At 44.4% G+C, this 72,089-nt stretch overlaps 2 protein-coding genes across 2 annotated transcripts; both read right to left on the bottom strand.

Annotated features, from left to right (window-relative positions):
- Positions 1-15,073: 15,073 nt before the first annotated feature.
- Positions 15,074-62,202, bottom strand: LOC119180095 (uncharacterized). Its single transcript, XM_075870070.1, has 7 exons — positions 62,146-62,202; positions 61,859-62,018; positions 59,985-60,109; positions 22,051-22,208; positions 19,474-19,547; positions 18,288-18,371; positions 15,074-15,539 (listed from the first exon to the last, which is right to left on the bottom strand). The coding sequence occupies exons 1-7, from the start codon at positions 62,200-62,202 to the stop codon at positions 15,409-15,411; spliced, it is 789 nt and encodes a 262-aa protein (XP_075726185.1). The 3' UTR covers positions 15,074-15,408.
- A 4,844-nt stretch (positions 62,203-67,046) lies between these two features.
- Positions 67,047-69,265, bottom strand: LOC142767832 (uncharacterized). The gene is made up of 5 exons (XM_075870069.1): positions 69,182-69,265; positions 69,067-69,120; positions 68,710-69,002; positions 68,440-68,463; positions 67,047-67,494 (listed from the first exon to the last, which is right to left on the bottom strand). Exons 1-5 carry the CDS (start codon positions 69,263-69,265, stop codon positions 67,170-67,172), a joined length of 780 nt encoding a protein of 259 aa, XP_075726184.1. The 3' UTR covers positions 67,047-67,169.
- Between the last annotated feature and the right edge of the window lie 2,824 nt (positions 69,266-72,089).

Below are 72,089 nucleotides of genomic sequence, written 5' to 3'. Positions count from 1 at the left end.
GGCGAGTTGATGTTGGTTCATAGATATGAACGGCGCGAAATACATGAAACGAAGAAAAAGAAAACCACACACATGTAGCGACCATGTCTGAGTGAATTTCTTTTTCTGTTTTCTGTGTGTTTAGCACCGTTCATAGCTATGGGGATATGTATATATCAAAGTATGTATACCAATGGAAGATATGTATTCGACTGAGAAAAAATGACATGGATCTCACTTTCAAATCATCTTAGTGGTATGCAAAAGGAAAACTGTGAGTTCTTGTACAAGTTTCAGATCTATTTCGACATATACAAGACGCCTGTAAGCCCTAGATGTAAAGCGGCGCAAAGGACGTTGTCGTGAATCTAGCTCTATTGAAGCCGCTCCACGAAGCCGCACACAATCTTTTGCGGGGTCTTCACTGGCCTCAAGATGAGGTTCACGTAAAAAGGTTACTTGCTAAGTACAGTCGTCAGCAAGCTTAACACAAGCACTCTGACGCGTGACCTGGACTACTTTGACTGATGTGAGCCGCGAAGAGCTGCGTGCTGTTGCTGATATAATACCTTGGTAATCTAGGAAGGTGTTTGGTATGCATGGAAACATCTCGACAAAAGACCCCAGAGCTACAAGGAACTAGCGTCGATAAAACTGTTGTCGGACGCGCTGTGGAGCGTTCGTGTTAAGCTTGCTGATGTCTGTACATACGAATTTTAACTTGTGCGCTTTTGGTTTGCTGACAGAGGTGCTTCAAACCTGTTATACCGAGAGGAACCTTTTCGAATGAATTGCTTGTTGCTTTAGGAACGTACTGTTGGCGCTTTGTTGCACAATTTCTACAAATGAAACATCACAGTAGGTGTCAGTCTATAAGGATTGTGTAAGAGCGAAAGGAAGTCGTTATACAGTTTTTGTTTGGCTGCGGCAGCTGCAATTCCAATGGATGCGAAAATGTTGCAGGCCCGTGTGCTCAGATTTGGGTGCGCTTTAAAGAACCCCAGGTGGTCGAAATTTCCGAAGCCTTTCACTACGGCGTCTCTTATGATCATATGGTGGTTTTGAGGCGTTGAACCCCACATATCTGTCAATAAATGATTGTGTGATTTGAGGCCTTTTTTGAGCAACGGGCAAGCATTGCCATATTTCAATGGTCTTAGATAGAACTGTGTCGTGGTTAGGTTCGTCAATTAGCAAGGCGTGTGACGCGAGGAAGGTGGGGACAGTGAGAAAAACAAAAGGAAGTTATATTGGACAAAAAAAAACTATTGCACATAATGCTCTAAAGTCTTTCACGCACGCGGTTCACACACAAACGAAAAGAGTAAACAGTCTCACAATCTGTGCCGTAGCCGAGTGCCTTGAAGTGGGACCCGTTGCGTACTCGTACGCAGTCATCTCTTGGGTGCCAGGTCAGCATACCACTGCAGAGTGCATCACCAGGTCTAGGCGTAGCCGCACACTGTCAGCGACGTCAGCTCGCTGGACGTGGTCGGGAGCTCCGGTCTTTCGAGGGCGCTCGCCGTATCGGAGATGTTCGCAGGACCACTCCCCCAGAAGCCGTGCCTGGCAACACCGACACGCCATGCCCCGAGGACGTCAATGGCTCGAGTACTGGAACTCGGCCTTTCGAAACTCGCGCGTAGTTGCGGGTTCGCCTTAGGCTCCCTTGCGTCGTCTTGTCGGCGTCCGAACAGCTTTGTTCTGCGCGAGCGTCTTCTCTACTTTCTTCAATGGGCGCCCTGCAGTGCCCCTTCAATATTTGCATCTTTTAGGTAGTGTGGCGTTGTCGTCTGCTATGCTTGCAATATTTAAGCTGCTACATCACATCACTCCCCACTTAAGAAAGTTCTTCCGGTAGAAAAACTTGACGGCACTGGGGACACATTGGTTCGCAGGCGGAAACACACACGTGAGCACCACTGCACACTATAGCAGTTCCGAGCCCCGCACACTCGGCACATTTGGTCACAAAAGTACACACCAGAAAAAAAAAGAAACAAGTTTCAGAACTAAGCGTCATGATACTTGTGTCACGCTGTAAATTTCACATCACAAGCTATTAATACCACTGAGCATCGATTATTTATACATACGTTGCTTACGGAGTTGGCAAACGGCTCATGTAATCTGCGCCTATGTTGTCTCTGCCTTTGATATACTCGACCGAACAGTCGTACTCCATAAGAATGAGGCTTCACCGTAACACGCGGCTCTTCACATGCTTGGCTGACTTGATGTACGCAAGTGGTTTGTGGTCACTCTGTAGTTCATTTAATTTCCTGATGGCCCGAAAGGATGCCTTTGTGGGCCGTTTTCATAACAAAATGTCGGAGGCACCTTGGTACCACAAGCTGATTCACCTGCCTCTTATATTGAAGGGTGTACTTGCGATAGAGGATTCCGCCCTTCATGAAGAGCAATATTTTAGCAAATCTTGTCTTGACTCTATGTTAACGGCTTTGAAGCATTTCCGCAGGCTGCTGCCTTCCTCCTGTTTGGTTATAAAGGCCTGTGGGTGGATGTCCACGGGGTTAATAACTGGTGCCGGCAGTAGATGTGGATTTCCTGCCTGTTGGTTTACTGCAGCAACTTTTGTCTTGAGACGTGTTTTCCTTGCAGCCGACATCAAAGTCTTTGCATGCAAGTGTCCGTGTGCGGAACCGGAATTTTCTGTTCTAGAATACTCTTCGGCAGTGTTCTGGGTTTAAAGACGGCTCTTCCAATCGTTATCAGGATTGTGAGCGTCTCGAACGCCTTCCACATTTCCCTAGACAACATCATATAAAGGAGTATCCGTACAAAGAGCTCGAGTTTTGCCAGTGAAGAAAGGTGAAAAAATTTCGACGTGTGCTTCAGGCAGCTTCATCAACGTCCATCTAAGAGGTAAATCGAGGAAATCTTTCCAGGCAGCTTCCTATCCGCCACGAGAGACCTTTTGACAATGATTGAATCGCATTCGGTATCTCACAGTACTGTTGCGGGATGTCCTTAACTACAACTTTACCCGTGGGCATTGATTTTTCCTTCAGCTTGGCTGGGTGCGTTCCCGCGCACTCTGGACTATAAGGAACACAAAGCGAAGCCTGCGACTCTGAAATAAATACCTTGGCTCCATTTCTTTGTTGAAAAGTGTATGAGGCCTTCTCAACACTGTTGTCATTTTTGAAGCAGTCACCTGTTTTATGCCCAGTGCGGCGACATTTTCTCCAAAAGGGTGGCTTTTTACCTGGACCCTTTGTGTTGGTCCAGCAATCAGCAGCTCTATGACCCTTTTGGTTACAAAGGAAACACTGCGGTCTCTCTTTGTCGTCTTGCCACTCAGACGTTCGAGTTTGACTTGGGGGATTGCTCAGAATATGGCTTTGACATTTGCCAAGCTTAATCAAGCCCTGGGTTCCAAGTAGTGATCTGTAGCCTCCGCAAGTTTATCAAGGTTTTCACAGTTTGTTTTTTTAAGAAACACAGCGAGTTTCTCGTGGCATTGCGCGAGAAACTGCTCCGAGACAATTTTGTCTCGCAGAGCATCGTAGGTCCGGTCTGTCTTGGCCATTTCTTTCCAATGGTCAAAATAATTAATAGACGCCAGGGAAACTGCGTGCATGTTTCAGAATTATCTGGTTTTGCGATTCAAAACTTTGTCCGATAGCCTCCTCCCGTGAACCTAAAGCGTCGTAGTAGCGTTTTCCTCAAAGTTACGTAGTCCGTGGCATGTTCAGGTGCCTTCCTACTAACTACACTCAAGGCTTCTACGGTCAAGCAAAGGCTTAGTGATAAGGCCCATTTGTCTTGCGGCCAGACTTGACTAGTAGTGATGCACTCATATTGCTGTATATATGCTTCCAGCTGATCGCATTCCTCGTTAAAGGCTGGGATGAGTTTATGTGGACTTTGGTAGCTCTGCGTGATGCCTACGGGCGCACCCTCGGTAAGCTGCCCAGTAGTTGTGCTACCTGCTGTCGCACCTAACTGATGCAACCGTAACTTTAGCTGAAGAACTTCCTTCTCCACTTTTAATCTAGCGACTGCCTCTGCTTCGTCTTCTTTCGCGGCATTTTTTTCTGCCAGACGACATCACGTGCCTCTTTTTCGCGTGCGCGTTCTTGGTCTATCGAATCTTTTAGTGATGAGCCACTTAACCCCGATTCCTTTCCGACTGCTGTCAGCTCATCTGGCTCCATCATCGACCGTCACACACACATATGCGATGTGACGCTCTTCACTTCACTTCACTTCACTTTATTACCTTAAACAACCCCTAGAGGGGGTATTACATAAGGGGTGGGAAACATACAACAAATGTAATACATATGCAGGATGGGTACAAGTATGAACAGGGGTAACCAATACAGATATAAAATAATACATGTGCAGGATCAGTATACATATTAACAGCCGTAACACCTTAACAAAAGAAAAGAAGACAAAGTCAAAACAAGTGGCACAAAAAGGAACAATGTAATGTATTCAAATTGAAAAGAAACGAGTGACATTTTTTGTAGACGTTGAGTGGCAAAACTGTGTTGAGCTTAAAAACTGCGAGCATAGCAGACGGCAGCGCCACAGTACCTGGAAGATGCCCAGAATGAAGGGGCATTACAGCGCAGCTATTGAAGAAAGAAGAGGAGACGCTCGCACAGACCGAAGCAGCACGCTTTGAAAAACGCACAACGGCCAAAAACTTTGAAAAATCCCCTTTGTTTGTATCAGACTTCCCACAGCTAACGTTCTCTTGGAAGAACAAGAGGTGTTCATCAAGAAAGGAAGAAATAGTGATTACCAGGCTGCGTTGTCGAGTTTCCTCATTGAACTTTTACCTTCACAGGTCGGGTCTGGCACAGTCGCCTTTGCACCTTTATTGTAATGAGAGGGAATCTTTGGAGCACTTCTTTTTGTCGTGCCTAAAATTCAAAACTCAAAGGGAAAATCTACTAGAAGAACCCTTACGAAAGTTGGGCTTAAACTTGACACTTCCGGTGATTCTTTCATTGGGCGCAGTCGCATTTGGATTCAGCCACAGGAGCGTTTATACCGCTGTTACAAATTTCTTACGAGAATCTAAAAGAATGGAATGCTAAAAATAAGTAACTTCAGTTGTTTTATGAATAATTTTGTTTTTGTTTTTATGTGTATTATGTTTTCTCTTCAAGGTTTTTTTAGAAATATTGTTACGTAAAAATGACACGAGGTGTGTCTATTTAAAATCTATATTCAAAATGATGCGTATGGCGTCGACTAAGATGGAAGCAGCACGCGCAACCGACACACCACTTCCTCGTTGTCGTCTTTTCACCACTGATACGTCAGCTACGTAGCATTACCCCCAACCCCCCCGGCGGTAAAAGCGCTGTCTCGGTGCACATTAACTACGGTCTTCAGTAGGCAGGTGGTAAGGTTTTAGCCTGCTGACGTGCACAACATCACTGGGTGTGGTTGCAGGCAGGCTTGTGGTCTCAGATGCAGGAATGATCTCATAGGTGACGTCGGTTACCTGGCGGATGATACGGTAAGGACCCATGTAGCGAGACAATAACTTCTCTGATAAGCCAACTCGACGAACTGGGCACCACAGGAGAACAAGAGAACCGGGTGAGAAGTGAACGTCAGTATGCCGGCTGTCGTAGATGGCTTTCTGGGTGGCTTGCGAAGCCGAAAGTCTAGAGCGAGCGATCTGACGTGCGTGGTCGGCACGAGCAATAGCGTCGCGTGCATATTCGGTTGACGGCGTTGTAGTGGTTGGAAGTAAGGTGTCGAGTGGTAACGTCGGATTACAGCCATAAAGCAAATAAAAGGGTGAATAACCAGTGGTGTCGTGGCGCGAAGAATTGTACGCGAAGGTCACGTGAGGTAGCGCCAGGTCCCAGTCATTGTGGTCGGAGGACACATACATCGCGAGCATGTCCGTTAGGGTCCGATTTAGCCGTTCGGTAAGGCCATTTGTTTGGGGATGGTAGGAAGTGGTCAGCTTGTGGTGCGTCGAGGAAGAGCGCAGAAGATCGTCGATCACACGGGACAAAAATGCGCGGCCACGATCTGTGAGTAATTTGCGAGGAGCGCCATGCTGTAGGATGACGTCGTGGAGCAAAAAGTCCGAAACGTCAGTAGCGGTGCTGGTGGGGAGCGCTCGACTGATGGCATACCTAGTCGCGTAGTCTATAGCAACGGCGACCCACTTGTTGCCCGATTTCGACTCGGGAAAAGGACCGAGAAGATCTATACCAACACGGAAGAAAGGTTCGGTTGGGATGGAGATCGGTTGAAGAAGTCCAGCCGGGGGCGCAGTAGGTCGCTTCCTACGTTGGCATTTATCGCAGGAGGACACGTAACGGCGAACGGACCGGGCGAGACCGCGCCAAAAGAAGCGGCGACGCACGCGGTCGTACGTCCGAGATACACCCAGATGACCAGCAGTTGGTTCATCGTGAAGCTCGTGCAGCACGGTTGAACGCAAATTTTTCGGCACGACAAGAAGGAGCTCAGGGCCATCTGGCTGGAGGCTGCGACGGTAGAGCGTGCCATTCAGGAGGACGTACATGCGAAGTGACGTGTCGTTCGGAGCAGATTCGAGACGGTCAATAAGTTGTCGCAGAGAAGCGTCACGACGTTGTTCATCACCAATCTGAAGAAACTGGGACATTTACATGACGCTGAGGCTAGGCTCGATGTCTGGTTCGTCGGGCTAATCAACAGGGTAGCGGGATAAGCAATCGGCGTCTAGATGGACACGTCCAGACTTATAAGCAACCGAGTAGGAATAATCCTGTAGGCATAACGCCCAACGACCAAGTCGTCCAGTGGGGTCCTTCAGAGAGGAAAGCCAACACAGCGCGTGGTGAATTGTGATGACACGGAAAGGGCGGCCATACAAATAAGAACGGAATTTCGAAACCACCCAAACAAGAGCGAGACATTCCCGTTCTGTTATAGAATAATTGCGTTCAGACTTAGAAAGCAGACGGCTCGCGTACGCGATTACACGGTCGTTGCCCCGCTGAATTTGCGCCAAAACTGCACCAATTCCATGACCACTCGCGTCTGTTCGCACTTCTGTGGGAGCATCGGGGTCGAAATGTGCAAGAATAGGAGGTGTCGTTAGAGCGGTGATTAGCTGAGAGAAGGCGTCAGCTTGAGGAGGGCCCCAAGAAAATGGGACGTCTTGTTTGAGAAGGTCGGTGAGTGGCCGTGCGAGTGCCGCAAAGTTTTTCACGAACCGGCGAAAGTAGGAGCAGAGGCCCACAAAACTGCGAACATCATGGACAGAGCGTGGGACTGGGAAGTTTGTTGAAGCGCGTACTTTCGCCGGGTCTGGCCGTACGCCGGCAGCGTCAACAAGGTGACCCAATACGGTAGTCTGACGAAGACCGAAGTGGCACTTGGAGGAATTGAGCTGCAGGCCGCCCCGTCGAAATATGAATAGAATGGTCGAAAGGCGTTCAAGGAAGTTGCAAAGGTAGGTGAGAAAATGATCACGTCGTCCAGGTAACACAAACATGTCGACCATTTAAATCCTTGTAGGAGCGTGTCCATCATTCTCTCGAAGGTCGCTGGAGCGTTGCAGAGCCCGAACGGCATGACCTTGAATTGGTAAAGGCCGTCAGGTGTAACGAAGGCGGTCTTTTCTCGGTCCATGTCATCTACAGCAATTTGCCAGTAGCCAGATCGGAGGTCGAGAGATGAAAAGAAGGTGGCGCCATGGAGGCAATCAAGGGCATCGTCAATGCGTGGTAGAGGGTACACGTCTTTTTTGGTAATTTTGTTGAGGTGGCGATAATCAATGCAGAAACGCCATGAGCCGTCTTTCTTTTTTACTAATACCACAGGCGATGCCCAAGGGCTCGTTGATGGTTCGATTACGTTTTTCGTAAGCATTTTGGCCACTTCTTTCTGAATCACTTCTCGCTCAGATGCTGACACGCGGTATGGCCGACGGTGAATGGCCGACGTATGGCGACAGTATGGCCGACGGCGCAGAGTCACCAGTGTTGATTCGGTGAGTGACAATTTTAGTCTGGCCCAAGGGACGATCGTCGGTGTCGAAAATGTCACTGTATGAGGCCAAAACTTGGCAGAGAGCGTCGGCCTGGTGAGGCGACAGCTCCGATCCAATCATGTTTCGAAACATACCATCGTCTGAGCTGGGTGACCGTGAGACTGCGCTTCGATCAGGAGCAGATACAGCGACAACACTGACATCGTCCTCTGTTATGGCAGTTCTCTGGGCTAGAGACATCTGGCAGGGCAACACTTGAGGGGTGAAACCAAAGTTAAGGAGCGGAAGTAACACACAGTTATCCGCTATGGTCGCGATGGTATAGGGCACAGTAACACTGCGCGTCAGCCGAACGTCAGTAATTGGCGTAACGATATAATCACCGTCAGGGACGGGAGGGGTCGATGACAAAGACACGTACGTGACGGCTCGAAGTGGCAGGCGAACGAAAGTGGTTGGGCTCAAGCGGCTGGTGAGCTTTGCAGAGTAGTCGGCAAAGATTGGTAGATCAAGGCTGAGGGTACCAGACGAACAATCAATTAAGGCCGAGTGTGCCGAAAGGAAATCAAGGCCAAGTATGAGGTCATGAGGGCAGCAGGCTAGCACGACAAAAAGGACCACGGCGTGACGACCGGCAATGCTGACACGAGCAGTGAACATTCCGATTACTGGTACAGTACCGCCATCAGCAACACGTATTGCCTGCGTCGTAGATGGCGTCATAATCTTTTGTAAGCGGCAGCGTAGAGAAGCGCTCATAATAGACAGGTGCGCACCTGTGTCAATGAGGGCGGTCACAGGAACATGGTCGACTTGTACTTCAAGCAGGCTATGGTGCGTGGGAAGCGTCAGTAGAGGATTTTCGGTCGTCATTGGTATTGCAGCTTCACCTCTATAAGCTGCAATATCTAGTTTTCCTGCTGCGGTCGTCCAGAGAAGCTCGGCGAGGAAAAGCGCCGAGGTGGCGGAGAGCGGGATTGGTGACGTAGCGGCGACGGGGAGCGAGAGCTGCGGCGGCCGGACGAAGGGGCGTCAGGGTAGCGGCGACCGGGCAAAGGGGCGTCAGTGGAAGGCTCGTAAGATGACGACGAATAGAAATTGAAGGGTGTGGCGTCTGAACGTCGAGGGCTCGTCGGATGCATGAGCGCCGAGGTAGAGAAAGTCTGACGTGGTTGGTTTGACCAACGGCGGCGGCAATAGCGAGAAACGTGCCAGGCTGGTGGCAGGAAAAACAAATAGGTCGGCCGTCGGGTGTTCGCCATTTTAAAGGGTTACGGAAGGGCATTGTTCGAGGTGAACGGCGAACGTGTCCTCGGGAGTAGGACGGGACTTCAGGGCGAGTCAGGGGACATGCTGAGGGAAGTCCGAGGTTCGCAAACTCCTGCCTCACCACAGCTTGTATTAACGCCACTGACGACTGTTGTTGGTCAGGGGCGAGCGTTGTGAAAACGGGTGGCTGAAGAGGAGCCGGACAGGCGGCTTCGATTTCCCGACGAACAATACGTGTGACGTTGTCATACGTCGGGGACTGGCGGGCGGCTTCAGACGATGAGGTCGCGGCCGTGTTGGGCAGACGGGTGAATCGCTGAGTAATACGGCGGCTCTTGGCTTCTTCGAACCGCCGGCACTCTTTGATGATGGCGTCGACGGTGGCAACGTTGTTGTAAACTAGTAGATTAAATGCGTCGTCTGCTATGCCTTTCAGCACATGGGCCACTTTCTCCGACTCACTCATGTGCTCGTCAATCTGGCGGCATAGGGCGATGACGTCGTGAATGTACGCGACGTACGACTCCGTCGACGTCTGTGCACGGGCCGCCAGTTGATTCCGCGCTGCGATCTGCCACCCAATGGTGTCGCCAAAAAGGTCGCGGATTTTTTCTTTAAAGGAGTCCCAGCTCGTAATCTCCGCTTCGTGTGTCTCGAACCACACGCGTGGTGGGCCATCGAAGTAAAAAGCACATTGGCAAGCATAAGAGTCGGGTCCCACCTATAGCTTGCGCTGACCCGTTCGTACCGGTTTATTCATTTGTCGACGTCAACGCCATCCTGACCGGAAAATACACCAGGATCACGAGCAGGAGGTAGAACAACGTATGTAGAAGTCACGGTAGAGGCAGGTGGCGAGGACGATGGTTGTTCAACCTGTGACATGGTTGGACCTATGATGATGCGGCCGTTGCGGAGCTTCGTGATGAAGACGGGGAAGTACCCAGCATGTCCACCACAAAGATGTTACGTAAAAATGACACGAGGTGTGTCTATTTAAAATCTATATTCAAAATGATGCGTATGGCGTCGACTAAGATGGAAGCAGCACGCGCAACCGACACACCACTTCCTCGTTGTCGTCTTTTCACCACTGATACGTCAGCTACGTAGCAATATAACACATTTTTATTATTACCTATATTAACTAATTATTGTAACCCTCTCTTTCAAGAAGTCAATTAAATTAAAAAGCAAGGCACCGTCCCATTTATGGCCTATCCCCCTGGGTGGGTTGCGCCAAGGTGCTGAGAAACCAACCAACCAACCAACGAAGCTGTTCGGACGCCGACAGGACGACGAAAGGGAGCCTAGGGCGAACCCGCAACTGCGCGAGGTTCAAAAGGCCGGGTTACTGTCCTCGAGCCATTGACGTCCTCGGGGCACGGCGTGTCGGCGTGGCCAGGCACGAGTTCTGGGTGAGTGGTCCTGTGGAAATCTTCGGTACGGCGAGCGCCCTCGTAAGACCAGAGCTCCCGACAACGACTAGCAAGCCGACGTCGCTGGCAGTGTGCGGCTACGCCTAGACCTGATGATGCCCTCTACAATGGCATGCTGACCTGGCACCCAAGAGACGACTGCATACGAGTACGCAACGGGTCCCACTTCAAGGCACAGTGCCACAACATAGACTGTGAGACTGTTTACTCTTTTCTTTTTTGTGTAAACCGCGTGCGTGTACGACCTTAGTACTGTATGTGCAATAGTTTGTTTTTGTCCAATACAACATCCTTTTGTTTTTCTCACTGTCCCAATCTTCCTCGCGTCACACGCTATGCTGCGTGACGAACCTAGCCATGACAAACCGCGAGGTTTGGTTGTTACGATCCCCATTGTACTGTTCTCTTTCGCGAAGTGCTACAGAAAAGCGACAATACTTGATAAGATTGTGCATTTATGTTCGTGTTTATATTAAAATAACAACCACGACTTAATTATGAGGTAGTGGTTGTCTATGGGATAGTTTTCACGTACACCTAAATCAAAGGACAGTGACCTTTAGCATTTCGTCTCTATTAAAATTCGGCTGTCATGGTTCAGAATACCCGCAGGGCGCGGGTTCGAATCCCGGCTGCGGCGGCTGCATTTCCGATGGAGGCGGAAATGTTGTAGGCCCGTGTGCTCAGATTTGGGTGCACGTTAAAGAACCCCAGGTGGTCTAAATTTCCGGAGCCCTCCACTACGGCGTCTCTCATAATCATATAGTGGTTTTGGGACGTTAAACCCCACATATCAATCAATCAATCAATGGTTCAGAATACAAACCCTCACCCTCTCCACTACCATATTGGTACCGTGGTTATGGTGTTCGGCATCTGACCCCGTAGGTACTGGTTCGATCCAGTAAGTGGTGGTTCATCGAATAACAATATGGTCAGCTAACACTAGTTAGCATTACAGTACACTTCGCCTCGAAAAGTGCCAGAATTAGAAGCGCCAGAAGCAGATTCGAATACAAATGCCCGTTTCGAATGCTGCGTATGAGAAACTTTTTGCTTGGGACGATGAGGGTAGTAAAAAGCAGCTACCAGCACGTCGCAAGAGCGGACATCAAAGTAGTGCTGCCGGGTTCAGATATAGCATGATTCCGCTGCACCGTCGCGCTACATAAAGCGACAATACTTTGCTCATTCCACTTCGCATGCTCTATTTGTTTTCGAGCAGCGTGACGCGTGCTGTCTTTGTGTAGTTGTAGTTCCTGTTTTCACGACTGTAAGTTAATAAATTACCTCCAGCATTTTGGACCTGACTGCGTAAAAAGTCGTGACTAGTTAACAAAGTGATGGACCATAACACAGAATGAGCGTTATTGTGCATAATTTCGACATTGTTCTAATTTTCTGTCTCAGCTCCTGCGATTACCTGTTTAATAAGTGTTTACGTATATGCTTATTTGGTAATTCGTCATTTGAATAGGTGCCTCTCCAAGCTGTCGAAAACATACAACCTTTCTTGTCACCTCTGCATAAAGAGCTATGGACAAAAGGGTGTACCGCGGTGTCATTCGCCATTCGTCAACTGGCCATTGAATTAGAAGCCAGGCATGCTCATCATAATGATTCTGTGCAGTCCTGTAAGATTTCTAGTATCTCGACCAACGTGTGAAAGAAATAAAGGGTGGAGTTCAGCCTTCCACTATATTTCGGTGCAACGAAGAGCGCCGAGTCTGTTCACCGTGGTCGAGCGTTGTGAATATTGTACTTAAAAGTATTCTTTCTCTTGAACGCGCCGTTATGAATGCTCCGGCCACGACTCCTACTGGAGGTCCTTCCAGCTGTGGTACGTGAGTCGGAATACTATGCTTTAGCCAATGGTATAGAACATTTCAGAGTACTCTCCCTGAGCTACACCTTTACGGTTTCAAAGCAATAGAATTCGAGTCCTACAAGAGCGTGTTCGAATGCTCCCTTGCCACGCTTCGTGTTTAGCACACATCTAAACCTGGCGTGACTAAGTATGCATCAATGCATGGGCAGCCAATCTTGTTCATTTTTCCGTGCTGATCAAACAACACACTGTTCCGTAGTTCACATGATGCGACGTCCTCTGCTTTTTCGCGCTTCTGCCAAAAAAGATCGCATCTGTAACTGTGAGTACCCTGGAAACATCGCTCGATCTACAACTCTCTAAGGCGAGTCTATGCACCCATCTAGTAGCACACTTTATTAATGTCGTCCCTAATAAGGATTTGAAATACTGACTGAATCTATATTACTCAATGGTAGCTTTTAATTTATTCAGTGGTGGCGCAATTTCTATCGTTTTATCACTGGTGCAATTTTCTCCTTTTGCCACGTGGTGTCACATATTTTAGCGTGAATCCATGTCCGGCATGACACCAAGTGCAGTTGAGACTCGATCACACTGTGAAATGAGGCTAAATGCATTCTTCTGTACTATCTGTAAGTTTATGATTTTGATCAGGGGATATCCCATTCCATTAAAGTATAAGACTAACGTATTGTTACCAGATAACTATACAAGGGGATTTTAGTGGCAGCGTTAACATTCTCTCGCGTGTAGAAAAAATTAGCAGCAGTCCAATGAAGAATCTATTTATTGCCTAGGCAAAGCAGGTGGGGTTCGAGATCAAGTGAAGCTACGACAAGCAGAGATAGTCATATTGTGATTGTGTTAGCAAGCGGTACAAGAAAGTCCTATTCGGAGCATCAGGGCACTATAACAACAAACAAGTGCCGCCGTGGTGGTATAGTGGCTAAGGTACTCGGCTGCTGACCCGCAGGTCGCGGGTACGTATCCCGGCTGCGGCGGCTGCATTTCCGATGGAGGTGGAAATGTTGTAAGCCCGTGTGCTCAGATTTGGGTGCACGTTAAAGAACCCCAGGTGGTCGAAATTTTCGGAGTCCTCCACTATGGCGTCTCTCATAATCATATGGTGGATCTGGGATGTTAAACCCCACACATTAATCAATCAAATTAACAACAAACAATATAGAGGGAAAAAAGTCACTGTGTCTCCTTGAGAGTGTTTGTAGGGAGAACAAACCACAGTTACCAAGTGTCATTTTATGCGTGAAAGCGCTAGTGAGTGCGTCCTGCAACCACGCCAACACAGAGCGAAAGTCGTGACTACGACGTCTAGATGTCCTAATGCACTAAAGTTATAATGCTTGTCCAGAAGAAAAGTCACCAATTCGAAATTGGTGAAGAACGATTTCGCTCACACTGCACTCAGTATATTTGCTGATGAATCTCTTAGTAATTTTCCTCAAGTGTAAGTTAACGTTTTCTTATACAAATATTGGACCAGTTTCTGTTTCTTAGTTTCTTTCGATTTCATGGTTTACCTTAGAAAGTACTTTTAATAACCTACTTACATTCCGAAATCATCCTCATCACACGTTCGTATGTCATAGAGTTTGAAACTTTGTATTCTTATACAATGAAATTATATTGATCAATTACAGAACCGATGCTCCGAAGGGCAGTTATGGTATATGCTTGCCATTTGAAAGATCAGCACAATGTTTGTGGTCGTTTCAAAGACATCGGTAGGAGTTTGAGCAGCGCACAGCAAAAAATCTCGTTGAAGCAACTCTTGCCATGGTCGAGTTGCTCCATTCTCCGAGTGGGGCATACTTCCACACATTCTTCGAATGCGTAAAGTTCACAAGCCTGGGGAGGCATTTCAGACGCATTGGCCGTATAATCGAGGTGAAAACCCCTATAGATAAGTCTCGGACTCTTAGCGCAAAAATGGCGCCCGTATGTGCAACTCTAATATGTAGTGTGGTGTAGTGCGGTCCTGTGTGCTCTCGCGCAGCACGCACGAAATTGTGGGTTGCACAGTCGACAATCAACCTGCTTTGCCGGTGAACATTTCATGCTTACCTGTGCTCTCAGTCAGTTCAGTCACTGTTTTCCACTCGCTGATCTGAAGGCAATTAGTAGTATTTATATTGGAACTCGAGAATACTTACCTAAACGTAAATTGTAAACCGGGCGTAGGTATGCATTTTTAATTAACGTGTAACTACCCTATCCGGAATAGCTTGGATTATCAGGATTATTCACATGCGGGGTGTCAAATCTTCAAAAAGTAGGTGGGAAACATTTACATAAGCCACACTTCAGGAAAACAATTCATCTGTAGCTTTAGGAGGCAGGTTTTATTGAGACAAAGAGCATACGTTTAAGGAGACTGGTACTTGTAGTTTTGGCAACAGTGGCTTTGTTTAATAGGGTTGTTTTGAAGATATATCAGAGGAAACACATAAATTATAAAAAACAGAAGCAAAAAGTGTGCAGAGGAAGCTACACCGCAATAAACAATTAATCGCTAAAGTTCATTTTCCATGAAGAATGTAGCTTGCGTGATGCACTCTGCCTTAACTGTCCAATATTTGCAGATGAATCGCAATCAGAGTGACATTCAATCTTTCAGTGACCAACTGATCATTTGCTAGCGTACCTAAATCGAATAATTTTTATTCCCACCTTCATTAACGCTGTTAAATTTCAGGATTGTTATGCGTCTCCAGAGCTGCCTTGGTGCATACAGTAGGAGGCTATTTTACGCTGATCATTTACCAATAGCAAAAATTCTGAAGAGATAGTTTGTACGTGAATGGTTAAAAAATCACCTGTACTGGCAACAGATATCAGAGAAGACTTTTACACAAAATAAATTAGCGCCTTACGGGCTTTTTTCACAATCGGCAGGAATCATCGTAGATATCGTATTTTGGTGAAGTGCCACAATTTTCATCGTAGATGAATTTACAGCAGTCGTCAGAATTTTGCAGTGCAGTCGTACGTCTCCAGTAAGTGCATCCATAGCCTGAAAATAATGATAATGTGGGTGAGAGAGCGAGAACACCCAACACTTATTGTTATGAGAGCTAAAGGTCTCAAGGTAATGATACTTTACTATTTTTTGTCGCAGGTGAGATCAGTTTCATTTTTATTCCTTGTGAGCAGAGGCCTGAAAAGTTGGCTGACACCAAAAGCCAAGTTGGCAATTCATGTCACGCGTTTATGTGATGGTTGTATGCAATCGTTAGATATACTGAACTTATGCATAACGTTATTTTTCAAAAGCTGGTTATTATAACAATTAAAGAACAATCGAAACTGCTGTGAGTACCTCAAATGTTAAAATACCATCTACAATATTTTTACTAATTATAGGCCGCGATGTCGATCAGGACTAATGGAAAGTTTTTAATGAGTTGTCTTTGAAACTGGGTTGGAAGACATTTGTTCTATCAGAGCCCAAACTATAAGTGAGGGCATCAAGTGGGGGCAAGCACTGCTTTAGGTCTAATAGACAACACATATAGTACCGTGTGAGATGAAATGTAGAGATTTTGTAAAACAATATGTCTTCCCATGGGAGCCGCAGCCGGATTTATAAATCTGGCAGCTGCTCGATGTTTGAGGCTTGAATAACGTCCCCAGATAACTGGAATGTACCATAAAAAGTTGGAATGAAATGCTTTAGCACTGCCAGACAGAGTAAACTAATGGTGAATTATAGACCTTTTTACGTTTGCGAGGTGTGGAGTGCCATGCATACCAGAACTACCAACGTGCAGGCGCTGCTGGAACTATAGTTTCAGCAGCGCCCTCACGTTGGTAGCTCACGTTGGTTACGTTGGTAGCTTACGTTGGTTAGCTCATTTAGGCCGCATGATGGTTAGCACCACTTGCTTCGCAGTGGTGCTAACGCTTACACTGGTGGTGTCATTGACGCTGGTTTTAATCGCGGTGTTGCGCAGGAGAGACAACAGGGGAGGCGCGAAACGCGCAGTGATTGACAAGCGTTTCCTACAAGAACATGTCAATCACTGCTAATAGGCAATGAGAGAGAAGAATCCAATGGGGCACAAAGAACCACAGTCTACTTTTAGTTACCGCCCACGCTGTGCATTTTTATTGTTCAATGAAGCGCACAAGAAATGTCCCACCAGAACTACCTTAGAGGTCAAGACCCAGTGCTATATATACGGGACTGCCAGTGAAGCTTTTTGCATCGCTAGCAGTCGGTTTTTAATAAAAGAAAATTGCTAGCAGACGCTGTCAGGTTTGTGAGATGATAGTGGGGCAATGTAGGAGAGTATGAGGGGTAAACGGCGTGGTAAGGTATGCCTAGAAGAGAGAGAAAGTGGGAACGAGCTTAGGCTAGCAGACCATGCCTGCGTTGACATTGCGAAGCAAGAGAGACGAGATTACAGGAGAGGAGGGGTAGCAGGTGTGCATGCGCAAGGGATGTGTAGACGCCGTGGCAAGAAATGCCTATAGGTGAGAGAGAGAAGTGCGGCGTGCAAAGGAGAGGGATGGAGGGGACGCACATGTGGCGGTCACACCGACACCGATTTGTTCTCGACCATAACATACTTGTAACCTTAAACTAGCCAAATAAATCTAGACGAAAGTAGGAGAAAAATTGCGCACTCAAAAACTAGTACTTTATTCTATGACGACCTACCTCTTCTCCTTCGATGTTGTTACCGTGACAATTTTCGGAATATTTGAAAATGTATGCTAGTATTTAAAAACACACACGCTTGCCAAATTATTAACAGTGGTACAACCGTTCCACAAGTCAACTCTCTTTCGATTCAATCCATAGTACTGATGAAATGGTAAATAATTTTTAGGGGGAACCTTTTTTACGCCATCGTTCGTTGTATCCTCCTTCCTGCGTTGTCGTAACCATTCACACAGCCTATCGACGGAGGGAATGATGAGTTGGGCGATGAGTTTGATAAGATGGCGGAAAGACAGACAGGCAGACAGATAAATGAACGGACGGACGCACACTTCGCCCCACTCATCAACATTCACTCCGTGAATATGCTGTAATTTATTCTCTTGGTGCCTGTTTCTTCGATTCTATATTTAGCATTCGGGGATGTGTTTCAGTGCACCATTGTTGGAGTTCTGATACAACCTATTCCATTGATATAGCAGATATTTTCTGTTTATTAAGAGAAGCCTGCCGCGTACCGCATCCGAGGACGCTAGTAGCTGCCTCGCAGCCATCCTGTAATTCCACTATATGCTGAAGTACAGGTCTTTCGCATAGGGCAGACGCTACAAACACACGGCCCTTTACTTAACCAGCTATTCATAACATGTCCGGCATAACCATCATGATTAGCTTATTGGTGTCAGTTATAGCTGGAGAAAATGTAGAGGGCCAGGATTTTTTTGGCACATCAATAAAAAATTTCGGTTTGCTCGGAGGTCAACCTAAGCATGATTGCAACTTCCTTGAGAAGTGGTGCACATTTAGACGGTGGCAAAACGCTTACTCTAGCTCAGGTAGCGAGCAAACACGTTTCGGAGATAAAGGAAGTGTTGGCAAAAGTACAACGCTACTTCATCCTTGGTTTGCCTTACATGATTCTTCACTCACAATATTCACTTACCTCGTAGTTTATTTCAATGTATATTCAAGCATATTACCTGTTCAGGCCTTTGCTTTTTGTAATTCAGCAATTGTAGCAAATTTTTCAGCCACAATGAAAGATTCTTCATTTTATTTTTAAATATAACAACAATATGCAAGTTTTATACCCACCTTCCGCAGCATATCGGTGTCTAAGAACGGCGCACGTCACACAGTCCGTATAGACGACGTAGTACTCTCTTGGAGTCAGATTAGCTGAAAAGAGAGTGCGACCAAAAAAGATACGTACAGTAATATTTACTGTATACTTGCCAATTCGGACATGAGAGTAACACCTGTTTCTTACTTTAGCTGTCCTTGCGGCGGTTTGAATGCAGTGAAAGATAAAACAAAAAATGGGAAGTCCAAACCAGTGGCGCGGTAGTGCAGGGCTCCAAAAATTCTGACCATTTGAGGTTCTTCAGCAAGGTCTGACATCTCAAAGTACTCGGGCTTCTACAATTACGCCTTCATCAAAATGTGACCACTACGGCCGGTATAGAACCTGTGATCTTAGGGTCAGCAGCCGAGCACCCCAGCCACTGTTTCACCAAGGCAAAGTTTAAGCAGAATCCTCGTACTGGATATCCGAGACTGCTTTTCAAGACAGCTTTCTGAACTGGTATGGATCTATGGTTACTGACCCCCTTCCTACGCAAAAGTTGCCGGTTTGATTCCAACAAGAGCCGGAAAATTTCATGGTTTATTTTCACAAGTGTCAAACGTTCGTCCACGAATATGGTTCATTTTAGCTGACAACCAATGGCGCCAACGCCGACATTGCAATTTCTCTGAGATGTGCTCTTTAACGCTTTCACGGTAAAATGGGATTGTTCTACGCATTACCAACGATTGTAGTAATTAAATCAGACAGGAATCCGCTGCTCCACATGACTGATACTATTTGTTGATGTTTAAGGTCCCGACAACACGATGCCGTTTTGAGGAAAGCCACTGGGGAAGCCTGCGGAAAGGTCGTCCACTATGGGCTTTTCAACATGCATCTTATTCTAACTGTATACAGACTCACACACCTTAGATTTCATCTTAAGCGCTACCGCTCGAGCCGGGATTCTATCGCACGAACTTCAGGTGAGCACTAAAGCACCATAACAACTGAGCTACAGTGGCAGGTCCATCGCATACCTAAGCATGCCAATTGAAAGGCTTGAACGACATGTATTTCCGATAGTCTATAATGACTTTCCTCGTGCAAAGCAATACATTGCTCTTCGGTTACGTATTTCACGAAAAAAATGTGACCTCTCACCGAGGTAGACAGAGCACGTGTTGTACGTAATGGTCTCCCTGTACTTACGGTCATCTGGAATAAACCCCAGAGTGTCTTTTGATGCGTAACATTCTGAAGAATCCAGAGCAAGACGACCAGTTCTGCAAGTCGAAAGAAAAAAACGTACTTGGATAAAGTAAACATCACTTTTTCTTCTGTTTGATAGCGGGGCTTACAAAGCCATATCTTCTGTGAGTTTTTATGGCACCCATTTTCACTCTTATATACGTGAACCAGCTGGCAAAAGACTGAAGTTCTCAGTCCTCCAGTCAAATGCAATGACAAGATGTCGCTCGAGTACACGGCTTGTTTTTTTATTTTTCGAAGTAGAATTCAAAATAACTTACCCTGCGTATACTGTGAAGAAATTTAGTGGTTAAAGTCAGGCAACCTGTTGTGCGAATTTAGGTATTCCACCCAGGTAGTACTGGAAGTTTCAGTATCAATTTATGATAGTGCACTGTCGCTCTCAGCACGTCAGTTTTGCAAAAAAAAGCATTAGATGTGTATTTCGAAAGCGACAGCAATGGCGATAGCGAATTACATAACTTCGCATACATTAGTTACTTCAGCCAAGATTTCTTCGCTAATATTTTATTATGTCTGAAATAATTCTTAAAATCAACTTTAGGTACGAATGCTGTCGCTGCAGGCTTTGCATTTCTCCGGCGTTCGTTATGAATAATTTTCCTACTGAAGGATGTGATAGCCTAAATATTAAGGAAGCGGTAAAGGAAGAAAACAAAATATAAGACGGTGAGCTATTCGTATGCCCCATATACCGTCAGTGGTACTCTGAGCTAGCTCGGAGATTTCAGCGTGTTCTCGTTACACGAATGAGCTGGCGTGACCGAGAACCTCCAGGAAGAGAACTAACGAAAAGTTTGGCAACGTGATTACAGGATATTGTGCCATCATTTGAAGCAGTTGTAAGAGCATTTAAACAATGGAAACCCTCGAAATCACCTTGAACGCTTCCGATTCTGAACGTTATCTGTGAAATAGATGGCATACGGTAAAAAGCAGACATGGCGCCTCTACTAGAACACAGATGGTACTTCACCATATTCATATAATGCACAATGAAAAAACAAAAATATATAAATTGGAAATATGCACTGCAAAAGCGTCAGCCTGTATGGTCTTTATACCCGAAATGCAAAAAGAAGACAATGTGCAAATCATCGCACAAATCTTCATCAACGACAGCAGAATTAGTGGCTATCTTTGAAGCGGTTAAGTGATTGAAATGCATGAATAGCAAACGGGCCTTTCAGCTAATCAAAAATGCGAGACCACTTTACAAAAATGGCGAAATAGCACAATGTATTGTACAAAAGGTGGAATATGCCTCAGCGCAGAGTCACAATATCATATTCCAATGGATACACAGTCACACTGGAATAAAGGAAAATGAAGAGGATGACAGCCTCGCCAGGGAAGCATTGAATGAAAAATGGGACTTCGCGATCTCTATGTCTGGCCAGATACTCCACATTTTATAACACAATGCCCTTGTTCGATGGAGAAGTGGCTTGATAGCCCTAAATCCAAAGAATGAATACTTCATGAAGTTGATCTGTACAGAAAATGTTCAATAGCGACAGATCTCCCACGACATTCAGAGACAATAATCCACACACTTCAACTGGAAGTAGCATTCTTTGAACATTCTACCAGCATTCTAACAGATTCCTGCACAAAATATATATATCTAACTCTCCGGAATGCCATTGTGGTCATGCAGAAGAAAATGTTCGCCATAATCTTTTTTTAGTGCGTCAAATACGCCATTGAAAGAGAAAACTGAGGAACAAACTAGCAAGTTTGGACAGACGGCCCCTAACATTACAGAAATTACTCAGACCATGGCCTCAGATGCATTTTCAGAAAAAAAAAGGGAACATCTTCCTAACAGTCTTTTTAGTTGAGACCGGAATGAATCAGCACTTGTAACAGACAGCCATGGGTTGACATATATGAAATGATGTCTGCGTGAGGACATCCTATGAAAGAAAGGTCTGCGTGTGGACTTGCTATGACTCTGTGAACTGCTGCAAACGAAGTTTACATTGGCATGATATTTCAACTGGTTTCAGTGTGCTAATATGTTTTTTGTTCATTGTTGAGTATCGTTCCGTATTATTTTTTTAGTTTTTTTTATGCAGAACCTATTTCTATGCAGTAGCCGAGGCAATATGAACCTCAACCTCTCCACAGAAAACACAACAAAACAAAAAAGAACAGCTCACTAGCTGTTAGTGTATACTTTACGTCATATCCGGGACCAAAACATGTCACTGGGACTGTGCGGAATCCCGGCGTGAACCACGTTCGTGTTTCAGTATAAAAAAGAAAGAAATTCGAAAGATAAAAATAAAAAAAACGCACCCAGTTCCTCTGTTCCTTCAGGGTTCACCAATTCAACTTCAAGGTTGTTCACCAATTACCAAGTCAACTATTCATCTATACCTCTTCAAAAGGTTTCGTATTCTAACAACCTATACAATAAAACGATGAAGTGCTAGTATATTCTTTACGAATATGAAAAACGAATTATTTAAATGCATTGCAGTGCGAGCCATATGAGTATGACATACTTACATTTTTCCGTTGCCTGCGAACGTATATATAGCCGGAGAGCTGAAGTTTTTGTATGCGCCGTATTTCGCATACTTTAGGCACTTCGCAGTACCTCCGAAAATTGGGTCGTAGTAGTAGTTCCGGTACATAAGGTGCCACTCGCCGACATCCGGGTAACACTAAAAGAAACGGGTAAAAACATAAAAACAGTTCCATTGCTAAGGAGACTGCGATTACACGACACCACATTGCGATTTGAGAAAGTCGAGCAGACAACTCAATGAACAATAGAGCTTCACATTGAAGTGCAGATCGTGATAGCGTAATTGAGCAGAACAGATTTGCTAGAAAACTAAAATTGGTCGATCGGCCTATCTATATGCAGATGCTACTGGAGCACGTCTTCGTCTTTCGTCAGCTCAAAAGGCAGTCAAAGCTGTCTTGCACTTTTTGATGACTACAGGCCTATGTGAACACCTTCAACTTTTGTGTAGTGCAACCACTGCATACGCGTCAGCCAATTGAATGAAAATCTTTTTTCCTGTCTCTTTCTCTTCTCTTTCCCATCTCTAATCTTTATAATCCCCCTTCACATTCCTCAGCGTAGGGTACCAAACCAGGCATATGTCTGGTTGACCTCCCTGCCTTTCCCCTTTATGTTATTGTTCTGCCCATCTTTGACAACATATACTTTGTGCATAGCGGGCTTAGCGGAATAGCGTGCTTGTTGGAACAGCGACATAGGAATGCACATGCGCAGTACACTTTTTATTCTGCATTGTATACCATGGGTGCGCAATTAGGAACCTTAATTTTTACGTATACTTTTTAAACCTTACGTGTCACTGGAATTAGTAAATTAGTATACTTTGTTTACAGTTAACGTGTCACGGTGTTGCTGGAACGCATGTTTTTTTTTTTTTCAAAGGTTCAGCTACCCTTGCGTAAACTGTCACTTTTGTACATAAACTTGTACCCTTGCCTTTGCCCAAACCGTGAATGGTGATGTAAAGTGCATTTAAACTATTGTAAAGAGGTTTATTCAGTGACCCGAACAAGCAGTGGTACCTCGAAAAGTACGCAGGCGGCAGAAATATCAAGGTGCTCAAACGCCGATCTCCTGTCTTCATCTCGTTGTGATGATAATTGAGCCCAATATATAAATGTCTTCCTTTCTTCAATATACTATAAGTCACTTAGATAAGACTGAATACACGCTGCGGATAAATTCTGAGGATTTTTTGCAATAACGAAAGCTGTTTATGGCTAGGTAAAACATAAAAAGAGACAAGCGGCAATGTTGTCAATAGTGGTGTCCATCGGCTGCGTTATCGATTACGTCGGGCGCGGCATCGTGCCCAAGCACGCGCTCTATTTGCTGTGTTGTGAGCTAGCTCGCCATGTCAAACGCTTGCAGCCACACGGCGTTACGGCATGAATGTGATGATTGCGGGAGTGGGGAGTGCGTTCGCCCAGGTGAACGCCCGTTTTCGGCGGCAGTTTCTCCAGTGGCGCATTACCTTCGGCTGCGACGTCTCTGACCATCTGTGATTCGGGAACAATCAGTGGTATTAACGAATTGTAAATCGCATTTACACTCTCATTATTTATTTATTTCATATTTATTCACTAGATACTGCAGTCCGTACACCAAGCAGGAGGGGTGGAAAAAGGGAACACAGTGAAAACAAAGGTAACAGGTTATGCAGCGAGTTATCTATCTACGCTATACAACTGAAAAACAAACATACTAAACCGGGCTAATTGAATATAACCAGAGTATTTCTATGCTTTCTGGTCACGAAACTTCGCTGAAAGGTTGATACAGGGACCAAATCTCCCGCTAGTGGCGCCACCAGTCGTAAGGGGGCCACAAGCCGCCGCTAGTGCTGGGATTATATGCGCACTATTGGCGACGTTTCGACGTGATTATGTGCGTGCTGTTCTTCCTGTTTCCTTTTATTAAACGTCACTGCAGCCCATCGCACAGCACGTCTTAGGCATTGCTAATTAGAATTTTCATGCTGTTGACCTTGAACGCGGATGGCCGCTCTTGGCAGCATATCTAGCTCTCCCATAGAGTGGCGGAGAAGTTTTGTGACCAGAATGGTATTAAAGGACGCTGATATAACCTACTGGAAAAAAACTGCACAAAATTCTAGAAACAGTCTCAAGCGAAAAATCAAAGCAATATAACTGAAATCATGAAATGACGTTATATAGCATGTTATTACCAATGTTGTCTAAGCGAAAAGATGCATGTATTTTTCGAAGTCAGGAATTTCATATCCAGGAAGAACATATGTAGGCAATGTATTCCATTCTCTAATGGTTGGCTAAAACAAGATGTGTTTGAAAATGTCAGTACGTGCAAAGTATGGTGTCAGAATACGATTGTGATTTTGTCTGGTTTGCCTGGAAGAAGACGAAGAGAGCTATTGACGAGTATTGATATTAAACTGTTGATTTCAAAGCAGAAACAAATGTGAGTTTTGCAATGAATCTACACTGTTTCGAAAGTTGAATGTTGTTAGTAGCCATAAGTGATGAAGGTTAATCAAGACTTCGAGAGGTTTTATTGAAGGATCTTACCGCCTTCCTCCGGACCATCTCGAGTTTCTGAATGTCTTTTTTATACTAAAGGTCCTAGGCCATGCATGCGTTGTCTAAACGGGGTTCAATAACTGTACTTCGTGGAAGAAATTTGATCTAGGATGGAGCATTTTTTTTTTGTTTGTGTCTCAGAAACTCTAGTTATCTAAAGAGGTGGTCGAACAAACGTCGTCACTATGGTTGGTCCACGAAAGTTGATTGGTATTCTTGACTTCCAAATATTTACAACTGTTCACTTTGTCAAGGCATTATTATTCAAGATGTATCACAATGTAAAATGATAAATTTTCTTTATATTTGCAAAGTGACTGGATTACTTATGTTTAACTCTATTGATTAAGTACTGAGGCAAAAGGAGAAAGAACTTAGGTTTTTCCGCAATCACTCGTTGTTGCTTTCACTTTTTATTGGCTTCTAAAGAATGCAGTCCTCTGCAAAAAGTTTGAGGCTTATGGCCGAGGTATCAACTGATGAAATTATACCATTGATAAAGATGAGGAACAATGAAGGCCCTAGGACGCTGCCCTAGGGTATCATCAAAAGTTACGGGTAGAACGCCACAGCTGTCGCCTTCGACGTGAACAAAATGCTTGCTGCTGATAAAGTAATAGCGAATCCACTAAACTATGTTAATAGGCAGCCCAATGTGTTTAAGTTCAGTGATTAGCATCTAGGACAGACACAGTCGATTAGCATCTAGGACAGGACAGACACAGTCGAAAGATTTTCTAAAATTTAGGAATATAGCGTCTATTTTGTCGCCCATATCAAGTGCTATTGCAAAGCTATGAATAAAGGTGAGTTGGGTGGTAGTTCAAAGGCTTTTTTTGAAACCGTGCTGGAAAGGCGTCAAAACACTTTTTCTTTAAAAAAATACATTATGCAGTTTGTGATGATATGCTCAGGAAGTTTGCTAGGACTGGAAGTTAATAATATAGGCTGGTACGTTTGAACATTCAATTGATCACCTTTCTGAAATGCAGGAATAACACGTGCCATACGCCAGTCATAGGAAAGAATCGAATCACAGAACGAATGACGAAAACAATTCGTGAAGACATGCGTGATAGGTTCGACGTAATGATGCAGGAATACGTTAGGTATAACATCTGGCATTAGAAAATCTATTCTTGATAATAGGTACCAGTGAAAGGACATCTATTGATGTGTGGGATATAACGTCCCTAAACCACCATATGATTATGAGAGACGCCGTAGTGGAGTGCGCCTCAAATTTCGACCATCTGGGGTTCTTTACCGTGCACCTCAATCTGAGAACACGGGCCTACAGCATTTCCGCCTCCAATGGAAATGCACCTACCGCAGCCGGGATTCGATCCCACTGCATGCGGGCTAGCAGCCGACAGCAAATGAACAACTTAGACAGTTATGAAATAGGCATATAGTAGAAAGAGAAGTATTATTTTTGTCTGATGGTCTCGCTGATTAAATTTCGACTAAAAAAAATAATCAATGAATTGGTTTGAAGTTCAATTTTCGCGAAGAATACAGCCGCTTATTCATAGCTAGGTTGTTGGTTTGCACGTACTACTTAATAACCGCGAAAATCTCTTGGTGAAGTTTTCAAAACGTTAGGTAGAATATAGTTGAAGTACCTCGCTCTAGCTTAGCATTACCGATTTGAAAGCTGGGCTTTCAACGAGATGATTCTGCGGTAAATTTATCCCTTTTTTTAGCCCGTTTTGGTTTGTGGTGCAAATATATGATGTCTCTAGTGGCCTAAGGGTTACTTCTCCTTTTTTCTAGCATGGTTTCTTGGAACAAACATAACGATGTAGTGTGTATGGCTGTTTTTTTCATTACAAGTGGTCGAAACATTATCAAAAAATTAGAGCATGAGAATTACAAATAATCGAAACTGGCCTGGTCGTCAACCTTTGAGGAATTCATAATGACATGTGCTGTCTCCTTCCGGAGTTTTTAGGGGTGAAGCACCTCTTAGTTTAACTTGTCCTGCGTCAGGTGTAACCGAGACAAACGGAAAGACAGACAGATGGACAGACAGACACTTCGCTCCACTTATGATCATTCACTCCGTGGATATGCTGTCATTCTTTTAAAGCAATACCAACGAACAAAAGCCGTGACTTTTGGTCAGAGATTCCATCTTCAGTAGAGATTGTGTATATGGAAACATTAGAATTTAATAATACTAGGTCGAGTGTGGATTGGGTGTTTCCAGCCATGATCGTGATCATACGAGGCACAATGTGCCGCATGAGAAATGAGCACTGTGGTAAACTCAAGTCAAACGTGTGCTTAGCCTCATTAAGAACCACAAAAGTATAACCAATAACTGCGAAAAACTTCAAAACAGCGTTGGGTTGAACCCACTGCTGAACAACGGGGTCAAACATTTCAGCTTTCACTGGATAATCGATTGTACGGAGTGCTAAGGCAATGATTTTTTTATTCCTTGTGAAGTATCCCAGTATGTGGAAAAGGGTGAAGAATTACAAGGTTGAAAAATGATGGTGACAACATCTTGTGACACTTTGTACAACAATTACGAAAGGACATATTTGCTATCACCCGAAGTTTTTCAAGTATAAATTGAATAAAAGATAAAAGATTAGGACGCGCCGGGTAGAATATACGATAACAACTTCTGCCTACAACTATAACTAGAAATAACAAATTCTGTCTGCCTGGTTTCTCTTTGTCCCACTAGACGGCGCCTCCTAATCAGCCTGTTAGTCTGCTGTCGAGGTCCTTAGGCCTCACACGTTTACTTCGTTGGAGTTCTAGCACCTCCAGCCTTGATAATCTGACTAACACAATCCCATCAATGTTGGCACTCACTCATCCGCTTATTCTTACTCGACAGCTAGACTGTCCGCATTCCGGATCTCGTGAGTCCGCACGAACGTAGAATGGTTTGCAAAATAACGCAGCGACTATAAAGCTTATACGGAGGCTAGTTTACGTTCCATAAAGGTCTGCGTTCTAGAAAGCCCCCCCCCCCCCCCATGTGCACACTCCTTCCGGTATACGGCAACGCAGAGAACTGTACGTACAAGCTAAAGAAAAAAAAACTCTCTTTGCTCTTTGGCACATTTAGCGTTACGGCGGCGTTTGTATAATCGACGCAGTGCACGTCAAACATTGGGGTGGTTTTCGACGTGCGTTTCGAACCGAAGTTGGCGTCACGACTGAACGATTCGCTTCGCCTTCGCCTGCATGCAGGCGGCTTCGACAACCTCGTCTTACAGGCAATGTTGCTGCGTTCTGGAGATTACGTTAAATTGTGAATGTTCCTAGACCTAGCAGGATGACAGCCGGGCATTTGTAATAGGTAACTGTTTTTTTAGAGCGTGGTTTTTGTTTTGTTGGATTTATTATTTCTACAAAAAGAAGAATACTGCTGCATAAAAATCCTAAAATCTTTGTGTAAACCAAGCTTTCAGTCATTTTTTTTCTGTTCACTTTTTGATGCGCTTTCATCAACTGTATGGTAACACCGCAGTAACAGCTTGGGCAAGGCATTGCCATCCTGCTGTAATAAACAAACTATCCGCAACGAAATTTTGTTGCATGGTTGTGCGATCCTGTTCTCCTCTCCCTCCTAGCACACAAACGCTATACTAAAATTATATAATGCGTCATTCTATAGGTGCTAGTGTAGACAACATGCACGTAAAGCCCGCTTAGTTTCTCAAAGCAATGAAAAATCAAAGCAATAATAATTAGGCGGATGCCTCACTCAGTCACTGGTTCCCATGAAATTGACTTCGATAATGCGCAGCATGAGATACTTTTTTTTTCGGGAAAGAGGTTGTCCATATCATCTTGCTTTCTTCTTGACGCAACTTGATACTTAACTGACGCCAAAGTGTCGTGAATAGGACGATAGTCTAGCGCATTTTGCTTTATTACGCGAAGTCGAAGAGATTCATATCAAGTACGGGGCCATATCTAGCTCAGTGTACGAATTTAGACGTAGTCCGTTTGAGGCTTTCTTATTCATTCGTCCCACATCTCAGTCGTCCCACATCAAATGCCGCGTGTCCTACAGGGCCCCACAATCATCGTCATTCTTATTCATTCGGCTAATAGCCAACTGAATTAGAGACCAAATGAAATCTACATCACTCACTCTGCTGGAGTCTTGGTAATGCTGGAGATCGGTACGATCTTCTGGGTACGACAAACTGCTAGCCGAAGCTTTGTAGAACAAGAAAATTGACAAAAAGGCCCAGGTCAGTAGCATGTCGACCAAATTACGAATCGCACCGAGTGGCTTCGAAAGGCAATGTGAACGCTGGCATTTTCCCGACGTTAGCTATGTATAGGAAGGAAACCCGTCAGCTGCGTAGTTAAGTGCATTAACATATTTCCGTAGTAAAGCCTTAAACGGTGCGTGTGTTCCATCAGAGCAAATTATACTTTTTCTTTATTGTCGGATGATGACGAACTCTCGGATAGTATTGATAGACGGTCAATGACACACAAATTCAGCAATTCCTTAACGTGCATGACGAATCGACAAGTTAGGGCTCTCTCACGGCCACTTAAAACCCCGTCATTCCTGTGTACACGTGGCTGATATATATTGACTTCAATAATGCCTGCAAGTATTGTCACAAGGTAGTGACGCAGACGAAGGGAGCAGACTGGGCGTTCCAGTTAAAGTGTTTGTTGGGCTAGACTCGTGGCCACGTAAAAGGAAACTCAACGAGATCCTGGCATTGATGGCGACGAACATAGTGTCGACCGCCGATCAATTGACAAGCGGCGAGGCGCGTCAGCAGTTATTATAGTGCAGTCGTTGATCCGAGCTCTATCGCTAGCTGCCACGTCAATTCCAGAAGAAGCTGTAATGTTCCGGTTGCGTGCGTGATTGCATTAGAAGGTTATGGGATTATTTCGACGGTTCCTTAGTCAAGAAGCGTGGATGCACATGGCAGCACTTTCACGTGTAATGGGGCGATAAGAATACTTGAGACAGGGGCGTGGCAATATTATTCGCAGGCTAATGCCTTGAAGAGGCTGCAAGAATTTTGTAAGTATAACAATTGAAGAACGAGGAATTGAAAGTCAATGTTCGCTTTAATATATAATGTAACCAGTATAACGAATTGTGCCTTGTTGGCGCTACAATCCGTACCTAATTTTCTTACAAGCTGAATGTTGCTCGTATTGTGTGATGCTTCTGGTATTTAAGAAAAGACCAACAACTCAATATTCCTTGTAAAATTGCTGATTCAACAAAGAAAAGAGATTCTGTAATGGGTTACAAATCAGAAACGGGACGAGAAGAAGTGTAGTGTATTACTTTCCGTCGTATTCCTGTGCAGTTTTCATTTAGTATCATACACTAAAGGCACCTTCAAGACATCCTTTTGCAAAAAAAAGTTGCAGTGACTCTTCAAAGGTAAACGCGGGTGAAGCACAAGTGCTGGTGGATCGTTTGCGCATGAACATTGCCGGTCCATATGGAGAGGATATCTTCCACGGAATTTAAACAGAGGTTTCAGTACGGTATCTATCTTTCCGAGTTCAATATTGATCATGTCATGGATTTCATAATGAATACATTATACATAAGCTGGCCCGTAAATGACACCAGAAAGGATATCAGCTGTTCCAGAACCGAGTATAGGTAAGACAACCTAGCTGTCTAGGGCACATAGACGTATTCATATAATGTTGAAAAAACTGAATTTTAACTTTTGGAAAGGAGCTGTGGCAGACTGCAAGGTGCTAGCGTTTAATGTTGTTACGTCAGCCCATGAGTGTGTTCAGACATTTTTTTCGAGGGACAATAATTACTGGGGGCGTAGGAGAGCATGGTCTTCTAGTAGCAATAGATCAGCACTTCGTGTACTTGCAGGCAGAATACAAGTGCGCTGAGTACTACATTGGTGCCTATAAATCTTCTGCAGTCACATGTGCAGCACATGGCCCAGCGTTCTCTGAATCTGCAACAATTAAAGAGCATACCACAATATTTACTGCAGAATGCTGTGCCATACTGCTAGCTGTAAGGAACATTTTAAAGGAGAAACAACCAGCCTCCATCATATGCCCGCATGATAGCAGTGCAGTGACGGCGTTGTCCTTCGCTACGATACAGAAAAACCCAGCTACTAGTAGTCTTCTGAAATGCATCTTGCCCGCCTACAAATCAAAGCCTAAAATTGCACTATGCTGGGTTCCGGGACACTGCAACACAGCTAACAATGAGGCAGCGGATCAGCTTGCGAAGCCAGCTTCACGACGCACTTCAGTAGACGTAAATGTCTTCTTGTGTGAGTACCCGTAGCCGCGAATCAAAAACCAAACGCGTAGGAAATGCCAGGACGAATAGAACGCTGGAAACAAAAACAATTTGCACTCAGTAAAACCAAGAATGAGATGATATGATAATGTAAAATGTAACAGGCGTCAAGAGGTTGCACTGTGCAGACGCAGAATTGGTCATTCGTATGCAACAAACTCGCATCTTTCAAACCATTTTCCAGCACCACGCCGCGCAAGTTATGGCAATTTGCTGTCTGTAGTTCCTGTTTTATTGATCGTTTTTCTTTCTTCGAACCTGAAATACGACATCGCTTTCAAGAGATGTTCAAATGCCAGATACCATCTCGCCTACTCTTTTCTCTTGGTAAATATCCTACGATCCCCCAGGAAGTACTCTTGAACTCCTTAGCTAGAATTTGCTTTCTGTATTTCATTACTTATTCTCATTTATCTCAGCATTTTCTCTATCCCAAAAGAATTGCTAAGAACCTTTTTTTGAATGTCATGATGCAAGCACTCATTGTCCTGACGAGCACTGCTGCCGATGCTCCGTGACTTTGACCACAGTGCATGTGTGCTTCGACCACACTGCTAAGAGTTACAAAGCCAAGCACTACATGGAAATTTTATTCTGTAGATAATGGCACCAGCTTTCCGCTGATGTGACAGTAATGCAAAGTTGACATGGGTGACCAAGACATACAGCGCGACATGATAAAAAGAGGTGCCAATGAACAGACACGTTTGGCGTTGAAGAAAACCTGAGTGACAGTAATAAATAAACGCGATCGATTACGACCAGAAGGCATTCTAAACAACCATTGTGCGCTATTAGAGCATTGCCTTTCCGCGGTGGTCTAGTGGCTAAGTTACTCGGCTGCTGACCCGCAGGTCGCGGGATAGAATCGCGGCTGCGGCGCCAACCCTTTCGATGGAGGCGAAAATAATGTATGCGCGTGCGTTCACATTTGGGTGGACGCTGATGAACCCCCAGGTGGTTGAAACGTCCGAAGCCCTCGACTATGGCAACTCTCATTCATTGTTTATTTCGAAAAAAGAAGTATTAGCTATTACAAAGTGGTATTGAATGAATGAAACTACGTTTATCCCACTTTTTCCCGCCGAGGGCGCTGAGATGAACAGGGACAGGGCTGAAAGTTGAAGTCTCCACGCAAAATATGACATCGTGTGGATGAATTTTCCTCAACTTCAATATGAAGCTGAGAGCAAACAATGTCTTATTGGCTTAATTCCTAAAGTTTTCAGGAACCACCTTAACGCAGAAGACTATAATTATACACTGTGGTAAGACTTGTAGCCGGCAGCTGACATTACTAAAAGTAGCACTGCACCACTGTTGCGTTTCTAACAGCGCATGTGTAGTTCCTCTTCACACGTAAAATGCTTTTTTCGTGAATGTAGCTTGTTCTTCAGTCAGGGCGTGGCTGTCATAGCCCATAATTTTCAGCACAGGGCGGTTGACTTCTTGACGTGCAATGACCAGTAGACTAGTATCGTTAGTCCTACTGGAGAGCCAAAAGGTCATTTCAGCTTTCTTGCGATGAAGCGTTCGGCAATTACACCCAAGACAGTTGTTCATGGCGATGATATTGAAAAGCTAGCCATGATGAGGCTGTGTTGTGTGAGTAGCAGTGCAGTTTGATGGTGCCGAAGGTGTATGCATCACAAGTGTCGTAAAGTTCTGCCACGAGGGAGAGTTCCGGAAAGCATGATGCTCTCCATGCTGGTTTGGACGCACTTTTCAATGGCCCGAGTAATAAGCTGTTTGACCCTTTCATGAATAGACTTCTCTATTTGAGCCATGCAATCTTCTAGTCACCGCTCGAATTTTTGGAGGGTTACGCCCCTTCGAGGATGCTTCGCCTCTCCACCTAAGGCAACCTGCGGCGTGCAGGATGCCAGTGTTGAGGATTATGAATGCGCTATACCCTTACTAGAGCCAGTTAATGGCATGTTCGCTTGTGAAACTGCATCCACAAAGGTGGTGCCTCTGGTGCCTTCTGACTTTGCTGGTGGCCCGGTGTAAAAACGCTGACGCGTTGGCTTGAGGAAGGTTCTTGGAAAACGTTATGTCACAAAAGAGCGGCGCTGAATCTCCGACGTTTCCCCTTTCTTGTGTTGCATTTTGGCAGCTGGCTTGCGTTTTAGTGCGATAGCAGTTATATAGACCCTCTTGGCTAGATTTCACCGCCAGCGTCGGCGTTGATGTGGGCGTCGATGTCATGCAACGTATAGGTATACCTAACTTATATACGAAAACACAAGGAAGAAAAAAATCCACAAAAAAAAAACTCCTGCACGCGGAATTGAACATTGGATTTCCGCGTCGTGAAGGTGGAGTGTTAACCACTGACTTACCGAGTGGCACCTCCTTAAATGTTCAAATGGCAAACTATCCATATCTGCCACTTACCTCGGTTGGCGGGCATCTCGGAGGGGGGCTATCGTGTTTTTAGCATTATCAGCAAGAAGGCACCTTGAGCGCGCAGCGGCTCACATCTCTCACGCGTACTTTGGCCTGCGTAGAGGATAGTAGTCCTCTACGCAGGCCAAAGTACGCGTGAGAGATGTAGTAACAAAATGAAGAGAACAATTGCCGTGAGAGATCTCTTTCACGCCCTTATCTTGCAGTGGGGAGAATCGTACGTCTTGGCTTGCCTTTGAGTTTTGTCGGAGCGATTATGTTGTAGTTACTGGGTGCACAAAGCTCACTGCAATCGTCGCAAAGCCTCTGTTTGCAAAAAGGGCGTGCTTTTAGACACATCGAGGTAAAAACTGAGACGTGTATTTGCGTTAATCTGTACCTGTAAGTACGTTTCGTGCGTCTTTTGGACATGATAACCGCGGGGCACGCTTAGATTTGCTTGCCAGCCTGCGCATGGCCTTCCAATTTGTTGCTATCGCGTTCATTTATTCGCCTTTGTGGCACAGCTATAATTTTTTTTAATTTTCTTGTTTACTTCTTGTCTGTTTGGACCATTGACGGCTGTGACTAGGCAAGAACCCCCACAGCTGCGGCACTTCTAAGTTCGAGCATCGCGTACCGTTTTCGCGTTACCGCAGAACGCGTGTCGAACATCTAGCTGCCGAAATAGTCGGACATTGCTCCTTGTGATGCCCTATCTTGCAGCATATGTCAGAATCGTCCCCTCGTGTACGATACGGGAAAACAGGAATTGTAAGTGACCACAAGCCGAGCTTATAGGGTAAGATTTTGTCTTCGAACGTGAGAATAGCAGTGCCTTTGTCGCCAAGCGGGCGTGTCTGCAGGATTTTCAACTTGCGGCTGTGCAATGAGTTCACTAGTTGATCAGAAGTCATGCCTCCAGCATTGCGAATAATGCCTCTAATTTGATTGCGATTAACTGCTTCGTGTGCTTGAAAGGGTACTTCTTTTGCTCTGATTGGCAGAGACGCTATCGCGACAAAGTGGTTGCACAACCTCTTCTCGTTCAGCCGCGTCGACTGCGAGCTGGTCGCTATGGCCTAAATAGCGAACCCTGAACTCCGGTGGTGGGTCTTCCTCAGAGAGGTTTAGATGAGCGGTGATGATGATACAAACTTTATTCCTCCCAAAAAAGGAGACCAGCCGAGAGGTCAGTTACGCTGCTTAGAGGAGGTCAGTGGGGATTTCTTGATACACCGCGGCCTCCAATGCGCGTGAGATTACCCGGCGTTGCTGTGCCGAGTCAGTCATATGCAGAAGGGACTAAAACGCAGCGAGTTATTGCTCTATCCAATTGTATAAACTGCTCAATCACACACATGGCATGGTCACATGTAGCATGGTTGCTTAGCCTGAAGGGTGCCGGCGTGATAATAATGCGCGGGGCATCTGAGCTCGGCGTGACTGCGACCGCCGCACGGCTCTTCTGCTTTCGGCAATAGCTGACTATAGTATCCAACCGTCATCTGCGTTTTGATAACTAGGGGAAGCAAGGAGCGTGTGATGTGCACCTCTTGCGTGGAAGTGAGCTATGGCCATGCTAGTGTGATGTCATTTGGACGTCCGCAAGAGTGAACCTCACGCACGTTCCTCTTCGTTTGCTGCGGCAGAAATTATGCGAGCTTGATGAAAAGTAATGTCAGCCTTGCCTACAATGCTATTCTGTTCCTCGAGCTCTCGGAATAGGGCGAATGGGTTGGCGTTTGGCAGCAGCAGCACCCTTGAAGGCATGGGAACGGCAGCCGAATTCTTCCTTGAAGAATTCAATTTGCGCCGAAGCAGTCAGGTCACCTGAAGCCTGTATACGTCCATATCCTCAGGTAGTGGCAAATCGGTTGGGAGCACGCAGGGCTCCAGAGAGGCCATGGAAGCTTAAGACCTTGATGGGGGTGGTACTTGCAGCAATGGCCACCGGCAGCTAGCCGGGCGGTGGTGCCGCCGACAAGCTCAGAAAACAGCCTCCCAATATCATCTGAAAGCGGTTGATAACGAGCAAACAGGCAGCTAGCGCAGCCGCAGCTGTGGCGATTGCTTGGCAGCGAAGCGCCGGCCAAGTGTCGATGTCGTCGGAGCTCTCTCGCAACACGTCCGCTCATATCGGACGCTGGCCCGGGAATTCATTGCAAAGGTTGTGCAGATTCGCCGGTGGCTGAAAAAAGTTAGCTAAGGAAAACAGCGCCGAGGATTTTTTCGAACGAGGGCAACGCTGAATTGCTGTGTCAAAAATGTTGAAGCGATAAAGAAATGCGACAGTTGTCGCTTTGGCTCCCAGTAGCAACGCGTGGTTCATAGCCTATAGCAACCATCATGGTCAGTGTCTTATTTATAAATTTCAGAAAGCCTTGAGAGAAATATATCATATGATGGATTTCAATCAATCAATCAATGTTTCTTTATTAGCATCAGAAGTGTACATTGTGAGTAAGTATGCAGGAGGTCAGAGTGGTTAACCGGAAAGCTAGTGTCCAGAATGCCTAGAAAATTATTAAAATGCCCCAGAGGTAAATCTGGTGCTAATAATTGTAGAAGTGACCACCTAAGGCACTTCAGTTACTATGAAAAAAAATCTAGTTCATATATCTGCATAAGATTCATTATCTCAGACTGGTTTGGCCTGTAGGCACTTCGTCAAAAAATGAAGTTCGAAGGAGGTAGCTTGTCTCACTCAGCACTTTATTTTTTTTTCAAGCTGATCAATGAATATAAGCTCAAGATGTTCAAAGGTAACATTATTATTATCCAAAACAAAAGCGGTAACTTAGCAATGAACTAAGACACAATTGCGTTCGACGCCACAGGCCTAGACACTGCGTGTATTTTCGCTCTACCCACCTGTTCCAAGAAGGCTCATGGATTACATTGCCACAGTAACTTCCAGAAAATACGGTAGAAACCTTTATGTGTGAAATCCAGCTAATTATATGATAGTTAACACATAGAATGTTAGCGATTTTTATGGGCACATGGCGCCTCAAGCCAATGTCATGCCCTGACATCGGCCACAGTTGTGCGCTTGACATCGGCCGTTTGAAACTTGTGTATACTGAAAATACAGCTGCGAAGGTCACATTAGAGCATTTTTTCTTTAGATTTGACACAGTACCCACTGTGCAAGCGTAAGACAACGCGCACATTAGTACCGCTGATCACTTTGTTAATGCTGTTGTTGTTAATGATGGTTTAATATGCCTATTCACGTGGAAATTACCGAGACTTTAGCGAACTTCAATTTGCACAATTATGTTTGACACATAGTGCGAATACACGCGTCTGTCATGCAATAATACATGCGTTAAGGAGGCTCTTGCATCGCATTGCACTAGTATAGGATTTATTTCCTGAAACCGCTTCAAGCAGTTTTACGCCCTGGGCTAGCACACTCGGTCGCCGCGTAGAAGTCGTGTGTTCGATTCTCCAGTGAAGAGAACCTTCTTTTTATTATGTAATTTTTGCATCTATTAGGAATTTGCGCAAATGGACATCGCCAAACTTCACCTTAAAGCTATCAAAGTCGACACCAGCCGTGCTGCCGGAATCGCCGAAAAACAAGCTGGTTAACGATATCGCGTTATTATCTACATTCGAATATGTTTATTGCGAAGCATTTCTTAGCGAACTTCGGTGACATTGTACGTATCTATCTATCTATCTATCTATCTATCTATCTATCTATCTATCTATCTATCTATCCATCTATCTATTTATCTATCTATCTATCTATCTGTCTATCTATTTATCTATCTATCTGTCTATCTATCTATCTATCTAGCCGCCTATAACTTTTACCTCTCCTGGCCTCTCCTGGTTTACCTCTCCAGGTCTCCTCTCCTTGTGATCGCCAACATGAATAAGACAAGCAGGTTCGTGAAACTTGCGAAAAAAGTAGATACCTGAGGCAGAACACGCTGAGGCTGAAAGTGTGAAACATCCAAATAAAAAAAAACCTGATGAATCAGATTTCCTTTATCGGGGAGCACAGGATGTAAAAGTTTACGAAGGTGTACAGCTGTGAGCATGCTTCATTCCTGCTTTATAAATCTTAACCAAGAAAACAAAGATATATTGTTCAAGCGGAAACACGCCAACTTATAATGTCGTCAGATTATTAGCAGATAAATTGATGTGCACGTGCAAAAATCACAACATGTGTGACAACCATTATCCACAGAGTAGGGGCCAAGTAAATGTCGGACAAACAGAGTAAAATTCCTATAATGTATGCATTATAAATAGTTCCACTAAAATCTCCTTATGTACCTTACGTGACCATAAAAAAAATGTCCGTAGAAAGTGAATGTCGAATTATTGCGCTTATGAAGAAAATAATGAAAGATTTTGTTAAGTCTATATGTTGTTATTTTTGCATAAATATACATATATAAAATTTTTTTCACGCGAAATCAGCGTAGAAGCGGCAGTTCTCTTATCCCGCGGCTTCTTTTATATAGTTACCGTGGCGCAAAACACTATGCCTACATTAGTTAGAAACATCACCACTCACTTATTATGTACCGTCACAACCGAATGCACACGATCATTCTTTTTTGCTGTTAAAAATTACCAGTAAGCGATCACTCTACCTTAGCGATATAGCAAGAAGCATACGCGAGCATGCGGGCCATGGCTGAGAGCTCTTCATCTTCAACAGCGTCTGCCATGGCTGAGTGTTGTGGTGAACAGCCGTCGCGGCGTTGTAGTAATAGAGCCGATCTGCTGACTCATTGCCACGGGTCCTAACCCGGTCATGTCGGCCGCAATTTCATAGAGCCTCAACGCTCGATGTATGTCGGTTTCGAATTCTGTGCGATTTAATGGACCCCATGCAGTCCAAATTTCTAAACCTCAACCGCTGCACAATATGGCATTCCAACAGGAGATAGGAAACTTTTAGACCGTATAACAGCCGCGGTAGTAACCATTCTGAAATCATAGGCATAAAACACCTGCTGTTTTTTCATTGCACATTGAACATCACAAATTGCAATGTAAAACGCCAAGAGCTCCTGTTGGGCCTTTTCTCAACCTTGTATAATTGTGGATCAGAGATAATACTCAAATAATTTGTCCTTACAAATTAATCAAGTCGTTTCATATACTGAGGCTCGGAGCTGCTTCGTGCTTCATACATACTAAGTACGAGAATTGATGACAATGAAATGCAAGAAGCACAGACCAGCACAAACTTCCAGAAGAAATTGGTTTCGTATGAAACGCTTATTCACACAGACACACATCAAATTCAGGAGACGAGCGTGCCTGGTAAATACACGTGCCTTTTTGTCAATGCCACTATTATCAAGCATGCGTACCGCCCCTTCCCTAAGAAGGCCAGTTCTATTGCAGTCAAACATACGTTTGAGTGTGTTTGTCTGTATGTCTCTGGTGTCTGTCTGTCTTTCTGTCTGTCTGTCTGTCTGTCTGTCTGTCCATCCGTTCATTCACTCCTATCAGACTAGAGCACGCTTCGGACGAACGGATGCTTCGCCCCACTCATGATTATTGATTCCGTGGATATATGCTGTGAATTCCTCAATATACCAAACCATCTATCCTCTTTATTCGACAACTATACGAAAACCACTAATGCCATTCAGTTATAATATCTCCAAGGACATATACACCCAACGCCATCTATTGAGCAATTCTTCAACTAGAGATGGATACATACAAACGAAGGAGGGAACGACCCACACCCTAAGAAGCTTCGCCCCTCAAAAATGGCCGCCTACCTGCGTGCTTTCCTGAAAAGAACGTCGAAAGACGATAGTCTTCTGTCTGGAGAAGGGTAATAATACACTTATTTGGTGTCCTGCAGCGTGAGAAGAACGGCGAGTCCTGCTTGAAGTGTGGCACAAAGTGACAGTAATTTGAAGGAACGAAAGATTGTTAAAACGCAGAGCTACAGGTAGGTGTCAGCACCACGCCGTTTTAGCGAAGCGTAGGAAGCACACCCGCTCTTTGGTTCATAACATCACACTGTCAGCGCAGCACAATAAACACTGTGGTCGTTAGAATTACGTGTCAATGCATTTTCAAAACAAAAAAAACAATATTCAATCAACATATTGATGTTGCACCTCAAATATGCCTAACATTCTGTATTTGATTGGCAATGTTCACAAGTATGAGCGCAGTTACCAGAACAGAATGGGTGGGCGTCAAGCATGGCCTTCAACTTTCGCCGGGTGACTGAATTGTTGAGCAAAGACATTAACAGGCTGACAGGCAGGCCAAAATTTCTGTGTTGAGCTATCCCAAAAATACTATCAGCTTTAAAAAAACTGAACCATCTTGGAGGAATATATTGCAACTACATTCATGACTAGCCAACTTCTAACCCTTTCGTTTCTTCGCTTCATTAGCATTTTCACGTTCGCGATGGTTAAGGCAGCCAGCTAGCTGTCCTATTTATGGCCTACCAGTGGAACGCAAATTATTAAATACAAACTCCTTCATGCAGTCAATATTAGGGTTTTTGTTTCCTATTTTACAAAGCTTATGCAAGGTTTGCCTGGTGTTTCTCCTGTAAAGTTATTTGCACAATGGCACCCATGCAGTTAGGAAGAAAAAAGGCAAACGCCTTTTGAAGCACCGAAACTTGTCTGCTCAATGTGTTTTTTTAAGAAAGAGCAGTTTTTTGTGTTTACTTAGTGCTTCTGACCCAGCAATAGAATAATTAAATTTTGCCTTTTTACACAGCCATAGCCAACGTTGTGTGAAAGTTTCTTTAAGCCAAACATGTAGCACGTCAAGCAGATAATAACAATTATACGATCTATTCTAAATAATGCAACGAGTAATAATCAGTCAATACAGGCACCACCCATTCGTGGCTGACTCTTCGAGCAATGAAATAACGATGTGAAGGCACACAGGTTGCTACAAATAGCTCCTAAACAGAGTAGTGAAGCAATGAATTTTTGCCTTGTTCAGTATTCACTATTACCGGAAGATTTCTTTTGCACCCAAACATGCTTTGTCATTCGTGTTTGTAGGCAATATGGCACCCATTTACTTGTTTATATTTATGCTCGCTATTACAATTTACACCATTGAGGTTACTTCAATTATTAAGTTGGAAGATACATAATTATTCAGTTATCATTTACCTCAGTTCCGGAAGTTGTCTGAATATTAGTTTGTTGAACAATATATGCATCGCCATAACAAACCCTCTAATTTACGGTAGGGGCCCATACGAGGCATAAGTTGCCAAAGCTTTACGAAACACAAAACAATTTGGTGCATATGTAAAACGTATGTGTAAATATGACAAAAGGCGAATATGCAGGTACCACCTTTTCCTTCTAAACAAATCGAGTGAGGCTAACGTATTCGAATTGACTCAATCACACGTCGTCTTCAGTTCTTTGGTAAGCTAGGTCGCAACAATCATTGATTGATACCCGGAATAACCTTTTTTTTTAATTCTAGTGCAAAACCTCATTCGCACATGTTAATTTTCACAAGTGACTCGATATGGCTAAGGATAGCCAGATTATTAAAACTTGAAAACTTGGGGTGTTTTTTTTTGTCTTCGATTACAAAGACATCTGGGTAGTTTAACATATGTCGTAGTAACAAAATGAAGGGAACACGGTTGTGAGATATTTAGAGAGGCCTCATATGCAGAGCTAAGTACAGTAACCACGCAGGCGTATGTGTGTGTTTTCGTACGAAAGACGCCCCGTAGGATTGTTTGTGATGTAGCGGCGCCTGTCGCATGTAAGGCAAACTACATTTTGCAGGGTTGACTTGAGCTTCAGTAGGTGGCGACCGTGATCCATTTATAAACTTCGGCTTCCTTAGGCGCGCGTTCAACGAGGGATGTATGCTAGTAGTACGACCACATTCGTCTGTTTTTCGCGGATATCTCGGAATAAAGAGAATTATAAAAAACACCCGTGTGAAATTAGTAGCTGATGGCCTGACTCAGTCACGCTAAATGTTTGTTTAGTTGATTGTGTTTTATACCCGTGGTACACGGGCATAAGAAATGTTGTTCAGCAGGTATTGCGTTACGGAGCTGAATGACATTTTTTTTTCTTTCAGCCGATCTGCCACACGTCTAAATTTATTGGCATTTGACCTGACGATGTCTATAACAGTAACCCTAGCAATTCGCAATTTTAGGATAGTAGTAAAATACAAACACGCATTTAACTACTCTATCTTGCTTGCAGAAAAATTAAAACATAACAGGAAGCTTGTGAATTTCAATTAGCTTGAACGTGTTTCTTTCTATTACATTGTTCCAACCAATTACGGTCATTTCGGCCAATGAATGTTGACTCCGTAGCACGAAAATCCGGCACGGCACCTGTCATGTCAGAACATTTGTGATTCTGAAGCGGATTTCTGTATAGCGCAACAGGCAGAGAGTTGAAACATCCACATAGTTGAAAGTCCTGAATAAAATATTGGGGGTGAAGCTCCTTATGACAAGGCTTGTGCGTCCCTCGTTTTAGTGTGTAACCACCAGTGGCCCATACCCGAAAAAGCGGTCTTGGCATTGTCCGCAGGATGGTGACACTTGTATATGATGAATACATGATGAAAAGATGTGAAATGGCTGTACCTGGTGTGTTCACTAGATAAAGGAGCCGACGGATGGACATACAGATGAACAGACGGACGGACTGATGGACACACGAACAGGAAGACGGTGGGCTGGACACGCGGACGGGTGGACGTACAGACAGACAGGGGGACGGCCGCAACACGGGTGGACGAATAGAGACAGACAGACGAACGAATGGACAGATGAAAGGACAGACCTATGGACAGACGCACAAACGGACGGACGCATGGACGGACGGAAGCAAGAATGAATGAACGATAGAGGCACGAACTGACTGAAGAACGCTTCGCCCCACCAATAATCATTCACTCTATTGATATGCTGTGAATTTTTTCACAAGATATACGTTATCCTAAATATATTATGCTCACTGCATAGATCAAGCTTTGGCGTTAAGAGCGCGCACTTATCAGTCGGAACACTTTTAGCAAAGGAATTACGTGACAAATGGCTTTAAAGCGAATACCCGTTTGTTTTTCCGTCTGCCACCGCGCAAATGGCAGTATACCTTTAGACATTTGCGAGTTAATGCTAATCAATATGCCTTGAGTGTTAGATATTGGCGTTCTCAATGTGGCATAACCTTTTTGATGATGAACACAAGACGTCTGAGCACCTATCTGCAGTTAAAGAAAGTGTGCACATAATAGGAGCAGTCTTTTGAATGCACTAAATGATTTTTTTTTCGTATTTGTGATACCCTCGCCGTGATATCTAATATTTATCTTCATCATTCTTACCATGATTAGCCTGACCACATCAACTGCATGACAAAAAACCTCTCCCAATTTCCGCCAATCAGCCTAATGCTGGGCTTTCTGCTGCCGCGTTTTATACCTAAAAAACATCTTAACCGTATTTGCCCACCTCAATTTCTGTCTCCCTCTTACACGTTTGCCTTCACTTGGAGCTGAGTTTTGTTCGCGTTTTGTTCTCCTTGAAGTACATCGAAGTCTCGTCAAGGAGATAATTATCGGCGTTCATGAAGCAGGAGGCAGGTTGGAGATAAAGAAAAACTTGAAGATATATTGTAGCCGAATATTTACAGTCAGATATTTACAGCTTGTCGAAACACACCGACAACAACATAGATATAAAGAGCGTTTTATTCTTCTACTCACTGTTTTTAGGTTATAGCCTAGAGCACTGTTACTACATACAAAGGACCTCGTCTCGCTGATAGACCACTGCGTGCTTGCGGACCAGACAAGAGTTGCATCATACGGAGTCTTACTGAACTATCAGTCAAGTGATTGCAGCCTAGACTGAAAGAAAGCGAATTTCATCCAGCGTTTATTCTGTTGCGGTCAACATAGTGTCACAGAACGAGCGCTCAAAAAGTGCGCGCCGCCAACTCCTCGCGACGAAACGCCGGAGTGACGCCGCGAGGTCAACGATAAAAGAAAAAGAAAAAAAGAAAACAAGCTCCCCGGGCACGACCCCTCTCCCCGCGGAAGCGTGGCTTTGCCGACGGGCCTCCTCACCCCAAAACGGCGGCCGAGCAAGCACTCGATTTTTCTAGAAGGAAAGGGGCGTGGTCATACCGAGTTGGGTCATCCGCCGCGGAGGGCATTCCAACCGTCTCGCCCTCTCCCCAGCCTTCGCTGCATATCGGGCCGACGAAATGACAAGAACCTTCTGGAATCTCGCGCGGAAGGTATTTAATCGAGCAGCCGAGACGAGAGAGCAGGAGAAGACAAAGGTTAGCGCCAGAGCGCGTAGGGATTCCGCCGTGTAGTCGGCGAAGGTTTTGTCCGTAGAGACAAAGCAGGACAAGATGATTTCCACCTGAGGGGTGACGACTCGAGCTACAGGCAAGAGTGTGTGTATACCTCTATCGAGCGAAGACGCGTGGCAACAGCTGCGTGTGTGAAGCCGACGTGTTTCCGACGAAGAAGTTTGAAGCTTGGAAAGTGGCCTATTGAAGACGTGAGGTTTCCTGGAAGAGAAACTTCGGCGAGGTTTCCTGGAAGAAAAACTTCGAGGGCAGCGGAACGACAACAACGCTGGACTTTGAGTGAGTGATTCTCGGAAGAGTATCATCCAGACTTTTGTTCCAAGAACTTTGGACTGAATAGGTTTCCTATCTCTTTAGTCTTTAAGTGTCTTGGTTGTTCAATGCATGCGACTGCATTGTAGTGCGTATTGTTGTCAGTGTCCGTTGTTTCGAGTGTGGCTGATTGTACTGTGTAGAACGTTGTTTGGTGGGCGACATATTGTATTTAACTATTGTGGAGTGTGCATACTTGTGTGTTGTTTTTGATCTGCCGTTACTGAGAATATAATTCAGTTTTTTTATCAACTCTCGGCTCTGACTTGTTCTTTGGGCCACAGCCGGCGTCCGCTGGCGCACCAAAAAGGACCACTTCTAAATTGTCCACGCTTTCGTGGTGCGGTTCGGGGGGCCGATACTTCGGCCCCCCGAACACAGGACACAGGACCTTTTAGTGCACAGTGTGTTCAAAGTAGTGAGAAAGAGCCTCGAGTTGTTGATACTGCTATCGGAACCATTTTGTGTGTTGCGCAGTGTTCTCGTTAACGGGTGCAGGAGAGTGTTCCGATAGACTGATTTAGGCAGATATTTTTTGCACGCGGCAAGGTTTTATTTGCGAGACAAAATGGATCTCGAAAAGTTAGTAGCTCTTGGTGAAAAGATGGGTCTTTCTGGCGCCGAACTACGGAAGTGGGTAAGCCAGAAGGAGAAAGAGGCGGTGGAGAGAGAGAGGTTGGCAGCTGAGAGAGCTAAGGAAGAAAAAGCAGCTGAGTTGGAGAGAGAAAGGCTGGCCGCTGAAAGGGCGAAGGAAGAAAGACAGCAACAATTGAAGTTGGAGCTGGAGAGAGAAAAGTTGGCAGCCGAAAGGGCGAGAGAAGAAAGAGAGCAGCAATTGAAGTTGGAGCTGGAGAGAGAAAAGTTGGCAGCCGAAAGGGCGACAGAAGAAAGAGAGCAGCAATTGAAGTTGTAGCTGGAGAGAGAAAGACTGGTAGCTGAGAGGGCGAAAGAAGAAAGAGAGGAAAAGGAACACATAGAAAAGAGGAGGTGACCACTGCTGGTCCACCTCAACATTCTGTTTGCCAATCTGTTTACCGCCAACTAAGACCACTCCTTTTAGGGCTGACATAATCTCGATACCAGTGTTTTAACAGTTTTGGCAAGCCTTGGCGCTCTTTCTCATGATGGCTCTCTCCCTCTTCTTAACAAGCTGTCAGCGATGCTCTCGATGCGCAGATTTATTGCAATGTTGTTAACACACAATGCGCCACGTCTCCGCAGGCACACTTGCACCGAACACAAGAAGCGGCAGCGGGTTAGCATACCACGCCTGAGATTTAGGTGTTGTAGCCCTGTTTTCCTGCACTCAGCGAGACGAAACCTCAGTGCCGGTCGTTAAAAATAATTGGGAACCGGCCCCCATTGTCCTCTAGGACGGTCACTGGAAGCAAGAGATTTTCGCCTGTCATCACTTCCCTCGCATACGGACCGCGCATCACCGCACCGTGGCCTTCAGCCCGAGCTTGCCTCGAGGGAGCAGTATCGAGGTCATGCGACCGCAACCACGGAGAGCTGCGGGTTGGCCGCACCCGGAACGAGCCGTTCGAGGGAAGCCCTTCGCCCTCCATAGATAAGCACACAGTCGAAAGACCGCGTGGAGAGAGAGCCGGAAATGTAGTTGTAAACCGTTCAGTGCCGCCTGTCTATTCTGCATAATAGACATACGAGTGCCAGGACGTAACGCTTGGAATTTGAAATCTAGTCAGTTGAACTTAAAAACCAGCGGTTATTCTGCCAATACGTGCTACGAGCCTCGTCCATGTCCGTTTCTACTTCTTGATTTCGGCTATAATATCCTTAGCGCTGTTTCTTCCTTACTCGATCTTCTCTCTTCCTGTCTCTTAAAGATAAACCTATCATTTCCCTTTCGATCACTCATTGCGCATTTTACAAATAATTTCGAGCCCTCTTCGCAGACTTTCAGGTTGTTGCTCCGTAGATATGTACCTGTAAGGTGCATCTGTTATATAAATTTTTCTTGAGGCATTGTGTTAAACTACCATTCCTGATATGTGAATGTTTGAAGAACGTGGTCCACACTGTTGTTGTTCTAGTTATTTCAGTCTCATATTACGGCTCCACTGTTACCTCCTGTTCTGAGTAGACACTGTATTTTAGAACTTCCAGTGTATCACCACCATTTCAAAAGCGGCCTTCTCTGCCGAGACTGTTGCCCATTTCTTGAGTTTCATAAAAATAGATTGTCAGACCTACTCTGTGGGTTTCCATGTCCCGTTAGGCAATCATGAGCGATAGTTCGCCGCATGAGGTACTAATCAATGCAGAGTAATTAGCGAATAACAGGTTGTTAAGATAGTCCTCAGTAACTCTTATCCCTAAACATTCTCACTCTAGGACCCTGAAAACTTTCTGTAAACGCGCGTTGAAAAATATTAATTGCTTTATTTTTCAGCGTTAACATGAAAGAATACAGCACTGGTGAATCTACAACGGGGCTAGCGAAAAGCCTCTTACGCCTCGACAAAGGCCAGCGCCCCTTTTACAAAACAATACAACGCAAAACGGTCATTGAGCAACGAATTGAGTGTTATAGTACGGAAATGCCTGTAAACATAGCGATTCTCAATTTACATTAAATTACAGGACTAAAATCATGTGGGGGGGAGAAAGTACCCTTACTTCACTAGTTATGGTAGCCGATATAATTGTTTAGTTTATCAAATTAGTGGAGCAGTTAAGAGCCCGTGGCAACAAGTACATCAAGATTTGGCGGCCATAGTTTGTACAGGTTTAAAGGATGTTCCGCGTGTGACTGCATCGGGTACCGCAAGTTTTTGCAAATGCAGTCAGGGTGGAGAGCTTTTCAAGAAAGCAGTCGTTATTTTTCTGGTATGCAAGATGACGTTTAAATAGAAATGTATCCAACAAGTGGAGCTTTGATGGTATAACAAGATTTTTGAATATAGGCGTTGTGTGGTCATGATATGATTCCTCTTTGATGATTATCACTGCCTTTTTCTGCAGGCGATGAATTTTAGACAAGTTTGAGTGACTCGTCCATACGCGATATGCATATGTGAATGTAGGTGAAAAAGGAGAACTGTATGAAAGAAAGTTGATGTGCTTTGGTAGAAAGAAACGTAGACTCGTTCGAGCTCCTACTATTCGCGAAAATTTTGAGTGGACATTATAGTGTGCTTTTTCTTGAATATTTTCTTCAAAAAGAACACCCAAGCTTCATATTACTGGCATCAGTTTTATTACTGAAAGACCAAGGTGCATGGTAATATTTGAAATAATTGACTCATTTTTAGTACGATACAGAACTTTTTTTTCTTTAAAACAATTATAGTTAGGAAATTGGCCTGGCTCTTTGCATTCAATATAGTGAGCACCTCATTTGCTTTATTTCGCTAGCTGAGGGAGAATGTGATGGGCCAAAAATAGGCTTGTGTCATCTGCATAAAAAACAAATAACGAAATAATGACTATGCTTACGTAATCCTTGGTATATGATGAAGAGCAGGGGGCCAGGAATGCTTTACTGAGGTACACCATGTGGTATGAAACATGTGTGAGTTGTTATACTAGACGCTTTGCTGGTGGTACTGTAGGTACGACTTGATGACAGACAGAAAACAACCTCTGAAACCATAATTTTCCAGTCTTTAGCATTAGAGACATCGTGCCTGCCTGCCTTATGCCCTTCTTTATTGGGATTATGGGGCTTTCCCTACTGAGGACTATGGTGGCTGTGGATGTACTGTACATTTATTCCAGCATGTTTTTATAGGCTCAGTCAATGCCTTGCTAATATCTCCACAGAGTCTGTGTCATGCTAACATCTCCGGCAAATCAAATTCCATCTCGTAATCAATAAAATGTATGTATAGGGATCGGTTGTATTCGGCGCCTTTCTCTCTGGCTGATAGACAAAAAATGGTCTGTTGTTTAGTAGCCTGTACGGAATTATTCTCGGTCATTTGGCTAATTCAACTTTGGTTCCTCGATGGTCTTCAACAACTGCGGCCATCTATCGCCGATAGCCAGCAACTACCGCGATAGCATGTTTTCCTCTTCCCACGAAACCGCCACCGAGTCCGCAAATATCTCTTATTTATCCACTGTGATCGTGATATACGTTGTATATTACCGCTCTGAACTTCAGAAGATAAAATACGGCATATATAGAAAAAAGGGTGGCTTTCAGATGCACCTGCACTCGTTGCTAACTTTTGCGACTGTCAAAGTAAGTTTATATGGAAGCTTTTGAACGTGCTCTAAAACGTCCCAAAGTATTATGATTGAACTTCCAGTGATATGGCTAGGAAGTTATCTGATTATTGAAACAATAAATTGAAAAGAAATAAAATGGGACACTGGGCAACAGTGTATTTATCATGCTCAAAATGTTGGAGGCGGCTAAGCTTGGCCTTTAAGGGCTCAGCGTGATAGCGATACCTTGTTTCTATACTGCATACTTCAACAACCTAGCGCATACGTTTTATTGTGCAATGTTCCTGCAGAAGTTTGAGGAATACTAGTAGAGAGAGCATCATTTTACTGGGGAGCTAAAGAGGTTTGCCTGGTTTTTCACCTGGCAGGCTGCTTCAGTTTCCGGGTGATGACAGTGATATATACGATGATAACCACACAACACATACTGTTACATACACGCATAGCAGTCGCATAATACCTAAAAACATTCACACGCACTGCACTATTTACAACGTTTCGAGCAAGCCTGTGGCCCGTAAGAATGTCAGTAGCGCTTTTGTGGCGTCTAACGCACTGGACGTGTTCTGCCATGGGCCTAGATTATTTTTTTAACTCCAAACTTGTCTCCTGTTGCATTTTAACCGCATCTTCAAAGGCTGTCTCTCTGATGCGTATTTCGCACATTCACAGAGGACATGTTTGATGTCTTCAACGACGCTACATTAGACAGGAAATGCTGAGTCGGACAGTCTAATTTTGTTCTGAAGTAGATCGTATATGCAACGTTTAATCGAAAGCGGTGTAAACACGTTGCATTTTGCCTGTTGAGATTTCGCGGCCTCCCGAAGTCACACGATGGATCGATCTTGTACAGAAGCCCATACTGTTGGCTAGGGTATGTCCAGAGGGATCGCTGGAGGTGCCAGGCGTGTGCCGACACTAGCGTTGCTGCGTCTTGCCTCGAGAAGGTATCTCGATGATTTTTGCTGAAGTGTTAGGTCCAGCGGAAATGTAATTAAACTAAAATGTATCTCATATATTTGAAAGGGCCTTCTTGCAGTGAAGCTTTCGCATATGGCAGAATTTTGTGCAGTGGGTAGCAAGGTTTAAACCACGAGCTTTTATGCACGTGCAATCTTCTCAAACTTCCTATGCACCCACTACGTGGTCTCATGGAATACGCGCAGAGATGCGTGAACATTTTGTAAAAGGTGAGTGGTTTTCCATATCAAAGTTATTCGGTTAATCATATCTTATAACACCTGTTTCAAATATACGCTTACATCCCGCACTATTAGCGTGACATAACACGTTGTATCGTCAAGCCTGCATACAGGACACGTGTCTTTGTGAAGGGTGCACGTTATCTTCACCGCATTTTTGAGCAGAGCAATTTACGTCAACTGTAAGCTCAAGAAGGCATGCGATGCGGTAGAACAACCCTTAGCTGTCCAAATGACCTAAGTTCGGTTCTCACTCGGGCTGGGAATTATAAATTTTTCTTTTTTTTGCATGTTTCCCAATTTTTGGTTATACAGAAGGTGGCGATTTTTCACTGACAACTAACGATTTTTTGGCCAAAACCTACGCAAGCACCGCGATTTCTGCGAAACGAGATCTTTACCGACATCGCGATAGTACGAATAGATGCGTAAAGGGAGCAGCTGAGTACGCACTCAAATTTATCGTGCACATCTGTCAGACATAACCACCGAGAAACAAGAGCCTATAACTCTTCTCGTCATTTCTAACTTGGCCTTATATAGATAAGTTTCGCGTTCAAAACGCGATGACTACATATCAAGTAGCGTCATCATCATCATCACTTATTGTACTTACAAAGGCCCTTTTCTGGATATCACGCAAGGGAGGGCAACAAAAGCATAAATAAAAACATAGTCATAATTACATAATGAGGGACAAAAGCGTGAATAAAAGCATAATCATTATTTCAAAGTAAGAAAAATGAATATTTGCAAAAATACAGAATACATGTTTTTACTTTCAAAAAGTGAAACTTGGGCAGTGCAACAGGTAGAACAGCTGGTATAAATGCTGTTAAAAGAAGAATAACACATGAAATACCACTATGATGGTGGCAGATTATGGATTGCATACAATTGAGAAAAGAGCAAAGAGTTCAGGTGATGCCCTCTTTTTTCGCCTCTCTAGCTTCAATGCAAACCTAACCACTCAAATGCGAAATATGCCTCTCTAGCTTCAATGCAAACCTAACCACTCAAATGCGAAAGTGTGTAGTGGAAACAAAAAGTGGGAGATGTTCCCGCAGAACGACTATCGAAGGAAAGATGCACTTCATAGGAGGCCACACGTTTTATAAGTGGCTCTGCTGTACATCTCTTGCGCATTATTTGCGTTCTCGTAACTAGCTAGCCGAGAGCCACATACAATCTTTTAAAGTAAGCCTGTTAGCTTTATGATTTAAAATTCAAGAAAGAAACACACGGCCATCTTTTCTATTATTCTACTTATAGCTTCACTCTACCATGACGTAAAAATTTATGGTCACATGTTTCCTGGCAATGCGATCATTACAAATGCATCGTGTCTCTATATCCCCACCATGAGCCATTGTGCTGTGAAATTGGTTCACATTGAGTCTCAATTTTTTATCATTCCAAAAAGACATTTTTTGGCATTTGCAACAAATATTTTTGGCGCCTCTTCTTATTCTAAAGAGTTGTGAATCCATACATTTTTTCATTCGCTTCATGTATGGTTCACCATCAGGTAGATTAAAGATTGCATTGCTGAAGCACCAAACCACAAAGTAAGTCGGCATAACGCAGCTCTCAATCTTCGTCGCATTTATGATCAATTACTGTACAAAAGTCGCGTATAAGCGGTAAATAGACTAGCTACTCAACGTCCCGCCTACTTTCTTCGTCTAACCCTATTACCCGAAACGCGCAGAGCTGTGTAGAACGCTACTTTAGCGTTTAACGATCATGAAAGCTCAGCCACTCCGAGTTTACGCAGGAATGATGGCCGTTTTGTGCTAGATCGTCCACATCACTAAAACTTAGTTTAATGTTCGTCTAAAATTTTGCTCAGTAGAGAGAAGATAAACCAGAAGCATAGGACGTCACATTTTGAAGTTATCGCTGCGTTGCCCTTTCGTAATTTTATGCATCCATTTCTGTCCATTGTCATTCAAATGTAAGTGGTGTGCTTTGAGTCGTAATGTGTGCAAGAGGCACATTTCTCAGCCTCTAGGCTTCCAGACGTCTGCACAAGGCTTAGCATAATTGCGTAGATGGAAGTGATGTCAAATAAAGGCCGAAAATGGCAGCTTCTATGATGGAAGCCAGAGCCCGCGTTATACTAATATTTGTGTTCTTTATCGATAAAAGTGCCGCAGCATTCTTAACTGTCCTAGTGATTGTTCCATTTCATGTTCTTGATAGCCAGCTTTCCATTTAATAAATAAGTTCCTTTTTCTAGAGTGAGATGATTGGAGGGGGAATACATTATTTTTCATTATGATCTCATGGTTTTAGACCAAAAAGCCAAAGATTGTCAATGTTTTACAATTTAAATATTATGATACTGTTTTTGCCTCGGGAGATGGAAAACTAGCTAAAAGTAGGTGGCTCAACAACGAAATTATTAGGTTACAAACAACAGTATAGTGTTTGTCCTAACACAAACACGTTCTTGAATCAATTGTAATTTCAGGCGTTCGTGTGCTACCTGCATCAATATTTTTGACAGTTTCAAGAGATGAGTTGAGGCGGTACTCTAGTGATACCTTCACACTTAAAATACGGCTGCTAAAATCACGAAAGAATAAAAACGCAGGTAATTGTTATGTATTTCCTGACGCACATAATCAAGGAACGTGGCCATTTTCTGTAGCCCACTGTGAACGGGTAGGAGGGTTCGAGATAACGACACGAGATGTGACCTACACCTCAGATTTCCGTTACAGTGCAACACAAGATGCACGCTCGTCTACTCAGATGCTGTTTCGAGAATTATAGAAAAAACTGCGAAACCTTTGCCTCTACTTTAGCCATTTTTTACACACTATAACGTGAACATCTCAAGGAAAGTTCATACTGCTTGCCATTAAATGACTAGACCACCGCGGTGTGGCAACACTCAACTTTATTAGTAATCTACTAATGGTGGGTGTCCAATGGTTAGCGCTCTATTCTGTTTCCCATCATGAAACACATGCTTTCAAAAATCATCTCCTAGTGGTAGAGCTCAAATGGCTACGCTTCTGCTCTTCATTCTGAACAGAAAACGCACACTTTTAAAGAACTCTCTCCAAGAGGTGGAATCATAACGGCCTTAGGGCTTTTTGCTCGTAGGTTTTTCGTAGAAGCACCGACGTTTGCTTCTGGCAGTTCACGAGGGCGGGCTGGTGGTGCCTCATCAGAAGAGAGCGAGGCTCGTAGTGCGTCGCCAGCAGGAATCGATAGAGCCATTACATATTTTTTCTACGCTATCTCAAAGTGAAGGAAGACAAGGACCACCCTTCATATTCCACAATAAATGACATGTCCAGTTCTTTTCTGTTTGAAAATCTCCCATTTTTGAGACAACCCTATTCACTTCGTGTGGTGGGCTTTTGTAAGGAAACGGGTGTGCCACTTGCATATGGTTTGATGGCTCCCACTACCTGTCCGCCACCATGACAGTGTCAAAGGATAGACTGTGATGTGTCTTCTTTAAATATTACAAAGCACCCACCCATTGTACATATCCGCACACACTTTCGAGAAATACAACAAAATACATATGTCCTGATGTCATGGGTCCCGTTAAGTAGGGAGGCGATCGCCGGGCTAATTCCAAGGGCCGAAGTATCGGCCCCCCGAACCGCACCCAAATAGCATGGACAATTATAAGTGGTCCTATTTGGCGCGCCAGCAGACTGCCGGCTGTGGCCCAAAGAACAAGTCAGAGCCGAGAGTTGATAAACAAAACAAAATTATATTCTCAATTATGGCAGATCAAAAGGATACACAAGTATGCACACTCGACAATAGTCGAATACAATATGTCACCAATCAAACAATGTACTGCACAGTACAATCAGCCACACTCGAAACAACGGACACAGACAACAATACGCACTACAATGCAGTCGCATGCATCGAACCACCAAGACACTTAAAGATTAAAGAGTTAGAAAACTTATTCAGTCCAAAGTTCTTGGAACAAAAGTCTAGATGATACTCTTCCGAGAATCACTCACTCAAAGACCAGCGTTGTTATCGTTCCGCTGCCCCCGAAGTTTCTCTTCCAGGAAACCTCGCGTCTTCAATTTACCACTTTTCAGGCTACAAACTTCTTCGACGAAAACACGTCGGCTTCACACACGCAGCTGTTGCCACGCGTCTTCGCTCGATAGCAGTAGACACACACTCTTGCCTGTTGCTGGAGTCTTCACCTCTCAGGTGGAAATCCTCTTCTTCTCCTTCTTTGTCACGGAAGACAAAAGGCTTCGCCCACAAGGCGGATCACCCTACGCACCCTGGCGCATACTTTCTTCTCCTGCTTTGTCACTAAGGACAAAACCTTCACCGACAGATGCGGCGGCATAACCCCACGCACACTGGCGCTAACTTCCTTCTTCTCCTGATCTCCCATTTCTGCTGCTCGGTTTAATACCTTCCGCGCGAGATTCCAGAAAATTCTCATCATTTTGTCGGCGCGATGCGCAGCGAAGGCTGGGGGAGAGCGCGAGACGGTTCGACGGCCGTACGCGACGGATGACGCAACCCGGCATCACCACGCCTCTTTCCATCGAGAAATCTCCAGGGCTTGCTCGGCCACAACGTGAGGAGGTTCGTAGGCGAACCTACGCTTCCGAGAGGAGAGGAACGGGCGCCCGGGGAGTCTTTTGATGCTTGTTTTCTTTTTTTATATTTGACCTCGAAGTGTCTCTCTGGAGCTTCGTCGCGAGAATTTGGCGGCGCGCCCTTTTTTGAGCGCTCGTTTTGTGACAATACCCTCCACTTTAAGAATGTTATCTCATAATATTCAAAACCACACAAACGAGTGCGAACAGTCGCCACACTCTCTATGACTGTAGCATAATCCGTCGCTCATGACACTTCACATTCACAATAGATCACTCAATACAATTGTACATTGCAATTCAATCTCACAACACAAGAAATATAACCACAGGTACATGCCTACAACACTTCATCACTTATTCCAATCAATACAAATGTACAAAGTTCTGTCTTTACAACAATTGTACAATAATATACATCACATCACCGTAACAAACATTTTGATTCGCTCGGATTACAGTTGTGACAAAGGATAACAAAACACAACGCATTTAGGCTCAACACAGCAAAACGCATTCCGATTTGACCTCAGCACCTATCCTGAGGACTTCGAGCTGCGCTTGCGCCCTTTCTTGCGTTGCTCTCTCGATCTCTTCTTATTGTTCATCCTCGTTCTTTTTCTGCGAGCCCTTTCCAACGACGGTTTCTGAGGCGGCGTCTCAGCCATCGTTGTCACTTCCGACATCGTTAACGGGTCAGAACGTTCAACTGATCCTGTCTCCCGCTTGTTCGTGTCCCGACATTGGGCCTGGCTGGCCGACTCCGTCACCTTTACACTGTAGGCCGGTTGAGGTCGTGCCGACGTAAGTCCAGCTGCCCAGCACGTGAAATCATTCAATAAAATCATGTTCTCATTCACTGCCTCTTGCGCCCAGGCTTCACCTTGGGCTCGAGTGAAATCCTTCACGGGATTGTTCTCTCCTGTATCTCGCGGTCCCTGTGTCGGCGGCGGCTCCATCTTTGGGTCTTCCCCCAAACATTCTGGATCATTCGGCCCTCACGCCCCGTCGATGTTTCCGATGACGAGGTCGTACAAGGGGGGCAATCATGCATAGAGCCGTAACTTTCCCTCTGAAGCACGGGGTTTCAACCTCAATCTCTGCTTCGGGAAGCATCCGAACCGTACTGTCAATTAGGCAAATCGGTTTCGTTTTGCCTGTTAACTCACTTTCCCGCACCAAATTTCGTCGCACGATAACAGTGGAGCTACCGGTATCTCTTAACACCATACCCTGTTTGCCCGCAACTTTTCCAGGCAGCGTTGGCATTTCCTTCGTAACACCGGTTGGCTGTTTCGTCATTACAGCACCCACAATAGGAAGTTTCTCTCCAGTTTTCAACTCTACAAATCCATCGGTGACGGCATTATCATCGCATTTCGGTGCTGCTAGCACACAGGATACCTGGTGAGTTTGACTCGCTCCGTTATGACATGCGTCTGCTTTGTGCCCAGTCTGACCACACTTGAAACATTTCAATACCGTAGGGCTCGTAAAGATCGTTCGACAGTTGTTCGTGCGATGACCCACTCGGTTACACAGAAATTATCGCGGAACACTCTCCGGTGCACGCTTCTTTTGTTCGGGTGCCGAATTTTTCGAATCTTCGGGACACTCCTTCTTGACTTTGGCCAAATTAGTTTCACCTTGCGGTTCCAAGAATTGATCAGCCAATTCAAGCATGTCTTCAAGCGACTCAGCCTTCCTCTCTTTCAAGTACAGCGACAGGCTTGGGTGGCAACTAGTAAGAAATTGCTCTCTAATAAGGAGCTCTCTAAGCTCATCGTACTCCTGCGCTGTCCCTGAAAGTTCAATCCATCTGTCGAAATAATGGCTAAGTAGGGCGGCGTACTGTGCAGCCGTCTCACCATCAGCTGGCTTTTCAGTCTAAAATCTGTCCCGGAAACTTTCCACAGTAAATCTAAATCGCTTCAGTAAAGCAGCTATCACCTTTGCATAGTTGGCTGTATCGTTCGGCGTCAGCCTACCGTACACACTGAGCGCTTCACCACTCAAGCAGGTACTCAAAGCAGTTGCCCATTGAGGTTCCGGCCAATTCTGGCTACTCGCAATCGTCTCAAATATGTGAAGGTACGCGTCAAGGTCGTCCTTCCTTTCATCAAACGCTACGAGCAGCTTGCTTGGGTTCAAGCGGAAGCCGTGGTCCTCCCGTTCGCTACTTTCAACTCTAGCTTAGACGGGAGTTTCACTTCGTTGTTACAATTGAAGCCGCTCGAGTTCCATCTCGTGCTGCCGCTGCCGTTCCCTTTCCTCTCTTTCTTCTTTCAGCTGTCGCTCCTTTGCCTCTCTTTCGTCTCTCGCCCTCTCAGCGGCCAGCTTTTCTCTCTCCAGCGTCAACTTCAATTGCTGCTCTCTTTCTTCTTTCAGCTGTCGCTCCTTTGCCTCTCTTTCTTCTTTCTCTCTCAGCTGCCAACCTCTCTCTCTCCAACTCAGCTGCTTTTTCTTCCTTGGCTCTCTCAGCTGCCAATCTCCCTCTCTCCAACCTTGCTGCTTTTGTCTTCATTGGACCTCTCAGCTGCCAACCTCTCTCTCTCCACCGCCCCTTTCTCCTTCTGGCCTACCCACTTCCGTAGTTCGGCGCCAGAAAGACCCATCTTCTCACCAAGAGCTACTAACTTTTAGAGATCCATTGTGTCTCGCAAATGAAGTCTTGCCGCGTGCAAAAAGTATCTGCCTAAATCAGTCTATCGGAACACTCCCCTGCACTCGTTAACGAGAACACTTAGCAACACGCAAAAGCAGTATCAACAAGTCGAGGCTCTTTCTCACTACTTTGGACACACTGTGCACCAAAAAGGTCCTTGTCGCGGACGCCAGAATAATTGACACGGGTCCCGTTAATTATGGAGGCGATCGCTGGGCTAATTCCAAGGGCCGAAGTATCAGCCCCCCGAACCGCACCCGAAAGCGTGGACAATTAGAAGTGGTCCTATTTGGCGCACCAGCGGATGCCAGCCGTGGCCCAAAGAACAAGACAGAGCCGAGAGTTGATAAACAAAAAACAAAATTATAATCTATTATATGGCAGATCAAAACGATACACAAGTATGCACACTCGACAATAGTCGAATCCAATTTGTTACCAATCAAACAATGTACTACACAGTACAACCAGCCACACTCGAAACAACGGACACAGACAACAATACGCACTACAATGCAGTCGCATGCATCGAACAAACAAGACACTTAAAGACTAAAGAGTTAGAAAACTTATTCAGTCCAAAGTTCTTGGAACAAAAAGTCTGGATGATACTCATCCGAGAATCACTCACTCAAAGTCCAGCGTTGTTGTAGTTCTGCTGCCCCCGAAGCTTCTCTTCCAGGAAACCTTGCGTCTTCATTTGACCGCTTTCCAGGCTACAAACGTCGTCGACGAAAACACGTTGGCTTCACACACGCAGCTGTTGCCACGCGTCTTGGCTCGAAAGCGGTAGACACACACTCTTGGATGTAGCTCGAGTCTTCACCTCTCAGGTGGAAATCCTCTTCTCCTCCTTTGTCACGGAAGACAAAAGGCTTCGCTCACAAGGCGGATCACCCTACGCACTCTGGCGCATACTTTCTTCTCCTGCTTTGTCACTAAGGACAAAACCTTCACCGACAGATGCGGCGGATTAACCCTACGCACACTGGCGCTAACTTCCTTCTTCTCCTGATCTCCCATCTCTGCTGCTCGGTGAAATGCCTTCCACGCGAGATTCCAGAAAATTCTCATCATTTCGTCGGCGCGATGCGCAGCGAAGGCTGGGGGAGAGCGCGAGACCGTTCGACGGCCGTCCGCGACGGATAACGCAACCCGGCATCACCACGCTCCTTTCCATCGAGAAATTTTCAGGGCTTGCTCGGCCGCAACGTGAGAAAGTTCGTAGGCAAACCTGCGCTTCCGAGGGGAGAGGAACGCGAGCCCGGGGCGTCTTTGGATGCTTTTTTTCTTTTTTTTATCGTTGACCTCGAGGGGTCTCTTTGGAGCTTCGTCGCGAGAATTTGGCGGCGCGCTCTTTTTCGAGGGCTCGTTTTGTGACACCTGAGTTCTTTAATAATGTCTCAAAGTTTAACACTTCTGTTTCATACGTAGCAATCGGCCCATTCTTTTCAGATGCCAGTTTCCTGCATCCTGATGCAAGCATTTCCATAAAAGAAGCCCATGCAATACTTGTCCATGCTCATGCCACTGGACATATAAAACTATGAACGACAATAATATACACAAATTTTCTGAGTGTGGTTAAAGCCCTGAAAACTCTTTAAACAAACCTAAACCCTGTTCTTGTCTTCCTTTATTTACGCCTATGCACAATCTACTTATCCCAAGTGCTTGTTGTAGTCTGCTGCCTGCCACGGCACCGGGAAATACACGTAAACATTTTCGCGAACCACCTGGCTGCATCCGCCAACGACACCTCCACTTGCATCCCTACCAATGCCTGCACTTGACATGAAATCTTTTATAAAACGAAACTTCAGAGACAATTGCGAGGACACGTGGCATAGACACACAGATAATAAACTACATGTTATTAAGCCGCAAGTCGTTCGTTGCCCACCTTTATCGAAATCACGACAGAGAGAAGTAACACCTAAAAGGCTAAGAGCATGACTTACATACTCTACACATTCATACCTTGTGACGGCCGGTGATCCGCCACTGTGTGAGAGATGTGGAAAACCACTTAGGGTTTTCCACATCCTCGTCCAGTGCAATGAGTTAGATGCTCCAAGAAAGGAGCACTTTTTATTACCCTACCAATGGCGGCTCCCACTACATCCTGTCACGCTCATTGATAAGGATCCCAACTTCAACATCAATCACTGTTTACGTTGTTAAATGATGTATATACCTTTCACTGTCTATTGCGAAGCTATCCGTAGCACGACGTCTTTACCGAGGTTGGGGCTACGGTGGCTACACCTTCATCATGGTTTTATGATCACGACCTTTCGCCATTCACTCTCACTTGCACATATACAGCACCACCATTATGATTTTATTACTTCTATGTTTTTGCCCGTGTTCCCGCGACGAATTTGAAGGCCGTTCTACAGCCACGTACCATTTCATTGTTCACATCTCTTGTCTACCAAAAGGGCGCCTTTTGACAACGAATTGGCTCTTGCGCCATACAGCACAACACATCATCATCATCTTGAATAGAGCCTAGCAGTGAAGGTTTCGATAGAACACCATTATGCAAAAGCGCTGACTTTAATAAAATACAGCTTTAGGATGATACTTACTATCAACGCCCTCTTGTGGTAATGTTTAAAATTCAAAGATAATATTAGCATCACATTTAAACAGATTCTCTTTGGGATATGTGTGAGTGTTCATGCTAAAACATAATGATTAATAGGTGATTAGTGATACAAGTACCAATATTCGAAAAGCCTTTGATGTCCCAATGAAGCACTCAACCTACGTTACTTCATATTCCATCACATGTAGAAGAAGTTCGTTTAATTTGGGTTACTCTATGTGCGTTAACCATTATTGGTGGAATTATCAAAAACCTAAATAATCAATAAATATGAACCAATTTATTAAAGGCATTGCTCGGAAAGTTCTACACATTTATTGTCGATGTCTGAATTTTTTAGGCCGCAAAAGACGAAGACTTTCAAATTGTTGCCTGTGTACTACAACCAAACAGCAGTTCTAAAATTTTCGTGTGTTTTCTTTTGCCCTTGAAAGAACAAAAAAGCATGTTTATTAATAAACCGTGTACTGGAATGATAGTCATCAAAAATTTCAATATTAGATTATTTCCAAAACTTGAGCAGATGTTGTTAGGAGACTGCACAATTAGTCGATGCAGAACATTTATTCTAACTTGCACAAAACAGTACTACATGGGTCTATATAAAAGCGTCGCCTTCCATTTTCTTGCAGATGTCAGGACGTCTCGGGCTTTCTCGCGTGGACAAGGAACGCAGACCATATTACTGGGCCACTTTTCTTGCGGTACAGGTTTTGCCAGTTGGGTAGGTGGGTCGACAGCGTTTCCAGGAAGTCGGACTTCTCATTTTCACTTAGCGGTGAGTAGCTTAGGTTTGCTATCTCAAAAAATCCTGCGTAAACAATTTGAAAATGGGGCAGATGGGTGGAACAAGTGGTTTTAAAAATGCGCTCTTTATTTTCGCTTACAAATAAACAACCGTTCCTGAGATCAAAGATCAAGTTTCTCTCTTCATTCATATATGTATGTGACATGTATGTCAAATTGAGAGAAATTTATGTCGCCCATTTCATTGATGCATTATGTTCAGAGTATTCGCGTGATCGTATTCTCCACAGCAACCTATTGTTCTACCTTCAATATTGAAATATGCCTAAAGGATTGTGTCATTTATATTTGTTGTTTAGATGCGATTCGCTCATAACGTTTTACTCGTAGCTCCTAAGCGAACAGGAAATCGAAATAACTCCAACTGAATTTGCATAGTTTACTTGAACGACCTAAACAAATATACTCAAATGGTCTGTTTTCCTGTTGGTATACATGTATGTAGTGTAGGAAGTTGTACATTAAGCTGAGTCACGTATGCACATCCTGTTTCACACTTACGGAAAATATCGGATCGCATAAACGTGGTGCAACCAGCGCTGCACTCGTATTCCACCTTAGCAGATGATAGGATTCAAGAGTAGGGACATTGAAGTATCTGTGCATGCGCCGGATGCTGACAATGCGTGTTTGCAGCGCTGGCCGCTCCACAATTTCTGCGTTCCGAGACTATTCTGATCTGTGAAACAGACTGTACACGTGTAAAAGTGCTATTCTTCGTAATGTTAAACCGAGTCAAAAGTCGAGGCTTGTGCCAGTCGTTTTGTTTTCCCCATTTGTTCACTGGTATTACAAAAACGTTATGAAATTTCGAAAGGCAATTCATCTTTTTGTATTGAAGCTAACTTATAAACACTGGAAGGGAAGTTTTAAAGACGCAGTACTTCATTTGTAAATGATAAATAGTAACCTCATTTCATGGCACTCCATAAGGTTAACACTGGTGATTTTGTTTTGGCCAGTTCAAATTTCCATTATATATGAGGTGGCCACAGCTTTCAGTGTTATTTCGCGAATAAGAAAAAAATTACGGCATATTCACGGGGTGAATGATGATGAATGGGCGAAGCTCCGGAGGGATTCATCGGTAAACTGTGAATTTTCCGTGTAATTCGCCCAGTCGATCATCATGTAAAGACGTGAGAAACGCTGTGTGTGTATATACACAAATCAACTTTTATTTGTTCTTAGACGATGGATGGCTTGCGATGTCCCGTGCCTCGCGCGCTCGCACATCGGGATTCTGTCTGCGAGCACGCGCTGCTGCCGCCTTGCGCTCTCTCCGCTGTGCAGCGTTATCCATCCGGCGACTCCGAGCGCGCGCCAACAGCGAACGGATTTTATTACAACGCTCCCCCTAGCGTACGTCGCCGAACTAAATCGAACGATTGCCTTCAACCAATGACACGCGCCATATGTGACATCATTCCTGTTTTATAAGATCTCGCGTCTTTCATCAACTACAAGTACCGCCTTCTAGTTTATAACATCTTGCATCTTTTCATCATCAGCTACAAGTACCACCATCTAGTAAACACTACAAGAACTAAACGAGAGGTGGCTACATACAGGAGACCGTACCGCCATCTAGTGAACACTGCAAGAACTAAACTAGAGGTGGCTACATACAGGGGACGGTACCGCCATCTAGTGAACACTGCAAGAACTAAACTAGAGGTGGCTACATACAGGCTACAGGGGACGCACAGCCCACGCCCTAAGGAGCTTCGCCCCTAAAAAAAAGCAATCTCACCTTCATAAGAAGCACCTGGTATTCCTGCTATATGGGGACTGACTAGCACTTCGGCGGTGTAAGGAATGAGGCCTGCCGAGGAGAGGGCTGCAGACAGGTACTCATGCTGCCCCTTTGGGTCGATTATGTCGTGACTCTGTGGTATGCCTCCTACAAGGACCTGAGAAACACAATGGTTAGATTCATTCAACTACAAACCATTGAAGTAGCTTGGTGTTTCTTGTTAGGGTTAGTTTTATGGTGATAGCGAATAGGTGCTGTAAAGAATTCAGACACTGAAACAGCACTCTATTCTGGGCCAGCTGTTCTTTATCTATATCGTCGCTTTTGAGCTCTTCCCCCATCTAGCTTCTCATACGCTGGAGCCCCGATGTTGCTGCGGTCAGTCATCACGGTGTGCTCTTTCGAAGGTTTCTACCGTCGAAGTCACCATCGTCGTCATGTTCCGTAACAAGTTCAAGTTCATAGGATGCCGCAGTGCATTGTATGCTTCACCCGCGGGAAAACGGGTGCGAACGGGAGTTGAAAACGGCTGCAGCAGAAATGAAAAGAGCCGGTTCATCTAAATCACTCGTAGGGTGTATGCAATAAGATTCCCGGCGTCTTATACCAGTTGTCCAATACAAGCAAGCTGGAAGTGGCAGGCCCGTCTTTGACGAGCATGAAATGACGCTGGTAGGGGTGTGGTCATGCTCGAACTGCACCTGCTAATTTTGTTTTCAAGAGCCTGTCGCGATCTTTAGCCCGCCTGCTATCTCAATAGTCCTCAGCGGTCGCCTCTTATAGGCTCTCAGACAGTCTTCTCGCACTGAGCACAGAGCACGTGCTCTGTGCTCAGTGCGAGAACACGATCTAAGTGGACTTACACTCATTTGACCCGCTGTATTCTGTAACACCAACGCTTTCTGGGGTTACGCGATGACCCATCCTAAAGAGTGATTTGCCGGCGTTACCCTGTATACCATTGCAGTTGGTTGCCTTCGCATTCATTGCTTACCATTTGCGCTAATTCATATTCTCTGTGTTTGCGGCGTACATGGTACATAGTACAATAGAATACGTTAAGGCAAGCAAACTTAATACAGTTTTTATTTTTATTTTCAATAATTTTGTTGTTGTTTTTCTTGACTGTTGTGTTTTTTTGCGTTTTTGTATGTGCTTTTGCCTGCGTTACGCCAAACAAGGACAGCATATCGCAGCACGGGCCCTCAATGTGCACCGTACATAGGATTCTTGTTTTGTCGGTCTTGTGTCGAAGTGCGACAGCATAGGATGACAGCATACGAAAGCGCCCTTTGAACTGCTCTCCACCTTAAAAATGTCCAATTCCCAATTAAAATTTCTGCATGAAAACTAATTGTACTACAATGTACACCCTTACATGCTATAGGCTAAGCAGCTTATGCGCTTGTTTTTTTTAATTAGGCAGAGAATATTACAAACCGCAGAAATAACTAATGTGGTGTCCTGAGCATGCAGATGAAAATGAAATTATCTCATTCCCTTAAGGTTGATGTTGGCTTTCATGGTGCTGGCATAACCAGAAATGCAATAATAAGCAAACGCATTGCCATGCTGGCGCTTGAAAAATAAAAGTAAGAAAAAACCAAATACACAGTCTACCTCGTGCGCTCCCAATTTCATTTGTACTACTGGCACCAAGTACGGTGAACGGGGGCACGAATAGAATGCACGGGCGCTACAGAAGTCTGTCACACACAATTCGTTCCTGTTCATTTTTAAAGACGATAGTCTTTCTTGTCCACATTTAAAAAAATTGGTCTGTCTGTGTATTTGTCTGTTTGTCCGTTTTTATTGATATCTCAAACGGCACTCAACGGCCAACCCCATCCGCAGCGCCCACCAATAGTGCTCAAATGTCAGCGTTCATAGTTGTGCGATTGTCAATTAAAAAAAACACTTGTTGCGCATATCTGAGGTGCCATTACCACACATTGATGTTTTGTATGTCTGCCTTTATAATAGAAGAGGCACACACAGGTAACTCTAAGGACTGTAGCGTTTATCGCGTTGCGCTAACGGTGCAACGCGATGCTCAAAAAGGTAAGCGTTTCCAACGTTTTGCTATGACGACACTGTGGTGGCACCTGCCCAGCGCTTTACGTTCTACACCTTATCACTTTCGAGACTGGCGCGCATTTTTCTCCGCGGGCGCGCACGCCTTCGTTTTCAAAGATAACTGCCAGATGGCGCTCATGTCTAACGTGCCTCGATGTGATCGTTCATCTCCGCTACACGCTCGAAGCGCTCTAACGCTGCGCCTCCAGAATACCATTCACCGGTTTTCTTGCGCAGAACATCAAATAAATGTTTTGGTCACTCTCTCCAGACGAAAGATTATCGTTTTTCGAAGACATTTCAGTGTAACATGCAAATGCAGGCCAATATTAGTTAAATTTTGCTTTGATGTTTCCTCTTCCGATTGTCAGAGCTCTACCAAATACCGCCCACTCCGATTCCTGCGAGTATTGTTTTGTTTTGTTCGTTTGCAAACGCGTTTGCCAGTTTTCAGTTATATTGTGCACGCCCGAAATGCTTCGCATAAGTTTATTGCGCATATCTCGCGCATTTTGTAGGTCGCCGCTTGATCTGTACGTAATTTGTGATCATTCGCCAAGAATGAATCTTTTTAACCTAAATCTGCGTAAACGCTTGATTTATTGATTGATATGTGAGGTTTAACGTCCCAAATTTACCAAACGATTCTAAGAGACGCCGTAGTGGAGGGCTCAGGAAATTTTGACCTCCTGGGGTCCTTTATAACGTGCAGCCAAATCTGAGCACACGGGCCTACAACATTTCCTCCTCCATCGGAAATGCAGCTGCAGTTCTGCGTAAACAACTGCTGTATGAGCTAGCAGTTAATTTTCTGTTGGAAACATAATAGCACACTGAAACATGGTTTCAGTGTGCTATTAGTTTTTTTTTCATTTTGTTCGTATTGTTTACTTTTGGATATCCTTCTGTATTATTCTTTTTTTTTCGCTGCAGAACTTCGTGATATGGAGTAGCCGAGGCAATAAGCACCTCGATCTCCCCACAGCAAAACAGTTAAAACAGAAGAAAACAAAACAGGAAGGTTCTATATGACCATACAACCTTGGCCTTCTCAGAATGTGTGCGCCGATTTTGCCGACGTGGTCTGTAATAACCCTGATGCGTGCGAGAAAGAGTAGATGTCGTAATTTCTGCATGAAAGATTTTTGACAATGATTTGGCGAAATTTTCCCGTGCCTTCACGAACCAGTATACTGCTACACAAAATGAGAGACACATGATACCAAAGAGTAAAAAAATATGTATCTGACTAAGAAAGTGTCCAAAACGTGTCCAAAATGTAAAAAAAGCCAGTTTATCCGAAGTGACCTTACAAAAATTGTCATGATCATAACAACCAAAAACTATTGAGCCGCCAGTTCAACAAATAGGCCCTCATACGTCATCGAGAAAAACTGAGTACACGTCAGGTTTGCCTTAGAGAATAGAAAGGAACCGATATCGTAATCTAGCCCAGTGTACACTGCCTTGTGAATTGCTAGTCCATCTTCTGTTCAAAAAGCATGCCGCAACCTTGACGTAAGAATACAAGTGACTTCACGCGTAACAATTACCGCTTCAAACTAACCCGGAACGCGAATAATAAGTACCGCTGTTAATTGTCTATAATGGCATAATTATTCCCACCGTGAACCATGGAAGTGCACACTACCTGCCCGTTAGGCAGCCAGCAAACCTACGCAGCTGCTAACTGTGTTAATGCTTTTGAAGCTAAAGATGAATGAATACGTCTGAACGCTTTCCGATAGGCAGGCCTTTGAGACAACCATTCGATTTCCGATTCAAAATAGTTGACATTGGACGTGATTTTATGCTTCAGCCACTCAATATAGGATGTTTTAGGATGACTAGTTTCAGTACAATAAAATAATTGTGTTTTACTGCCGAAGCAGGTTCAAGCAATAGCATAGCTGTCAGTTTGCACACCTTGCTACTGTGATGGCCTCAATTAAATTGCACCTCAAGCTGAAAACTTTTATTGTTTATTTTATTCGCTGCTTTCTATGATTTGGTTACCTACAAGTTGATGACTATTTCCACTCAAGTTATGATGCCATCAATATGACATCAATATGGAAACTGACAGCAGAATTTTCGCCAAACAATCTTTTAAACGCTCTTTCCTTAAAAATAGGTTCGTGCTTTCCGTTATGGTCGCCGCCCTATAACCCACTATATCAATTCGTATCCTTGTTCAAAATTATGTTCCGCCTCATAATTATATGTATAAATGGGTCAAAAAATCTGATTTTCTATCGGTATTACACTTTGTGGGGTAGTGCTTTTGTGTTAACAGGTGGTACCTCATGTGGTATCACAGCTACAATCATACCTCTCGCTCAGTCTGGCTTGAGGCCAAATGCTCTTCACGTGCAAATACCTTCATGCTATCTCTGCCAGTCATAGGGAATATTTTTCCGTGCTGTATTGCCCCGCTGCGTCCTGCAATCTTCATTACGCAAGCACACACAGCCGGCTCCACACCCCACTCACCATTTCGCGCAATCTCACTCACGCATGGTATGGTATAGAAGTCTATCGCATTTGGGCAGTGAATGACAGCTCGAATTTAGGCGTGAAGCTCGCGCGGCCGATCTGTGTGTTAATGAAGCCAGACGCTGTAGGCGAAGGCCGCTTTACGCTAGATTTTACAGCTGTGGCGCAAAGACTCTTGCGCCAATGCGCTATTCCTTTGTGCCGGAGCACTGCCAGTGAACAATGGTTACTTGTGACGCCTTACAGGCGAAAACCTCGAGACTTGCGCGTGCTTGCAAGTGGAGGTGGTAGTGTTATGACAAAAGAAGACGCGCTGTAGATATTCCCAGTTACAATGAAAGTTGTGGCGCCACTGTCCGTTGCATTAAAAGCTATAGGCACCACGCGGCTCAACTTTTTCGTGCGACAGCAGCGCCATTAGGCTTGGCGTAGAGAGGGAAACTTGGAAAAGTGGGAAGACGTTATAACATTTTTATGTTAATGTATTTACTATCGAGACGGAAAAGTGTTTATTGTGTGGAAATTTGTAATAGCTCATGTACTTCATGCGACGATCAATCACATAGTGCCTTTTCTTGTCTGTTCTAATATCACGAACATTATCCTTGTACTAATCGTGTCAACCGATGTCGACGAATTAGTCTTGACAACGAGAGCTAGATAGCGCCCTGTTTCCAGTGCACGGTGCTGGTTTGCAGTGACAAACATAAGTCGGTAATGTTGCAACAATCATGCATCAAGCACTTACGTCGGCATATTTGGACCAACGCTTCATACGGCTCAAGTGCTTGAAGGATTCCTTTAAGAAGTTCCTAGCGTAGAAGTACAGGAGACACTCGCCACCAGGCAAGAGCAGATCAGCGATATTGCTCAAAGCACAGCGCAGGTCTTGTGACCACTGCAGAGTCTTGAAGGAGTACACCCACTGGAATGTACCGTACTTTTTCAAGAAGCCCAAAACGTCGTTGTTAATATCCAGGTATTCGTATAAAATTTTTTCGCTTGAATGATTCTCCCTGGCGTGCTTGAGCATGCTTTCCGAGTAATCGATTGCCACAATCCTGCAGAAATAACAACCCTATTAAACTCCAACCGTGCTTCAGCACAGTGGGAATATAGTTACGGTGCTAGAATAATAAGGATGACGTAACTTATCAGTAGCACATGTGTAGCACTAAAACTTACCTAAATGAAGGCAGAGGATTTTCGTTCGTCTAGAAATATCTGCAGTAACACATCGTTTCATTGATTTGAGTCTTTAGAGAAAGTGTGTAATTTTGTAAAACTATAGGAGGTGGGTCATAGTGTGAACGTTGATAATTAGTTTGTTATGTTCTTTGTTTTTTTAAGCACGTGAAATTGTAATGTAACCTTTGCCGTGTGCTTGGAAACATTCTGTGCATTAATGAACCGCTATTTAAAGAAGCATTCGTGTGTGACAGCAGCTCACTGTCTCCTGTCAAACTGTGGTTGTACATGCTCATATACATGATACTGTATTAGTGTTTCGTTTTCTCTTCTTCCGGCTTTTGCATATTCTAGACGACTGGTGAATTAAAGGACCAAAATTATGCATTGCGTCATATTGCAATTTAAATGCATTTGAACAGTGTGCACTCTCTACTAGTTATTTCTTGCAAATGTGTATACTCAAAACATTGATGAAAATGCAGTGCCCGTTAGGTCGGGGCTACTGTGCATGGGTGCAGCGCCTTGCAATAAGTCTGCATGAGCCTACATCAAACTCATTGGGACGATCTGACAAAGAATGCGAAAGAAACAAGTAGTGAATGGAAAGAAGAGAGGCTACGTTGCCATTGTGAAAAGAGGTATGGAAGCTTACCAAATTTTTTTGTAAAAAAAACAATTTTGTTATCATTGCTAGTCTCTCGAATGAGAAGAACGATCTTAACCGTACACTTCGTGAACATGGTAACAAGTAGGAAAGTAGTATTAATGAAAGTTAGTCTATTGATTGCCGCAGTGTCATCGGAAAGTATTGCTACACTTCCCGGTAGCTCTTGATGACACTGATAAACGCAGGTGACAGGTTGTCGAGACAACCTAAATGCAACGCAACACTCTAACGATCTTTGTTGACCGAGAAGATGGCTCTCTTGAAGGAGCTGTTGATAGAGTTTACTGATAAATGAATGTATTTATTCAAAAAACTACTGTGTGCGTCATCCTCCATCTGTTTTTCTTTTTATATGACATGTATATTTTCCCCGATAGATAGTAAGGTAGAATCAACACCGATCTGCGTAATTTTGTGCTATTGTGCGAATGTTTTACGCTTAACGGTGTTCAAATATATAGTACTAGCATGGTGAACCACACACGTTCCTAAAGTACTTCCTGATATGGCAAAACACTCATAAGAAAAGATAACATGAAGCGGGTGTGCTGTGGCATTTGGTAAAAAGCGTGGTATGCAGTGCATAGCCTGCCTCCTACATGGCTGGCATGTGGGCAAAATGCATTCCAGGGTGAAGTCTCCCGTGCCACAGCCGATGTCCAGGAATTGCTGGCTCTCATTGCTCGGAGTGGAAAAAGCCATGTTGAATACCTGCAGCAGGATTGAACTCTAATATATCGAAGTGTAAACGTTGTTGCATCGCCGTGGCACGTACCTGCCTGATCACTGTTAGCTGTAAGGAATGGTCAGACTGCCCCGGGTCGTAAGACTAGAACAGGGGAGAAATGTTTCAGTAGAAAGTGCCTAAACACCGCACGTCTTGCACTCACCTTCGCCTGCAAAGGCACGTATCCATATCCTACATGATCGCGTTCGAAAAAGGGCAGGTGCGCTCCAGAATGTTTCTCTTCCATATCACAGGGAACCACGTAAAAAGCACGATTTGACATAAGCGGTTGAAATTTTCGCTTAACTTTATGACAACGCCAACTGCAAAATAAGTCTTTGGGGTGCATCTCTGATATCTTGTATATAAGAAGAGTCGAGTAAAAGTATTTGAAATCTAAAGGAGCGTGCACGTTATATTATTCTTATCTATAACACAGAGAATTTCAACAACCCATAATGTTGCTGCTGTTCATATTCTACTTAGGGATTGTGGTTCTTTTATAGAAATCTTCCAGACCAGACATGTACCACCAATCAAAAGGGGATCTGCGACACTACGTGTCGTGAACAGTCACCGGGTCTGCCTTCCGTTGGTCAATAGGACATGTTGATCATCACAAGACAGACCCGTTGCATGCTAATGACAATCCCTTCTTCGCGATAGCAATGAGCATTTCAGTTTTGTCTGTAAGCTTTCAAAACATTCCTTTTATTTTTCCAGCCCATTGCATTGATTTCAGAGTGTACCTGCACTGGTTTTAGAAATTTGAATAAGCACGGGAGCGCTTGGTAGAAAACAGACCTGCTGTTTATTTCAATAGATTTCAAGAACATTTTCTCTCTATACCTTGGAACCAAATTGTTTGCTTACATATATGCTACGTTTTGTGCAGCTTCGATGGTGCTGCATTTTAGAAAGTGGATTGACGCGTGAATTGTTCCCGCATTTTATTCAATGTGTCAACTTGGGAAACTTGCACTTCTTTATGGCATCAATGTGATGATAATGTTTGGTTATTGGCTGCAAAAAATGAGCGGTTAAATGCCCTTACATCCATTTAGAAACATTTTACACCAATACTCTTGTGCTCTCAGTGCAAGATGCATATGACAGGCTTTCACTACGAGCACTTTTTCTGAAAAGGGTGACAGCATGAAAATAAAGTGATAGATAATTTTCTGAGAAAACGGTGGTCTCTAAATTCACCCCCTGCCACCGGTAGAATTATTGAGCTATTCGAATTAATCAGGCTATTCAACACCATCATCCTACAAGCAAGGTACCTGGGAGAAAATACTCTGGACACAGTATGCATACTACCAAGAACACCAAGTCCAACCTCGCCCACGTCGCCTATTTACACTCGCTTCCGACGCTTCTCTGCCTCTCGACGTGCATGTGTAGGTTAACACTCACCTGAAGTATGCTTCTCGAGTAAGCCTGGTCGTTTGCTTTCAAATACGTCTCTGGAGCAAGCTCACTCTTGAACGCTGCAGCATGGGATTGATTTTCGCATACTTTTGTGCAGGACATCACTTTAAGGGAAAAAAAAAACTTATTAATGACCACACTTTTTCACCAGGTCTTTTTTTTTCTCACAACTTTCAAACAACACGGAACAAAAAATTGACCGCGTGTCTGCTTGTTTTACTGCAAATGTCGTCGACAGGCCACAGTCTTCTGTCTGGAGAGATTTAATAAGTTTCATTTGATGTTCTGCGCTAAAAGATCTGTAAATTGGTTCCTGGTAGTGCTGCGTGAGACATGAGGACCATCTGGCAGTAGCCTCTCTGAGCAAAGCGTAGTATCTGAGCAAAGCGTATTAGGAAACACTCGCCTTTTTTGTGCATAGTGTCGTGGTGCGTAAAGAAAAGCACGCCCTTTATATTTACGTACATTTGCATTTCGCAGTATAAAGAAACACATAGCCAAATATAGACGTCTCATTATTGCGCCTCAGATACATGTAATACTCTCCTTTTGATGAAAAATGAACAACTAGAGACCCTAGTTTTTTTTGCAATGTTTTTGATATACTACTCTACACAAGGTTATGCCCACCTTTGCCAGTGTGCCTCTACAGTCCGCTGGTTAGTACGCTCACCTTCAATTATTGAGTACGCGGGTTATAACATGAAAAAAAATTTAGCCCCAAGCAGTTTGTTACTCATTTTTATTTATTTTTTTTCTTTCACTCTCACTCTCTATTGCAATATTTTCTCGCTCACTACCCCTTCTCTTTTTTTCTACTGAATAAAACGCCTTCTCGTAATTTATGAAGGCTATGTATAGTGGTTGGTTATACTCTGAGCATTTCTCTATTACTTGATTGATAGTATGAATGTGGTCAATTATTGAGTAGCCTGTTCGAAATCCTGCTTGTTCCTTTGGTTGATTGAATTCTAATGTTTTCTTTACTCTGTTAGCAATTACCTTTGTGAATAGCTTGTATACTACAGAGAGCAAGCTGATCGACCTGTAATTCTTCAAGTCCTTGTCATCTCCTTTCTTATGTATTAAGATGATGTTAGCGTTCTTCCAAGACTCTGGTACTCTTCCCGTCAGGAGACACCTCGTAAACAGGGTGGCTACTTTTTCTAACACAATCTGTCCTCCATCTTTCAGCAGATCTGATGTTACCTGATCCTCACCAGCAGCTTTGCCTCTTTGCATGCTCTCCAAAGCTTTTATGACTGGTGGGGTGTCATCTGGGTTACTGCTAGTTCTTATACAAGAAGAGAGCAGAGTGGATTACAGGACAAACGGGGCTTAAGGATATCATAGTTGAAATAAAGAAGAGGAAATGGACATGGGCCGGGCTGTAGCGCGTAGACAGGATAACCGCTGGTCATTAGGGGAACTAACTGGATTCCCAGAGAATGGAAGCGGGTTAGGGGGAGACAGAAGGTTAGGTGGGCAGATGAGATTAAAAAGTTTGCGGGTATAAATTGGCAGCAGCAAGCACAGGACCGGGTTAACTGGCGGAACATGGGAGAGGCCTTTGTCTTGCAGTGGGCGTAGTCAGGCTGATGATGATGATGATGATGATGATAATGATGATGACTCCT

This window comes from Rhipicephalus microplus, chromosome 7 (genome assembly GCF_043290135.1).
Source record: "Rhipicephalus microplus isolate Deutch F79 chromosome 7, USDA_Rmic, whole genome shotgun sequence".
Classification (NCBI taxonomy): Eukaryota; Metazoa; Arthropoda; class Arachnida; order Ixodida; family Ixodidae; genus Rhipicephalus; species Rhipicephalus microplus.
This window is presented reverse-complemented; position numbering and strand designations above follow the sequence as displayed.

Bases quoted from the DNA above. Each gene is read 5' to 3' on its own strand.
- LOC119180095 (XM_075870070.1), bottom strand. From the start codon at position 62,202: ATGGGGGAAGAGCTCAAAAGCGACGATATAGATAAAGAACAGCTGGCC. The intron at 60,110-61,858 runs GTGAGATTGCTT...TTGTTTACGCAG, and splicing joins ACCAGGTGCTTCTTATGAAG to GATTTTTTGAGATAGCAAAC. The intron at 22,209-59,984 runs GTAATATGGTCT...CGTTTCTTTTAG, and splicing joins ACCGCAAGAAAAGTGGCCCA to TGTTACCCGGATGTCGGCGA.
- LOC142767832 (XM_075870069.1), bottom strand. From the start codon at position 69,265: ATGGAAGAGAAACATTCTGGAGCGCACCTGCCCTTTTTCGAACGCGAT. The intron at 69,121-69,181 runs GTGAGTGCAAGA...CCCCTGTTCTAG, and splicing joins ACGTGCCTTTGCAGGCGAAG to TCTTACGACCCGGGGCAGTC. The intron at 67,495-68,439 runs GTAGCAATACTT...TTATTTCTGCAG, and splicing joins ATCAAGAGCTACCGGGAAGT to GATTGTGGCAATCGATTACT.